General features: G+C 35.1%; 3 protein-coding genes and 1 non-coding gene across 4 annotated transcripts; all 4 read left to right on the top strand.

Moving 5' to 3' along the window:
* The first annotated feature begins 1236 nt into the window (after positions 1–1236).
* TRNAR-CCU (transfer RNA arginine (anticodon CCU)) lies at positions 1237–1310 on the top strand. Its single transcript has one exon. It is a non-coding gene; the product is annotated as a tRNA-Arg (tRNA).
* A 19273-nt stretch (positions 1311–20583) lies between these two features.
* On the top strand, positions 20584–24931 carry LOC132618954 (receptor-like protein kinase HSL1). The gene is made up of 2 exons (XM_060333936.1): positions 20584–23326; positions 24202–24931. Exons 1-2 carry the CDS (start codon positions 20716–20718, stop codon positions 24591–24593), a joined length of 3003 nt encoding a protein of 1000 aa, XP_060189919.1. The 5' UTR covers positions 20584–20715; the 3' UTR covers positions 24594–24931.
* Positions 24932–36395: 11464 nt separating this feature from the next.
* Positions 36396–38342, top strand: LOC132617636 (uncharacterized). Its single transcript, XM_060332685.1, has 2 exons — positions 36396–36653; positions 37636–38342. Exons 1-2 carry the CDS (start codon positions 36486–36488, stop codon positions 38158–38160), a joined length of 693 nt encoding a protein of 230 aa, XP_060188668.1. The 5' UTR covers positions 36396–36485; the 3' UTR covers positions 38161–38342.
* Positions 38343–68930: 30588 nt separating this feature from the next.
* Positions 68931–71139, top strand: LOC132618132 (uncharacterized). Its single transcript, XM_060333202.1, has 2 exons — positions 68931–69344; positions 70319–71139. Exons 1-2 carry the CDS (start codon positions 69174–69176, stop codon positions 70841–70843), a joined length of 696 nt encoding a protein of 231 aa, XP_060189185.1. The 5' UTR covers positions 68931–69173; the 3' UTR covers positions 70844–71139.
* Positions 71140–72089: the final 950 nt, after the last annotated feature.

Genomic DNA, 72089 nt, shown 5'->3' on the forward strand with positions numbered 1-72089 from the left:
CCATTTCATAGAACAATTTAAGGAAAATTAGAACAATAGGTCCATTGGTATCAGTGGGTCTAATGAGATTTTAGAATTGATAAAGTTGTAGAAACTTTGAGATGGTGGCAATGTTGGACATAGATCTTGAGAGGGTAACTCTTTACTAATTTGTTAGTTTATTTTACAAATTCAAAATCAAGTGTTCGTTGGAGAAGATGATTGGACTTTTTAGGCTTTTGCATATATAAATAAAATGAGAATAAAAGTAAAAACAAGATACCCTGACGCGTTGAAAACTGATTTTGAGACACACAATTTACCACGTCAGTAACTTGTGTTTAAAAGACACACCAAGAACAAGATCAACTGTCTAACTGGTAACTTCTTAAATTTATTAGGTTATCTTACAAACTCTCCAAGTTTAAGTGGTTATGTAGATATTTAGCCTAAAAGTTTCTTATCATCCTTAACTAATACTCCTTCCGTTTCAATATAAATGAATTTCTTTTGAAGTCTAAAATGAATGAAAATTTTCAAAGTCCAAAGTGTATCCCCCGTCTCAATTTATGTGGTACCGTTTAACTTGACACAAAGTTTAAGAAAGACTTTTAAAATTTTTGATCTAAAATAAACTTTGGACATTTGTGTAACTATAAATCATTTCATTAAGGGAAAAAAGGAAAATTTTAAAATTAAATTGTTTCTAATTATATAAAGGGGACATTGTTTCGGGACATAATAAAAAAGAAAGGGTGCTACATAAATTGAGACAAAAGAAGTACTCCCTCCGTTCAGTTTTACTTATCCAGTATTCTAAAAATAGATTTTCACTTTTAGTTGTCACTTTTAGCATATCAAGACAAGACAATTTTTTTTCTTCTTCATGTTTTACCCATAGTATTAAATACTCACTTCAAATCATTTTTCTAATCCAATAAAAATATGCACCAATTAATATGGGTACATTGGTAAATTATGCACTTCATTTATTATTTTTTAAGGGATGTGTATAGTCAAGAGTGGACAAGTAAAAGTGAACGGAGGGAGTATTAATTAATTTTCTCAAAATTACATCTTCTCTTTAATGGGTCTTCCAAAAATCCCAACATTGACTATCTCTTATTTTAAGAAAAAGTTTGGGAAGAAGAAAAAGAATAGTATAGACAAATTATTCTTTAATTAACTTTAAAAATTCATTTATTTTGAAATGGAGAATATAATTTATTAACGTTTCAGAACAACTACAATAAACAAGCGCCTGTAGCTCAGTGGATAGAGCGTCTGTTTCCTAAGCAGAAAGTCGTAGGGTTCGACCCCTACCTGGCGCGTTCTACTTTAATTAGTGTTTAAGTTCCAGTTTTGCAGTGTATTTGTTTAAAGATGCAGCCTTTGTCCTATTTGTTTGATTACTTTTTATTTTAATCTAATCTAACAAAAAATAATTTTACTTAGACAAAATGTTAAATCGATCGAAGTCAAGTTTGATCAAGCTAAACTTTTATCAAGTTTTGATAAAGTCGAGTCGAATTGAGCAAAACTTAAATTGAACTGAGCTTAGCTAAAATTGGATTGCAATTTAGACGAGTAGGAGTGACAATGGGGCGTATTGGAGCTTAACCTCCAAAATTCAACCCGCCCCACATTTAGTTTTAAAAAAGATTGTAACTCCACGCCCACGCCCTGCATATTTAACCTGCCCTGCCCCATCGAGCCAAACATGATTGGACTGAGCGTAGCTAAATTTGGATCGAAATTGACACGACTGGAAACTAGAAATGACAATGGGGTGGGTTGGAGCTTACCAACCCCCCCCCCCCCCACCGAAAACCAAACCCCGGCTCACATTTAGTTTTTTAAAAAATTGTAAAAAGACTCGGTGTCAATAATTTGAAAATAGAAAAAAAAAAAAAAAAGTGTCAGAAGGGCATGCAAGAGTTAAATTAAAGGAGTTAAAAAGACAGTCAAAAGTTGTAAGAAGCTTGAAGCACGCAAAGGGGTGTTGTCGTAAACATATTGAAAGGTTAGAAAGGATTCTGATGACAATTAACCCGCCATTCACGGCTAATAAAGTCCAACGAAAAATCTATAAGTATATTAGTGTGGTGTTCAAGCCAGCTTGCGCGCACCTCAATTAATTTTATGAGGTATTTACTACCACCTGTTTACTACCTCTACCAACACAAATATCGATTAACTCTCTCCATCAACTCTTAAATATTATTGTTACTTTTATATGATTGAAATTGTAGCATATGGTGGTGTTCCAGTGTTAAAAGAATGTTGGTGTTGGTTAAAAGAAATGTTGGTGGAAATAGTTGCTTTCTTTATTGTTCATTTTAGCAAATAAAAACTACAAAACCATCAGCTATATCTCAATCGTATTTGATCGAAATAACTACGAAAAGCAAGAGATAAACCCATAAATACATCTGTTAATTTAGTTGACATTTCCTCTAATAAAACATGATTTAAAAATAAAAATTTAAGACCAAAAAAAAAAAGCCAATTATGGTTTGAACTTAAAGGATATTTTTGCTCATTCAACTTTTTCTTTCATCACTGTTGACAAAAGTTCAAGGCATTTCCTCATCATCTAATTGGAACTCCTCTTCATAATTTTGATTGTTCTCCACAAACTTGTTATTGAATTCATTGTTACTTGTTGTGAATTCTCTTGAATTTACATATTTCTCAGTGTTGACATCATAAAAGTACTGGGCATTTTCCAAGAACCTTGTGTCACTTGTGCCCTGCTGTTGCTGCACCATGTTACCATTGTAGTGATTATAGTTTGTGGGGTTGCTCACTTCTTGATTGTTGTAATAGTAATTGTTGCCACCATTCTTGTTATAGTAATTGTTTGTGTTTGTTGGGTATGCGGTGGTGGGGTTTTTATTCCAAATTAAGCCTTGTTGCTGACTTTTGTTGTTGTTGTTGTCGTCCTCAGTATTGCCATTCTTATGGTATTATTCGTTGTTATTGTTGTTGTTGTTGTTGTTGTTGTAAGTATGACTACCATTATAGTACTTCACCTTGTTGTTGTCTTTGTTGTTAGTACTGCCACCATTGGAGTACTGTTTATGGTTGTTGTTGATGTTAGTACGGCCACCATTATAGTACTTCTCGTTGTTGTTCTTGTTGTTGATACTGTCACTATTGTAGTACTCCTCATTATTGTTGATGTTTTTATTGTTAGTACTACCATCGTTGTAGTACTGCTCGTTCTTGATGTTGTTTGTATTTGTTATTGGGAATATTATTGGTTGTAGTGGTGGTGGTGGAAGGAGGAAGCTGACTAGACTCATGACCATATAGGCCATAATCATTACTCCGGATAAAAAAAAGAGTTCACTTAGTCATTTGCACATCTCTTAAGAAAATACTAACTTCTAGACAAAAATAGGTAATTTGACTAAACTACCCCTAATTAAATAAGCATTGGGATTTGATCATATAACACTTAATATGGATAAATATGGAAAAACAAGGTTAATTCTTTCTTGATTTGCTAAGTGGACTTTTTTTTTTATCCAAGAAAAAAAGGCTAAATGGACTCTTTTTTTTATCCGGAGGGAGTATCATTTTGAGGCATGAAATTTGATTTTTGTTCTTTGTTGGAAATGGCTACTTGTGTCTCCTTTTCATTATTGTTGTTGTTGTTGTTATTGCTCGGAATTTTGTTGAAGAATTGAATGTTTCTTGCATGAATTTGCAATGAAGAAATGAGAGTAACAAGAAGGAAGATGAAGGGAAAAGGCTTAAATCATTGACAGACCCTCGAATTTGTCCATAAAATTCATTTAGACCCTCCAATTAAGACTCCTATCAGTTGAACCCTCCAAGACCATTTTTACTGTGCCACTTAGACACAAAACTAATGTACAACCAAACATAAAAAGTGCGTGCATTCACACGCCAAAACAATCAATAAAACGGAGACACGTGAATTTTAATTAAAAAACTAAAAATTACAAAAAATAAATAAATTTGGTCTCTTTCTTCCGCAAACAGTGCCCCCCCCCCCCACCCCCACACCTCCCTTCTTCTTCTCTTTCACTGTTCTGTTTCCCCGTCGAGCAGCTTCACCGGAGCAACCATTAAACAATCACGTTGCTCACCCCTCTCCCTCCTTTCTGCCGTGTTGATGCTTCTCCGGCTTTTTTCCGACGAAAGCATTAAATAAAAAGAAAATCACATGTTTGGAGTTGTCCATTTCAGATCTTCTAACAAGTCCATTTCGTTGATTTCTCAGTTTTAATCCATTGTTGTTCTTGCTATATTCTTTTTTTAAGGCAAAAGAGAGAAAAGATCTGGTCGTGGGCGTGTTCTCCTCGTTGCGGAGATGGTGATGATCTGGGGAGATAGTCGTGGCAATGGCGGTCTCACTATAGTTTCTCGCCGGAATCTTGCTCGTCTACATTTTAATGAAAATTATTGTATCATATGTTTAACAAAGATAACCCAAAAATAAAAAACTAAAGGAATACAAGGTTGGAGGAGGGGGGCGACGGTGGCAGCAAAGGCAAGGATGGTGGATTGGTGGTGGGTGGGCCAACTGTGAAGATGACCTTACCTTTTTAGTTAATTTTTTTTTTTGATTATTTATTTATAGTCACATATTTTTAAGCTAAAAAAATTGAAATTATTTCAGGCACTGTGCCACGTCAACAAATTGTGTCCAAGTGGCACAGTAAAAGTGGTCTTAGAGGGTTTAACTGGTAGGAGTCTCAGTTGGAGGGTCTAAATGAATTTTACAGACAAGTTCGAGAGTCTGTTGATGACTTAAGCTAAGGAAATGTTACACCTTGAAAAATTTCGCGTTATCAAGAATGTGGACGACTTAGTATGAGCTCAGGGGAGAGCAGAGTTATACCAGGACTAGGGATGAAGATTATAATATCTGAACATAAGAATATATATATATATATATATATATATATATATATATATATATATATGACATTTGGAGAGTGTATGGAGTAAATCAGTTAACACGATTACTCGATGATAGCCCTCGTAACCATAAGTTAAGGTGGGCCCCACATATCGGGATTTTGTAAAGGACATATGAAAAGTGATACAAGTAGTACATGGAAAGTTGATCAAATCTTAAGAAGGACCCTTAAGCCAAATATGGGCTTAAGCCTTCCAAAAGGATGATTTAAAGATACGTTTTCGGATGACCTGCATTGGAGAGGCCAAAACGCTATTATAAGTTTAGAATTTGGAAAAATCCCAAGAATGAAAGTTGTAGATAATTGAAAGAGCTTTCCAACCGTAGGTCGTGGGCCCTCACACAACATCGGAATCAAAAGATATGGTCATTTTAATATCAGGACTCTAAGCTGCCAAATGGCCCCGCGGGCCCCACTTGAGAAAGTCGGTGAAACCGACCTAGGAGGGGTATAAATACCCCCTCAACCCCGTTTTTTCAGCCAAACAACATTCCAAAGAGTCCTAGAAATTTCTCCACACCTCCCCCAAACATTATAGTCCGATAAATCAAGAATTTAACAAGATTACACCAAACTAGCCCACGAAAGGTGATTGTTCTTACTTCTACTTAAGTTTGGTGTTGAAAGTTGTTGTGGCTGAGTTTCTTCAAGTGTAAGGTATGTTATTCATCCTATCTCTTATGTTGAATTTATTTGAAGGTCTAGCAAGCTTTAAAAGTGGGAATAAGTATGGAGGAAAGGTCACAAAGTGTTGTGTTGTAGTTGTTGTGTTTATGGGCTGTTTTGAGCATGTTGTGGCCGTGTGGCTGGGCTGATTTATATGTGTAAAGATGGTATCTAATGTTGTTAGTGTGTTGATGAGATTATACTCCTCGATTGGGACGAAAGGAAGTGCATATTGTTGTTGTATGTTGAAAAACATCGTGTGGGATGTTTATGGAATATATTGGTATGAATAATAGTGTTGTGATGTTGGTATTGTTTTTGTTGTTGATTGGTTGCTGAATTGTAATTTTGGGCTAGGCATATAAACAGGGGAGATGCTGCCTGATTTTCGGCAGAATATAGAATAGTCTGATTTGAAACCGGGAACAAGTGTGCAATAAAGAGTCTAACGTTAGTATAACTCCTCTTAAATGTAGACTTGCGAGCTTGGATGAATAAGTGTAGCTAATAGGAGGTCGAACAGGTATGTTAAGGCTTGTCCTTTTCTTTCAAAGGCATGATTCCTACGTTATGATTTTATAAATGTTTTCATATCTTCCTTGTTATCAAAAGTTAAAAGTCTATGATTCCAAGGCATGATTTCCTTCATGATAACCCGTAAATGTTTTCCAAAATGTCTGTATTTTTCCAAAATAAAGGTTTATGATTTTGTAAGCTTTTATGACTACAACGACGGACATGTTTTAGTAATGACAACGATGATGTCAAAGATTAGAATATGCCTATGATGATTATGATGAGAACGATTTCATGTTTGAAAGTCTCAAGCTGTGGATTCAATACGAATATGAGAATATTGAGCTATTTCTTGATCCTCAGTTTTATTCCTTGATAATGACACTATTTTCCAAAGACTTCAAGGTATATGAATGGACGCCTTACGAGATTTATGACCTTATTCTATGTTTCCTCTTGATGTGATTCTCCGTTGATAGTCTCACCTTATAATAATCGTTCCTTCAAGGTGAGACAAAGCGATGATGATTATTCCATAATGTAATCGGAGGTTACCGACCTTACGTCACTCCGATAGATTTATAGCTTTCCTTGGGCTCTCCTGCATGCTGCTTATATGATATATGTATATGTATAGGTATACGGGGAATATGGGAAAAAGGGCCAGAGCGCTATAGACGCTGGGATATGTAAATGATACATGTATATGTAACCACCTGATCAGTTAGTATCAAAGCCGGTGGTGGGGCAAACCTCAGCAAGGACGCTGAGTCCCCAAAGGACGGAGGGGGGGGGGGGTGAGTGTAAGGCTTTCCTTAGGCGAATCCCACATCGGTTAATATCATCCCGGATGCGGGATGCCCGGACGCGGGATATATGTGGTTAAATGGATCAGAGTCGACGCCTCGGCAATATGATATGTTCTATTTTATATATATATGAAAAAGAAATGTTTTTCAACGAAAGTATTACTATGGATATATGTATATATGTATATATGTGGATCGGGCTGCACGTTCCACGGCACTAAGCATGCATGGTACCGCCAAAAGGCATTCATATGTACAGGTTACTCTTTTATCATACGATATGCTCTATATTTCCATTCTGTTATTATTTATACTTTACATCCCTTACTATGTTACTATTCATGCCTTACATATTCAGTACATTGCTCGCACTGACGTCTCTTCTTGTGGACGCTGCGTTTCATGCCACGCAGGTGTATACAGATGAGTAGAGGATATTGTTAGAAGATGTTCCAACTGGATTGGCAAGCTCCATTTCCTTCCGGAGTGTTGCCGAGTCAGAGTATCTATGTTATGGTATATTGATTTATGTTAGAGACTTTGCAGACAGAGTCACGTATATAGCATGTCAGTCTTGCAAGCGGCTCTGCAAGCCGATGTATCATTATGTATTATGTTACAAATTTCATATGATTACAGATTTTACTTGAGTTGAGAAAGATGAAAGGAATGTTTTTGAAAGGCTTTCATTATGCATTTCATTTCGTGACTTAAGAGTCCAGTGAGATTATGAACATAACGAGAACCAGCGGGTTCGCTCGGCTCTGAGTAAGGGGTCGGGTGCCCATCATGCCCTATCAGGATAGCGCTGTGACAGGAAAAATGTTTGATAAAGGCATCCATTAAAGAAGGATAACAAAAGAAATCAGTATAAATTTGTATAGTGAATTGGCGCAATGACTCGCTGCGATTCTATGTTTATATAGAGATCATTCTATATCTTTTTTTCTTTATGATTTTGATTTTTTCTTTTAAAAACTCTTCTTCTTTATATTTTATTTATTTGTTTAACGGGAGTGATTATCTCTCCCAAAATTTCCTGCTTACTAAGTGCAAATTGGAGGAAAATAGTGGTCCCTATGCATTTCTAGTTTAATTAATAAACCAAGAAACTAAGATTATAAAAGATAATTAGAAGGGTTTTGACTTTTGTGTGGGGATAGACGAAGTGGAAGAAGGAAAAGAACACGCCAAATCACATAAATATAGTATGGTCAAATTATAAATGTTAAACTAATGCCAAAAGTAAATATTAATTAACTATAATTTAGTAATAATCCCACTTCATAGAAATATCTATAAATGATTATATGCAAATTAACGAAGTGATTCTGCTAAATCTTTGGGGATAGACGACAGAAATTGGACAATTCAATTAGTCCACTAACTAAAAGTATGTTTTTTCTACACGAGCAAACCAATAATAAAATACGAGTAACTAAAAACAAGTGTTTGGCCAATCAATTCCTTCTTTTGTCACTTTTACGCTTTTTAATTTATTATTTTATTGGGTTCAAAATGCGTGACTAGCGGCCATTTAAAATTGGATTTCCCTCCTAAAAACTTTGAAATCTAAAATAGCGATTATTAGCCATGTTTTAATTGTCTTTTAAAAAATAGTTACTATCATGAAATTTCAAATTGCACATCCACGGTGAAACTCTAAGATATTACAGGGGCTAGAAATGACTAAATTTGTAAAGGAAAAAGGGTCAGATTTACTCTATTTTCAAAAATAATTTACATTTAATCTCCGTTATACTTTGCGAACAAAAACACCTCTATTGTTAGCAAAGTTGTTATAAATGCCCTTCAATAGTTAACCCTTCCACCATGGCCAATGACATTCCATGTGGCTTGACATTTGAGCAAGGTGAACGTCACGTGGCATGTCACCTCACCACCTTAGCCTTATTTTATTTCCCTTCCCTCATGCCACTTCAAGCAACCCTTATTTTATTCTTAACCCCAATTCTAGGTATTCACAAACCACACTTTGTGGGATTTCAACTGGGTATGTTAATGTAATGTAACTCTAGGTGTAAAATGCAAAAGTGGAGCTAGTCCTTTTTTCCCCTTTTTGTGGGATACTGCATGGTTGTAGACTGAAATTTCTAATTATCTGCTTTTGTATGTAGTCAATCGCATGTCCATAAAAGCCCAAGTTTCTTGGTTCTGGCCCACTCAATGTCCAATGTGTTATCCAATATATCAATGGACTTGCCCATGATTAGCCCATGGGCTTAGAGTTATCTCTCTAATTTAATCCAAGTTAGAAATGTTGCTACCCTTGTTGAATGTTATGATAAAACAAGTTTGTTCATGTTTGTTCCCATTACTAACATATTCTTTTGATCAATAAGTTCCATTGGTCTATGAAAAAATTCTTTCAGTTTGAGTCTTAGGTAAAAACTAATTACCACAAGAAAGCGCTCTTAGCTGCAGAGGTAGATTCAAAATATTGAGTTTATGGATTCTGCATTCTTAAAAAAATAAGGGATGGTCTTTAATTTTAGTCCCTCAAATTGCTGGTCTTTAATTTTTGTCCTTTGACTAAAAAGTGACCGAAAATATCCTGACATTCTAGGTTTGAATCCCAGCAAAAGGAAAAAAAAAATCGCAAGGCAAGATCTTTATAGAAATTATGCCTATTCGGGGTAAAGTTAGGCATAACTTCTGTAATATCCTAGTAGAGCAAAACAAAATCGCAAGGCAAGGTTTCATAGCAAACTATGCCTATTCGGGGTAAAGTTATGCCTTAAGGCATAGTTCTGTAGAAATTAAGTTATCCTATAGAACAATGCCTTAAGGCATAATTTCTATATAGAAGTTATGCCTTAAGGCATAGTTTCTATATAAAGTTATGCCTTAAGGCGTAACTTTATCCCTTGTCCGGTATAGTTCTGTAGGATACTACAAAAATTATGCCTAAGACGTAACTTTACCCCCAAATAGGCATAATTTCTGTGAAAATCCTGCCTTGTGAAATTATTATTTTTTACTCTGTTGGGGTTCGATCCCGAATCTTTGGTTTCGTAGATGTACCAAAGGTACTTTGGCACACAAATTTCATTAAGTTAGAAATAGGGACAAAAATTAAATATCACCAATTTGAGGGACAAAAATTAAAGGCCAATCCACAGGAAGGGCAATCCACTCAATTTTTTGTACTGACTTTTGGATAAATTATTTACACATTAAAGTAGAATCCTTAGCACAAATATATGGTTTTATTAGAGCTTTTGGATTCCACCAAACTAATAGTAACTAGAATTCTAGTTTTGCCCCAGCTATTAAATAAAAAGAAGTCCAGTGCTTTTCAATTGCATCCAAGGCGAGCCGGGCAAGATATACTGAACAAGAGGTAATAGTAACTTAAAAGTAGTTAAGTGAAACTATTGATGTCATTACAACTCGGTTATGAAGTTCATATCTTGTTTTTGGGTGCAGCGTTAAATTACTGCATCTTGCACTTTCTTAAATTTATATATTGGTAACTTGGTTTTAAATTTAAATTATCTTTGCATGTTTTTTTTCCCTCCAAAGGTCTCTTGTGTACAAAGTTCACCAACTTTAGTTGTAGACGGTTTATCACGGTGTTCCAGAAGCTACAATTTAATATGTATTTGTACATATTTACATTTGCCAAAATGAAAGTAGACTTTCTTGATAATATTAACTAATCTATCTTAAAAAAAATACAATCCACTCAATTAGCTCAACAACTTTGGTGTTTCCACTTTTTATCAAACGGTAAAAGAACCCTCCTCCTAACAACAACAATAACAACATATCCAATGTAATCTTACATGTGGGGTCTGAGACGAATCGGAAGATAGAGTGCACGCTGACCTTACTCCTACCTTAAGAGATAGAAAGGTTGCTACCGATAGACCATCGGTTCAAGAAAAAGTAAATGAAAGCAGTTCGGAAAAATAGTCATGGCAAATGAAAATAGTTCGGAAAAAGGCAATCTCTTCTCAATACTTCTTCGGCCTAACTCTACTTCGCCTGAAACCATCCATAGCCAACCTCTCACACTTCCGCACTGGGCGGGGCATCCATGCCTCTCCTCTTCACATGCCCGAACCATATCAACCTCGCTTCCCGCATCTCGTCCTCTACCGAGGCCACTCTCACCTTGTCCCCGATATCGTCATTGCTAATCCTATTTCTCCTTGTATGCCAACACATACAACGCAACATCCTCATTTAATTTTCGCAACTTTCATCTTCTCATGAACGTGAGAGTTCTTGACTGGCCAACATTTCCTCATGCAACATACTCGGTCGAACCACCGCTCTGTTGAACTTGCCTAAGAACCTTCCTCCCACAAGTACAAAATATTTTTCTTCAATTAGAGAATCATATGCTAATTTCCAACAAACCTGCATTGATCTAACAAGGCAGCACAAGTCAAAAAATATCCATCAAACATAGTGGTTAAATGTCATGTTTAACACAGTAGTTATGAAGACTAACTAATTAATTGTAACCTTGACCAACAAATGAAAAATCAGAGATATTCAAAAACCACTATCAACTCTAAGTAGCCACAATATATAATATACAAAATATGTTTAGGTATTTGTTCACTGGTTTTTTGTCACTAGTTTGAATCAAGAAATGTGTGTGCGCGTGTGTCGGGGTTGAGGAGGGGCGGGGGGGGGGGGGGGGTTGATAGGTGGGTGGACATATAGTTATTTATCGTCACAAAAAGAAATAAAACCTGAATTTAAAGTTGAGTATGTCCTTTAGGCTTTAGACAATGATCATAATGCAGTATCCCATCAATAACAACAGACAAAATTTCCCAACTTAATTATTTCGATTCTCTTTTTTAATGCTGAATTTGATCACTAATTTATCAAACAAGTTAAAGCATTTATTCATGTGAGAGATATGCTGCATTGTCTACAAGAAAATTTGAATTAAACACAAATCATTAATGCCCGTCATTTTAGGACAGTTACAGAAGTCCCGTCCAATATAATAATGAGGTTTGGCGCAACAACTATTTTCGACGAATTTAAATTTATGCACTTATGATCTAAAGATATTTACAGGTAGATGGAGCAAAGAAAAAATATACTAATATCATATAACTAGGGTATTAAAATGATTTTATGTAAGTATAGTTGCATATACAACGCAGATATAGAGTAATAATACAATCTCTTGATTGTTAGATTGTAACCTTTCATGCCCAGTAGTAATTGTTCGCTTTGGACCTATAAGGGCTGCACGACTTTAAAACGTGTTCTTAAGATCTAAAGTTTGTTTTCTTAAATATCCAGAATCTCTCCCGTATTTTACAGATACAGAATTTGCTCACTTTGTCACATAAATGAAATCAAAGTAGACTAAGTCGAAAACAAGTTCAGGATTCGTACTTGAAAACAGGCTGTTACATCTTGCATTCTATTTCTTTTATCAGATTGGAATATTGCGAAGGAAGAAAAGAAGATAAAAGTGAACTTTTGTTTGATTAACATAATCTAAAGGTTTGCAAGTCCATCACAACTAATCATTCAAAAATTAAAGTATTATATTTAAATGGAGTTTTTTTTCTTCTTTTAATATGAATGAAGAGAAAGCTAGGCAAGATGGGGCTGTACATGCAATAGAATAGAAGAATGTGAATTCCCACAGGACACAACCAGCTAAAGACTATGAGCTTTTTTCTTTCACTAAAAAGGGGATGACAAAAAAGAAAAGAAGAAAAGAGAAGAGGGCAAAGTCTTTAATTCACCCATGAGAAACTTTTGGAAAATGTTGGAAATTGAAGAGAGATATGGTGTGGGGTTCAACCATGAGAGGACAATATGAAAGGGCTTTAAAAAAAATAATTAGCCATATTTACTGTTTACTTTTCCTTGTCGGTATACATAATGCACTGATTATACACGGTTATACATGTATTATCCATATACTATATACATGGTTGGCCAACTATTTTCAGTTTAAGTGGTTGGATAGACGACTAATTAGCTTTAATTCTTCTATTATAAAATTTGTGATATAGAAACTCAAAATGGGTCGACACAATTCCTATTTGTAACTCTTTTTTAGCTTGTGTACCTTGGGGCTAGTCCTATTGAATCTCTTCCTAAAAAAATTATATATATTATGTAAATATAATTTTTTTTTGTTTATATATAAATTATTGAATTCTATCGATATACGTTTTTTTATTTTTTAATTTCTGGCATCGCCACTGTCTATATCTAGTAACCTTAATTAGAAACTTTTTGCCTCTCCTATGTTGTTAGTTGTAGACACAAATGGAGGGAAGAACACATGATGGTTTAATTCCTTTTTCTATCCTTTTCTTTGTCCCCATACTTATTGTACCATCTCAACTATTAATTCAAACCTTATGTTCCAAAAAAATAAACCTTAATAGGAAACTGAATGAAATAAATATATTCCCACATGCTTAATGAATAAAGTCACTTTAGATGGAAAGCTTAAATGGAAAGCTTAACCATCTTTATAACTACCCATACCAGCTTAATAGTTTTGTGACTTCTATAATAATTACTCCGTCCATTCACTTTACTTGTCCATTTTTTACTATGCACGCTTTTTAAGAAATAATAAATGAAGTGCACAAATAACCAATATACCCATATTAATTAGTGCATGTTTTTATTGGATTTGAAAAATGATTTGAAGTGAGTATTTAATACTATGGGTAAAACAAGGAAAAAGAAATTGTCCTGTCTTGACATGCTAAAAGTGATAAGTAAAAGTGAAAATTTATTTTTAGAATACTGGCCAGGTAAACGTAAACGGAGGGAGCGGATAAAATTGAGAGATTTTTCGTTATAAATTATGATTTAATTATGATTTATGATTTATGGAAACTTGTATTGGGAAATGTTGACCGTGTTGTCAGCCTTGCACCTTGGAGATCTTTTGTTTATTTAATTTGGATCACTTTTTGATTTGATCGCAAACATCTCTCTTTTAATTCCCTTGCCTAGCTTGCAAGCATAGTAAGTATTGTTGGGCTAAAACGGTCTAAAGATACTCTTAACATGATGTGATATTGTTCGCTTTGGGCCAAGCCCGCACGGTTTATCATACCATGGATCAGAGTCTGTGTGTCACCCACATCGTCAGAGTATTACAGTCACCGAAGCCTAAAGGCTGTGTATGCGTCTTCAAAGCTACGGGTAAAGATCGTAAACCGGCCCGTAGACCGGCAAAGGCATTGAGCCAGGCCCCACGCCACACTCCGCCATCTTCATACTCGTCCCGCCAAACCATTAGCTCTGATACTAGTTGTTGGGCTAAAACGGCCCAAAGATACTCTTAACATGATGTGATATTGTCCGCTTTGGGCTAAGCCCGCACGGTTTTCCCAAAAAGCCTCACATCATTAAGAGTATCCAACTCCTTATAAGTAGCTTCTTTTTTTTTCCAGCTATCAATGTGCTACTTTATTCGCACACCAACAAGTATTACTATTTTTACTTTTATCTTATGATACACTTTTACACAATAAGTACTCTATGCTCAATCATTTTTATGCTAAGATCTTGGTCACATATGCAAAAAGTGAAAATTCAGAATGAAGAAATTAAAGGGAAATAAGTATGTCTTCCACGCTTCATGCAGTTCACATATGTTTATGATCCCTATTAGCTGTTATGAACTAGTGAAAGCGAACATACATTTATCACTCTTAATTAGAGACTTCTATTTTAAAGTTGTCCTAACCAAAGGCCAAATCATTAGTATTAGTAAATTTATCAACGGATTCTATATTCGTTAATACATTTTCCATCGGCATAGCAACCGAATATCAGTTTAAATTCATCAACGAAATTTTTACACTTGGGTGCGTTTGGTAGGAAGGAAAAAATTTCCATGAAAGCTATTTTCTTGAAAACTAAGAAATTTGCTTACTCATTTACTTTGGCAAGTAAGAAAAGATTTATTATCCAACGAATTTTTATATGTAATCTAGCACAACACTATGAGGGTGGCTGAGTGAGGGTGGCTGAGTGAGGGTGAGGTGGTTAGATATAGAACTTATTTTCCCTACTCCTATATCGGAATTCATTAATTTCTTGAGTTCTAAGAAACCTATTTTCTTAATATTCTGACCAATCAAATATAGGAAAATTTAAAATCATTTTCTGAAAAACATTTTCCTCTGTACCAAATTGACACCCTAGTTAAGAAAATTACCAACGAAATTATATGCTACAACTCCTTAGCTTCCTACCCGACATTGGTCAATAATATTAGTACATCCCAAAATTGACTAATAATATATTCAAGATTAAAACACAATTAACGTTACAAATCATGTGGTTGCAAAATCTTATTATATCATTAGCCAATTGCTCCAACACCCAAGGTGTTAGTAGACAGATTGAAGAAAAAAATACAACATAATAATTACTTGTGTTCCCTTTCCACCCCCTTCAAATACCAACATTAATGTTCAAAGGCTGTTCTCATTTGGATAGAGAAGAAACTTTTAGAGTTTTCCTTTTTAATCATTTGGTATTTGATATTCAGTAATCATTATTGCCAAAAAATGTAGTTTTTTTATGGATATATTCGTCGCCACGCCATCTGCAATATTGGATATCCAATGGAAAGTTCATCGAAAGCTCTTCTGATGAGTCAATTTCCAACATATTTCCGATGTGAATTTCCAATTAATTAGAATATGCACCGTATAGAGCCCATTAAAGGGAATAGAGGCGAATTCAAAATTTAAAGTTTATAGGTTCCTACTTGTATTTTCATTTTCAAGTTAATATCACAGAATAGATATTATGTGGATATTTTAACATATATACAACATCTGGCAAAAATTACTTGGTTTCCGTGAACCTATATATAGGTTACACTCCGGATCCGTCATTGAAAGGGAAGAGTACACTATAAAAAATTTCTCCACTTCCAAAATCCCGAATTGAAGGTAAAAATATCTCATTCATCTCACCACAGTACTCGGCTAATAATTTTTTGAGCCTTTGTTGGATTGCTTGTCAAATACACTATATTTGTTCTTCATTTCCAAATGGTTGAAATTCTGTCCAGCAACTCCATGTTTTGTCCTCTCAAGCTCAAACAAATCCCTCTTTTTGTTTCTATTTCAATTTCTATCTTACTTAGTTGACCATTTTCAGAAATTAGAAAGTACTGCAAGATTTATTTATGGTGTCTAAAGAAATAGTTTATGTATGAAGCAACAAAACTACAGTAATTATCAAACTCGTGACTACCTTTTTTCACCCCCAACAAAATTACATCATTTCTTGTTGGAAAATGAATATGTCGTGAATGGAAAAAACAATGAGTTGAAGTTGAAGCTACCAAGATAACTTGAAAAACACCTTATAGAAGATGGAGATTACCACAGTCCACATTGCACATGGGAAAATTCACACTGCCACCACTTGATTAATCAAATTTAAGTTATATATATATATATATATATATATATATATTTATGCAATCATCTTATTTATAAGGTAATTATATGTAAATTAATTTAATGAGAAGCATTGATAGATTACCTAATAAAAATGGAAATTAATCTGCTATTGTATATTGAGTTAAAATACACTTTTAACGTAATTGTTTTTATACTATCAGTGTATGTATTACTTAAACAGTTTAAGTTTTATAATTCATGCGTCCATTTCTACTTGTCATCTATAGTAAGAACATATGTTCCTACTTGTCCGGTTTAGAAAATTAAAAGATAATTTATCATTCCTTACCTATTTTTACCCTTGCTATTAATTACTAGGTTGTAAACTTCAATGAATTGTTAGTGCCTGCATAACTTGTAAAGTATGTTTAATTGATTTCAATAATTAGATGACTTAATAATAATTAAAGATGATATAGTAAAATTGTCCTTCTATTTATGACTCCTTAAGGATCGTTTGATAAGCGGACTAAATTATCCCGATATTATAATCTTGGAATTATAGTCCTGAGACTAATTTATCTCATCTGAAATGTAGGATAAAATAATCCCAACTATGATGGGATAAGGTGGGATATCCCATGATTAGTTTTGGGCTTCATTTTATACTCTATTTGACACAAGATATAAAACTATTCTAGAATAAATTTATACTTTGTACCAAACAAAGTATAAAATTAATAATAAACTTAATACTGAAATATCCACCTTATCCCTTGTACCAACCGACCCCTTAAGGTGTGCGCCAAATTAAATACAGTACAAGTAAAAATTGAGAGAAGAAGTACAATGCTAGTGTAAAATCCAAACGACATTTACAGATCTTGAAACAAGTAATGTCATAGAGTACTTGTTGGGAAAGGGGAATTTCTGGAACAACTCTACATTTTTAACTGCTCTGTTTGACTTACCTTGTTTTGATAACTCTGGACACACTTTTTACTGTTTATCTTGTGTCTTGTTATTTACACTAAATAAATTCCAGGTTGTTGTTTCACGATAAAATCCAGGATTTTGATTTGATTCCATGGCTGTCACGTACTTTGCGTAACAGCACAAGAATCATTTGTTTAGTTAATATTCCATCCGTCTCATTTTAACTGTCGTTTTATCTCAAATTTTGTTTCAAAATAATTGTCACTTAGGATTTCAAGACTAAAGTTAACAATTATTTTCAATTATATCCTAAATATTAAAGAAGTATACACAATACTTAAGAAAAAAAATCAATTAACCTTCATTAAATGTGAACAATTTAGTAAACTATACCTTATACATTTATTATCTTCTTAATGAGCATGAAAAGAGATAAAACGACCGTTAAAATAAGACGGAGGGAGTGAAAGCCTTGTCACTATCAAGTTATCGTAAGATGATAAGTATCCTTTTATTGTTGGTAAGAGAATTGATACGAAGTGAAATCGTATTTAATAGAGAAGGTTCTTCCCTCTAAAGTGTTATTTTTTGACGAGAATGAAGATTAGGGGAAATTCAAAACGGGTATCAAATACCCAATGAGAAACCAAAAAGAAAAGGGAAAAATTCTCATCACCCAAAATGACCATGGGTTAAAAAATATGCAATTTTGGCCCTGTACTATTTCAAACTGAGAAACTTAGTTATTCGATACACTATAGGTCCGATATTATCTCAGTTATTAGAAAATAGTTTTTTTTTTGCCTTTGAGCCTGTCACGACCCGATCGTAGGGCCGCGGCGGGCACCCGGTACTAACCCGCCCGGGCACCTCTTATCATACTTTCACATTTACATCTAGGTGAGCCACATAGCTAAATCATACTTTTATTCCTCATTCATACTATTTCCATTGGGCAACAATACATTTATATCATCATCACAATTATGCCCACAACAATGTACATAAGCCGACAAGGCTAACAAAATGATATCCAAAATATAGGCCGACAAGGCCAAACACATCTACCCATATACACATGTCTACGAGCCTCTAAGGAGAGTATGTTATATCATATAGGCAGGACAGGACCCCGCTATGCCCATAAATATGCACACAAAGAATAAATACCAAAAGTTGTAGCTCCGAATGAAATGGAGCTCCGCTATGTATAGGGTTGTTCACAGTTTTGGTTAAAACCAAAACCAAACCGAAAATTTAACCAAACCGAATAAAATAACCGACATTTGGTTTAGTTTGGTTTGGTTTGGTTTTAAATTTTAAAAACCGATAATATTTGGTTTGGTTATGGTTATAGTAAAAAATAACCGAATAAATAACCGAACCAAACCGATAATTATATACATAAAATTTATAATTATTTATATGTATAATATTAGCTTTTCACAAATAATTAAAGATATTTTATACCTTTTAATTATTAATTTAATTTTGGTCTACTTATTTTTAAGACCCATGTCTTAAAGGAATATGTCCAACAATCCAAGCCCAACTCTAATAAGTCGTAAGCATAAGGGTTGTTTGTATTTTGAAACCTCTATTTGACTTGTTCTTTTGAATCTAAACTGCGTTGCAAGTTTGGTCCACCTGATTTGCCAACAACGTGTCTTTCCCTCAATATGCAGCAAAGTTCACCCTTGTGGGCTATGAGGAAAAAAGAGTTTCATAAGAAATTTGAAGAATGTAGAGAGAGAATATTTGAATTGTCACGGCTAGTCATAAACCGAAAAACCGAACCAAACCGACAATAACCAAACCGGTGGTTATTATTTTACTTGGTTTGGTTATGGTTTTAGACATTTAAAAACCGACTAAATTGGTTTGGTTATGGTTTTAACCAATAACCGACCCAAACCGAACCATGAACACCCCTAGCTATGTAGTCTCTGAGTAATAAAGTTATGGATCAAGCCTGTCTCCCTGGCCACCTCCGGGCATGACGCAGCGTTCACAAACAAAAGGACGTCAGTACGCAGAATGTACTGAATATGTAAAGCATGATCAACATTATTATGAAAGCATAATAGACAACATAAGAAATAGCCCGCATTGTTTTCAAAATTTGAAATGAGAGTTTCAAGTTTAACATTATTGTTTATTTCCTTCTGACAGGAGTACTTATAATATATATTTTTATATTTTAGGACGCTCTAAGCAACAATAACAACATATCAAGTGTAATTTTACAAGTGGTCTCGGCAGGATGGTGTGTACGTAGACTAGTAAAACATTTTTATTTTAAATAATCTTGTATTTAAAACTATAAGTTTTAATATTTTTTTAATTTCGTCTCATACTGAATAAGTTACCCGTGCTCCGTATGGAGGAAAATATTTTCCAATTTTCTCATGTTCGTTTGGTCAAATTATTTTTAGGAAGACAAGTTCCTTAAAAATAGGGAAAATGACTTCTCTAACCAAAGTAGGAAAAACAAGTCCACAAGTGGCATTTCACCAACCACCCTACCACCACCAATGCACCACCCCAAACCCCCCTCCCCATGCTTAAATTTTTTTCTTTTTGGGTTTTCTACACCCACCCCATCCCCCCAACAAATCACCCCCTCCAAAAAAATTAACTTTTTTTTTTTGGTTTTCTGCGACACCCTACCCACCCCCATCTCGCCCCAACACCCAACCACTCACTCCAAAAAAAAAAAAAAAAAAAAAAAATTTAAAAAATAAAATCTTGAAAGGGGTCGGTGGCGGGGGTGGGTTGTGGTGAGGGATAGTGGGTAGTGGGGGAGTCGGTAAGAATTTTTTTTCCATTTTTTTATATAAGTAAAATAAAATATATGAGATTGAAAATTTGGGAGGCGTGAGTGGGTGGGAGGGTTGGATGAAGCGACGGTGCGGGATTGTGGTGGGTGGTGGTGTGGAGGTAGGGGTGGGTGAAGATGAAGTGTGTTCGAGGGTGGGATTTGGTTGGGGGTGGGTCAGGTAGGTGGTGGGGGTGCGTGGGTGTGGGGGTTGGTGTGGTATGGGGTCGTGGGGTTGGGGTGAAGTTGGTGGGCTTGGGTGAGTATTTTGCGGAAAATATTTTCAACCAACCAGCTAAACATAAAAAAATAAGTAAAAAATTCACTCATTTTTCACTATCTAACCGAACATGAGAAAATAAATAAAAATTTAATTATTTTTCAAAAAAATATTTTTCTCCGTACCGAACACACCCTTAGTGTAAAATGAAACAAAGGAATGCTAGCCGAATTAAAAACAAAGAAACACAATCATCTCGAGAGAAAAACTTTTAGTAGACAGACTCTCTATATATAATCAAACTTTACAACAATGTTTTAATCACTTTCATACTACTCTGTCACTCTCCCATTTCCCACACAAACCACTCATCCCCTTCAACAATTTTAATTCTCAATTTTCAACAATGCATCTTCAAATCTTGCTTACACTCCTATTACTACCAACATTAATCCTCTCCTTAAACCAAGAATCCCTTTATTTACATACCATAAAACACCAATTCCACGACCCAAACAACGTTCTTTCAAACTGGAACATCCTTAACAACAACAACAACAACAACTCACCATGTAACTGGTTCGGCATAAAATGTAACCCTATAACTCATTCCGTTACATCAATTAACCTCTCAAACACAAACATATCAGGTCCATTTCCTTCTCTTTTATGCCGGTTAAAAAACATAAACTACATTTCATTCTACAATAACAACATTAACTCAACACTTCCTAATCAACTATCCACGTGTCAATCTCTCGTGCATCTTGACTTAGCGCAAAATCTGTTAATAGGCACACTTCCAGCTAGTTTATCTGAATTACCGCATTTGAAGTACCTTGATTTAACTGGAAATAACTTAACCGGTGAAATTCCAGCAAGTTTTGGTAATTTCCAGGAACTTGAAGTTCTTGGTTTAGTTGACAATTTGCTGACGGGGACAATCCCAAAGGAGGTTGGAAACATTTCGAGTTTAAAACAGTTAAACTTATCGTACAACCCGTTTTCACCGGGTCGGGTCGCACCGGAAATTGGGAACTTAACGAATCTTGAAGTGTTATGGTTAACTGACTGTAACTTAATTGGTGAGGTTCCGTATACGTTAAGGGGATTAAAGAAGCTTGTTAACTTGGACCTTGCGTTAAACAACTTGTACGGTGAGATTCCTGGCTGGATAACTGAGTTAACTAGTGTTGTGCAAATTGAGTTGTATGGTAATTCGTTTTCTGGTGAGTTATTGGTTAATGGGTGGTTGAATATGAAGGCGTTGAGGCGGGTCGACTTGTCGATGAACCGGGTTACCGGGTTGATACCGGGTGAGTTATGTGAGTTGCCACTTGAGTCATTGAATTTATATGAGAATAAATTGTATGGTGAGTTACCTAAAGGCATTGCGAATTCCATGAATTTATATGAGTTAAAGCTGTTTAATAATAGTTTAAATGGAAGTTTACCTAAAGATCTTGGTAAATTTTCACCATTGGTTTTTGTTGATGTTTCTAACAATGAGTTTTCCGGGGAGATTCCGGAGAGTTTGTGCGAAAACGGGGTTTTGGAGGAGGTTTTGATGATAGATAACTCGTTTTCGGGTGAAATTCCGATGAGTTTGGGACAATGTCGGAGTTTATTACGCGTGAGATTAGCGCGTAATAAGTTCTCTGGCGATGTTCCGGTGGAATTTTGGGGGCTGCCACGGGTTTCGTTGCTCGAGCTAAGGGACAATTTGTTTTCTGGTGGGATCGCGAAAACGATAGCTAGTGCATCGAATTTATCAGCTTTGATTTTGTCAAAGAACAAATTTTCGGGTAATATTCCTGAAGAGATTGGTTTTTTGGAAAATCTAGTTGATTTTGTGGGAAATGATAACAAGTTTTCAGGGCCGTTACCGGTTAGTATAGTGAATCTTGAGCAATTGGGAAGGATGGATCTTCACAATAATGAATTAAGTGGTAATTTTCCAAGTGGGGTTCATTCTTTGAAGAAATTGAATGAATTGAATTTAGCAAATAATGATTTTTCGGGAGAAATTCCCCGGGAAATCGGGAGCTTATCTGTTTTGAACTATCTAGACCTATCAGGAAATAAGTTTTCGGGGAAAATTCCAATTGAGTTGCAGAATTTGGGGCTCAATCAGCTGAATTTATCGAATAATGGGCTTTCGGGTGGCATTCCTCCTTCATACGCGAAGAAAATGTATAAAAATAGCTTTCTTGGGAATCCTGGTTTGTGTGGAGATATTGTGGGTTTATGTGATGGAAGAGATGGAGGTAAAAGTACTGCTGGTTATGTAAGGTTACTGAGATTGATTTTCATACTTGCTGTTTTAGTGTTCGTACTCGGGGTGGTTTCGTTCTATTGGAAGTATAGGAATTTCAAGAAAGCAAAAAGACTGGATAGATCGAAATGGACTTTGATGTCGTTTCATAAGTTGGATTTCGATGAGTATGAAATACTGGAAGCACTAGATGAAGACAACATAATCGGGAGTGGTTCTTCTGGGAAGGTTTACAAGGTCGTTTTGAGTAATGGCGAGGCTGCTGCTGTGAAAAAACTTTCAAGAAGTTCGAAAATAGCAAACGAGAGTTGTGATGACATCGAGAAAGGTAACTTTCACGATGATGGATTTGAAGCGGAGGTTGAGACATTGGGCAAGATTCGACACAAGAATATTGTTAAGCTATGGTGTTGTTGTAGTACAAGGGGTTGCAAACTTTTGGTTTATGAGTACATGCCTAATGGAAGCCTAGGTGATTTGCTACATGGTAACAAAAGTGGGTTGTTGGATTGGCCTATTAGATGTAAGATAGCCATGGATGCTGCCGAGGGACTCTCATACTTGCATCATGATTGTGCTCCTCCGATTGTTCACAGAGACTTTAAGTCGAACAATATCTTGCTGGATGGGGAGTTTGGAGCTCGAGTTGCTGATTTTGGTGTGGCAAAGGCGATTGATGACAATGCCAAGGGAACCAAGTCTATGTCAGTCATTGCAGGGTCTTGCGGTTATATTGCTCCAGGTAAGAGGATTAATTTTCGCTTTTGGAGTTCGAAATTGCATGATTTTGCTGAAATTGGTTCATATGGATTCCATGCTGATTTTTGTTACAAATTGTTATGCCTTAAATTGCAAACTGTAGTGATGTCGCATGACAGTAATAAGTAATTTCGTCCATTCACCTATGTTGCTCGGACTCTTCAAAATTCTTGCCGCGCTCGTGTTTACACGACATGGGTGTAGGTGTGGGTTCCACACTGGATTTGGTCAACTTACTGAAGGTGTTTTGACTACATCTCTAATCGAGAAGTATGGATTGATTGAATCTCTGATTTGATTTTGAAGTTTATATGCCATACTAAATAAAGTATGAGAAAGCTTTGCTATTACGCGATATATGTTATGGATACAATATTAGGCGTTTATAAATAAGTAAATTTTATTAGTTTTAGTTCAATAACTTCAATTAATCGAAATATATACTTTATATGTCGTAATATACACTTACTGGTTGTATCTCAGCACCCGTATCTGCACGCGTATCCATACTCCCTAATGCTAAAATTTATGTGATGAAGGATCCAACATCTAGACTTGCACCCATATCAGATACCCAAAGCCGAGTTGGATCTATTAATCTATCTTGCTCGGATCCTTGAAAAAATGCAACGGTGTGTGTTGGATCCTCCAAAAGTTATTCAATTTTGGAGTATGTGATACGGGAGCAACAACATATTTGGAGGATCCGAGCAACATATTTCTTTAAGTGCCCTTGTACATTAACACTAAGTTCCGCTCCAACAACACAGCATAGTAATATGGTCATTCTTTGTTTATATTTACTTTCTGGTTCTTGTAGTGCTACTCCCACTGTACTAAATTCTATTCGTGTTGCAGAATATGCCTACACACTTCGGGTGAATGAGAAGAGTGATATATACAGCTTTGGCGTGGTAATCCTCGAGTTAGTGACAGGGAAACTCCCTGTGGATCCCGAATATGGGGAAAAGGATTTGGTCAGGTGGGTTTGTGCTACTTTGGACCAGAAGGGTATAGATCATGTTATTGACCTGAAGCTGGATTGTTCTTTCAAGGAGGAGATATGCAAAGTTCTAAATATTGGCCTCCTCTGCACTAGCCCTCTCCCAATAAACCGACCCTCGATGAGAAAAGTCATAAAAATGTTGCAAGAAGTTGGTGCTGGAAACCAGCTCAAGACAGCATCAACTGATGGCAAATTGACCCCATATTACCACGAAGACGCATTAAATGAAGAAAATGTAGCTTAAAGATAGTCAACATGCTTAAATCCTAGCTCGACTTGCTTGAGATTGAGGCATAGTTGTTGTATCGTGAAAGTGGAGATCTGTGACTTATTTCATCGGCTAATTGCGTAATTGTTTGTCCATCAGTACTCACTTGATGTTTGCTTTATTTTGGGAGAGAAGGGGAAGACAAAATTGAGGTGAAATATAAAAGGGATGGATGTTTTTTTAATACACTGTAAATTTACAAAAATTCCGGAAGTTCTTTATTACTAACAAGTTTAATGTTATCTGCATTAAAGCCTGATGTTATATAATTTGTACCTTACTGGCTTACTCTGTATCATGATATTGAATTTTCACCAGCATGTCTTTTTGTGAATCCTTGCCATCTGCACTACCAAGTTGAGTTGAGTTTTACAAATGAAACTAATGCTTCTAGTGGTAACTAATATAAATATGTTAAATCTTTTGCATAAATGGCGGTGGTACTTGAACCCGGACTTCTACTTGTACCATGTTGAATTGTGTGGTCGACCAATTTAAGAATTGTGTGGTCGACCAATTTAACCTTTTAGATATGATAGTCACACCAATCCAATATGATTTACTAGTTTCAAAAGCTAACTTATGCTGATAGACTTTGGATAATCTTTTATTTTCAATTTTACCTTGACTTTGCTTCAAATGAATGATTTGGGGACAAAAGTTTTGGAGAAGTGCAAATGTGTCATTTATAGATAAATCTGAAAATTTCATGATGAATTGTATGAGTACCAAAATTCTATCTCAACCAGCTTTAGAAGTTGAGTCCAATTTTATCCATGAACAGAAAGTCATCTGTTTAACTTTCTTCATTATTATTCGTACAAAACATGAAAGACAAATAAACTAGAGCAGATAAGGAAAAATACTAAAATCAACCTGGAAACCAGATGCATTACATGGATTTATCGCATTTGTTGTATGTACGTATAGTCTAATGTACACATTGTTGTTCAACAAAAAAGAAAAAAGGACGTGCACACGTACAAATCCAACAATGGTATCACAAAGCCATTCACAAGTATTAAGTCGTGGTAATAGTTTTTTCTCGAGTCCCGGGATTTCAAGATCTATATCCAGTCCAGTGCAGACTGAAATTAAATTATCAAAATGAAATTATGGGTGATATAAGATGAAATGCACACATTCAAACAATAAGTTTAGATCTGAGATACGTAGGAACTAGCGAAAGACAAATTTTATAGCTAAACAACAAAATTTGTCGCTAACCTTATTTAGCAACGGATTAATGATATATTATCAAAACATTAAGCTAGTATACAACTTAGTTATTGATAGATTAGCGATGAAATTAGTAGCTAATTCCTTTTTTCTGATAAGTATATATAATGACGCAAATAGATACCGACATTATATATATTGACACAGACACTAAAACACAGAATTGCAATATAGAGATAAGCAAGATGAAATCTAACCACTGGTTTCCATGAGAAGAACAGTGTATATGAAATCTAACCACTGGTTTCCACTGGCCTTCTAGTAATAAACAAGCTCTTTAGTTGTATTATAGTAATTTTCTTATTAGTTCTTTAATTATTTTATCTTTAAAAGTCAGTCTCGTGCTCGTCTCTTTTAAATAATGAGTTTGTGATTTAAAATTGCATTAAATTGTTAGCTTGTACTAGGTAGTCATAAAATACATTGTGCTTCCCAATTGCTTCAATTACAAATAAAGAGTTAACCAGATTTTGAATCTGTTAATATTGAAAATGCATGTGAAATTTAAAGATGATTTAAATCATATAATTTTGTAATTTGGGTATGAATGCTAAAATACATTATTAGACTAAACATAGCGTGCATCTTAATTCATCAATTAAAAATATTGACTTTTGAAAAAAAAAAAAGGATGGAATTTATTTTTCCTACTACATTGTAAATTTACCAAAAATTCCTAACGTTCTTTATTGCTAATAAGTTTGAAGTTAATCTGTATTAAAACATGATGTTATATTTGTACCTTTTTCTGTTTCTTGGTAGTGAATTTTCACCCGCAAGTTTAGTTGAACTTTACAATGAAACTACCCTTCTAGTGGTAACTAATTTCGATCAATTTCAATTCAATACGATAGTTTGAGTTGAGCGTTTGGTTGTATTGTCTTATAGCTTACTAATTCTTATTTTGATGTACTTCTCCTCCTTCATGGAATAGTTTCCCTTTGCGGCTTTGACATGAATGTAGATCGTCGATTATATTTCACTAGTCAATTATTTTAAGTAGAATTTGTGGAGTTACTCATTACTCTGTCTCGTTCGAGAGAAGAATCACATGATATATAAGTTCATATGGTATAAAGGGGTTTCAATTTGTAATTCTGCGAAGTAATCGAAAGAGACTTGTAAATTAGAAGTTGAATCTTCCCTTATGAAAACATGCACAAGACGTTTTTCCTCGAAAAACTCATTGATTTTTTTCAAGGCATACATTAACAACACTTTCTATTATCATATCCAAGAGGTTGAGATTATTCAAACGGTAATACTTGTTCGACTGAAATATGATAACTAATGATTGATCTCAAAAGAACCGATTAGACATTAAAGGTGAAAGTCAAAAAGAATTAATTTCTTAATTGACAATATCATGTGTATCTGTTGTCAATCTCCCTTATTTCTCTCATTGATATTCTTTATCTCTCGTAGCTCTCTCACTTAATGTGATTAATCTTGCTTTCACAACATTTGTTTCGCACACTTGTGATGTTAATTAACCACTCTCAAGTCAAAGAATTATTTCAATAAATAGTTGTACCTATTCCCCTAGAGGCGAGTTCTTATTTTTGACGAGTTATGAGCTTATTTTATCATTGTGTTTTGTGCTCGTCAAATTTTGGTCATGTTGTCGGGGTTTGGGCAACAATTAAATTTCAAAACAATTCTTGGTGCTAGCTAATTCAGAGTCATTTTTACTTTCTTGTATTTAACCTATTTTTCTTATTTGATCACATATAACATGAAATATTTTCTTTATCTGATGTATGACTCAATCCTCATCTAAGGAAAAGATTCAATATGACCCAGAGCTAGAGAGACATCCTTATGTCAACCAAGAAAAGGACTAGGTGTCACGACCCAACCCCGTACACCGTGACTAGTGTCCGTGCTGGACACCCAAACGTACCCAATAACCCAAACGAGCATATTTGCAGAATATATCAATATAAAAGTCAATTGGCGCTACCAGATATTGCAGGTGAACAGATATAGCACGTGGAAGCCGATAAGGCCGTCACAGATCATAGTAACCCAAAACATATACAGAACCCACACAAGTATGTCTACAGACCTCTACAGAACATAACAGAATCATAAGACGGGACAGGGCCCCGTCGTACCCCTGAATAGCGTACATATAAACAATAGCAGAAGACTGTACCAAAATATAGGCTCCGGATAAAGGAGCGCTCCAAAATAGCAGAATAAAGTCCTAAGCGGGCGGATCAGCAAACCTGTCGTCTGTACCTGCGCGGCATGAAAACGCAGCCCCCGAAGAAAGGGGGTCAGTACGAAATATGTACTGAATATGTAAAGCCTGAATCACAGAATCAAAATCGTAACCGGTACAGAACGTACAGAAAAGTGAGTGTAAAATCCAAAGTATCAAATGTATATTTTCAAAACATACAGAGTGTATACAGAAACATATGCCATATCATATCCGGCCCCTGCCAAGGGAATCGGCAAACAAAACGTGGCCACCCTCCCGACGTTGGTGCCACAATACAGAAGGATCAGAATAGGGGTATAACCCCGTAACGTAGCATATCATATCAGATGACCATAACAGATCATATCATATCATATCAGAATATGTGTACATGGCACAACATACTCCACAACCCATGTACATGTATACCTGCCCCCTCACCTCGAGGCGCGGCGAACAATGCAGAGGAATACGCTTGACAACATATCCTGGCCCGGGCTCAGTGTGGGAAACATTGAGGCATCCACGAATGGAGTAGTGAGAAACTAAATGCAATAAAATACCTTATATATTTCCAGAGACTCAATGAGGCATATCAAATGACGAATCAAATCAATAAAATCGGACGGAATCATAATAAGTGAATTTCGAATGTCATAATGAATTACGGAAGCATAATCTTTCTAAGTTCGTTTCCAAGTTCCAAAACAGTTTACAAGACTTAATAGAATATTTAAAACAAGTTTTATTTAGTAGTTACAAGAGTAGTTAAAACATTTCTTTAAAAAAAACGCTCGAAGACAAGTCATAACCACTAAAAGGGTAAAATCGGAAATAGTGGGCCCACTTCGGGACAAACAAGGCGGTGGGCTCAAACTACGCATATTAAGCTTATGGGGTCACCTACAAAGGTCCTAGGGCATTCCATAACTTCCTAAGCAATTTGGGGAAAATTTGCATAATTTTTCAACAAAGCATACTTAAAGGGTTCAATTCTATTGAACGAAATGTGACAGTTTCAGATGCGGATTCCAATGGACATAATATTTTCCGAGGCTCAAATCCAATCCTAGTACATCTAGGACATGCCAAGAGAAGAATCGGGATAGCTTTACATACCTTATTCGCTCCTTACGCTTCTCCAAATTCAAATCCCGTTTCGTCCAAAATCTACAATTGGTCATATTTACCAAATATTAATCATAAGGCTTTAAGAATTCAATCTTAACCAATTCTTGTCTACAGAAATTTGGGCAGCATCTCCCCTATATATACAACATCCCCGAGATTTAACTCGGCTCAAATATCAACAACCATACCAACAACAATACCAATAACCATCAACAATCGATTAGAAACACATTCTATCATAAATTGTCTTCTTTTCCATATAGTGCAACAACTTCCAATTCAACTTTGCACTTTCAAATCAATATCAACATTTCCACATTCATACACTAATTTAAGATCATTCAAATACAATTCGAAAGTATTTCATATCATTCTACAAAATATGCAAAAATTCCACCAAAATCCATAATTCACCCGAAAACTCCTCAAGGTGCAACAATAACAATGACAACACATTTTCTTTCCTTCCAAATTCACAAACTACACCAACAAATTTACATGTTAACATTATTATCCATACAATATAAGAATTCATACTAATGTCACATTGACTTCTTCAACATCCCTTCAACAATTACAACTTTCTTTCAAACTATCAAATCTTTATTTTTAGTATAGAATCTACAACAACCACAATCAAGATACTAAATAACATCAATAACAACATCCTCCACATTCTACAAGTTAAATACATTTTTTTTTCATCCAAAATTTTCTTCAAACCCCATATTCAACCATACCAACAAACGAATTTATCACGCTATTTTCTTCGTTCTAAACCGTTAAAACTCTAAATAAACTTGTTAACAATGAAAAGGAACCTTATTCATACCTTAATTGCACAGCCACCACGTCATCTACCTTCTTCTTGGTTGATTTTTAGCTCAAATCGAAGGCAACGCGACGTAGAACACTTTTCTCTTCACGGGCTTCGGGATTCGGGGCTCCGATTTTGGCCAAAAAATGGTTTTCTCTCTAGGCTCTCCTCTCTCTCTTTTTCTCTAGAGTTTTCTAGCTGATCTTGGTCTGAAAATGAGGGAGAGAGACCGAAATTTTTTAATTAAAAAGCATGGGTAATGGGCCTGACCCGAATTGGATTCGGGTTGGACCGTATTTACTGTTCAACTCGACCCTCCTGCCTTAAAACGTTCATATCTCCTTATTCCGACGTCACCTGTGGACCCACGACCTATGGTTGGAAAGATAATTCAATTATCTACAACTTCTATTGCTTGGTATTTTTCCAAATTCCAAACTTATAATACCGTTTTTGCCCCCCAAAGTCAGGTCACCCGAAAACGTTTTCTTAAAAATATTCGTTTGGAGGACTTCCACTTGGATTTGGCCCAAGGGTCCTTCTTGAGTTGTGTTTAACTTCACATATGTGATTCATATAATTTGTCACATGTCCCAAAAAAAAATCTTGACGTGTGGGCCCCACCTCAACTTACAATTAATCCGACGTTCAAAAATACGGGATGTAACACTAGGGCAGGTCTTAGGGTTAGCTAATCCCTTAAAAAACATGAAAGAACAAGATTAATTAAAGAAGCAATGACCCACTTCATTAGAAATAAAAATCCTCTAATACATAAGCATAACAAGAGTTTTAATCCAAAACTTGGACAATGAATATTTAAACACGATTCAAGTAATGGAATGGATTAGTACACACTTAGATAGTCAATACATAACATGGAATTGAAGAAAGAATTAAGAATTTGCTCATTAAAGTGCTCCAATCTTCTTTTCCAAAGTGTGGGTGATGAAACCCTAGCTCTCAAAGCTTGAAAATGGCCAAAGATAAGAATAATTGCTCCCAAGTCATGCTCTTATAGCTCCCCAATTTCCCAAGTCAAAATATGACAAAATAAGCCCCTAACCTTCAGTTTTTGCAAGTTTGATCCATTTTTGCATTTTTAGCCATTTTTTTCGTTTTCTTCAATTTGGCCTCTTTTGACTTGTTTTCACTTGTTTTCTATCCCGATCACTTCTAAATCACATAAAACTGTAAAATAGAAGTAAACGACATTAAGTGCACAACTTGATCAATCAAAAATAACAAAAATCTAAGATTAAAGAAGAGATAATTGGTAAAATACCAGCTTATCACATTTCAATAATTGCATAAAGAACGATGACAAGGCTACATAATCTGAAATCATACTAACCTAGTGGATTTAACACCACAACCATGCCCGAAGGCTTATCATGATTTCCCCATCAACAATTATACATAACACATTGTATTCGCTAATTAAAGTCTAAGAAGATAAGTCGTAACCTACCTCGAAGCAGAGCACGAACTTCGAACTCCTCAAATCTGGGCCTTCCCCTTCCGGATTGCCTCCGAACGCTCAAAGTCTAGCAATTAAATGATTTAAATTAAACTACGAATCTAATGATGTAAATATTACTATGCTTTTAGAAAACCCCAAAATAACCCTAAAAAGCGACCCCGGGCCCACAAGGGTAAATTGGGAAACTACGAGTTGGAAAATGTCAATCTGAAGTTCAAGAAATTCAATTACTAATCATCGACATCAATTAGTCCCCAATTAGCATTAATTTCACCAATAGAAAATCCCCAAATTCCATATATTCAAATGCTAGAAATTAAAAGAGATTCAACTTAGCATCTAAATCCCTAATGATTAGAAGCTTAGAAATTAAGAAACCTTGCCATAAAACTCATTAGAGAATTGAAAGGAAATCATAAAAATAATTTAAGGTTCCTAACCCCTCTTTCCCAACTTAAATCATCAAACTAGCATGAAATTCAATCCTAAACCATAATTAAATTACAAGAGAAAGTAAAGGAACTTACCCAAGATGAAATCACCCAAAAGCTCTTCAATTTCGCCCACAACACTCTCTAGGATATGAATTTGGTGAATGGAAGAATGATTTGAAGTTGGAAAACAAAAAGGATTTTCTGATTCAGTGATTTCTGCATCCGCGGACACCTTGTCCGCAGATGCGAACTCGCCTCCGCGAAGAGACTTCGTATCTGCGGAGTCACATACCACATCACTAGTTCGCATCTGCGGGCCAAGTCCCGCATAGGCGGACCTGCAGAAGTGAATACATGCCCGCAGAGGCGGGGCATCAGAAACGAGCAAAAATCTGATTTTTCACCAAGTCCAACTCAAAACCCGACACTTATCCGAGACCCCTTGGATACAAATCAAATATGCATATCAATGTAAAAACATGCTACAAATTCACCCGCGCCCTTGGAAATCTCATGGAGGTCATTTTGACTCGGTCAACCCCTAAAACCTCCAAAGTCGGTCAACCCCCAAAACCTCCAAAGTCAAATTTCCAGCCAAAGATCCAAAACACTCTCAAGTACCTCGGGAATTGAACCAATCACCCCACCATGTTATAAACCACTCTCCAAACCTCATGGAATCGACAGAATTTCCAAAAAGGTTCGTTTACCCAAAAGTCAACTATTGGTCAACGATTTTTCACTTTATGCTTCTAATCCCCTCAAAACCAATTTGGATCGCCTCAGGAACCGCGCTACCCATCCCTACAAGTCAAACATGCTCTAACGGAGCTAGGAGAAGGGTCAACAAGGGTAAAAAGTGTGTAACGACCAAACGGGTCATTACACATATATACTATAAGTCGTTTGGTATGAGAGGTAAAGGATTAATCTCGAAATATATCCAAAATTTGCTTATTCCACGTTTGTGGTATTATTTTTGCCAAAAATGACACGTTTTCCCTCTCCAAAATTCTTTTCCCTAAGTCCTTTGAAAAAGTTAAGGTTAAAACTGGAAATTAAAAAAAAAATTATTCCACTTTTTCTAATATAAACCAAACACATGTTTTATATTATGCACTATATATCTCATTATTAGTCCAATAAATCAAAAATCTACAGATAAAAATATATCCAACAAATAATCATTAATTCTATCCACTACAAGAAAAACTCGAATTACATGAGGATTTTACCTGGGAATTTTTTTTGTAGGTAATTCCTTCAGATTTTCATGCGAAAAGCTAAAAATTCCTAATTTCTAAAATATTTACCTGTGGATACGATTCTTCAGGCAAATCCGCAAGTAAATTTAGCACCATTTACCGCCAAAATATTACTTGGGGGTTTATTTGGGAAAACAACCCCCAAGTGTTATTTTCTTAGGTAATTCCGTAGGTAAATAACCAAAAATATAAAAATATTTATTTCCTTTGTGAACTCATCACAAAATCCCCAGGTAATGGTACTTTCGGATTTACCTGTGGATTAGTACTTAATGATTTATCTGGCGATTTTATTATCTGGGGAATTACTTGGGGATTTCATTGCTACGCATTTAGCTGGGGATTATTTCTTGGGAATTTACCTGAGGATATTATTACATGCGGAATAATCTAGGAATTTTGTTACTGTGATTTTACTCGGGGATTTATTAGGGTTTTATTACCTAGGAAATTACATGAGAATTTTGTTGCTGTGATTTTAGCTGGGGATTATTTCTTGGAAATTTACTTGGTGATTTTATTACCTGCGGAATTACCTAGAGATTTTTTGCTGCAATTTTAGTTGTCCTGGGATTTACTTAGGGATTTTATTACCTGCAAAATTACCACGTGATTTTGTTGTTTTGATTTAGGTAAATATGGTTAAAATGTTGATCCCTTGAACAATTTAAGATTAATTCATAAACAGAGAAACAAATACGTTACATTTGTTATTAATATATATGATGTAACATATATTTAACTATCTATTCGATCTACTCATGTTATTTTTCACATATATTTGAAAATATGGAATTCAATTATAGTATGTTACTAAGGTGATATTAGTTTGTAGACATTGGTATTGACACTTATGTATCAAGTGATTTTATGATTTATTTCCGAACATTATTTCTTAATTATCTTTTTAAGTTCATTATTGAAGTGACTTAATCTTGCATCCGTTGTTAGTATTGGCGGAACTTTTTTTTATACCAATTACTTATGTAACGTGTTTAATCCTCGTTAATCAAGGCACTTTTCATCTAAGAAATGAATTAATCTTGTCATTCCTGATATATACTAAATGGAACTTTGTAAAAAATGAATGAGAATATTTTATAATTATAAGTTATATAGTCGTAATTTAATCCACTTACTTTTACTTGAAATAGAGGTTTTTATTTGATCTGTGATTTTTTTTTTAAATGCATCCTTCCTCACAAAAAAAAAAAAAAAAAAAAAAAAAAAGAAGAAGAAGAAGAAGAATAAGACAAAAAAATTAGTCAAATTAAAAAAAGTGACAGAGGAACGACAATAAATTAGCAGGACTACTTTTTCCCACATCGGATGAATATTATAAACGTCCGCACAATATATTGCTGCAGTGCAAAGCCGCAGTGCCAGTCACTTGTTGCCTCTCTCTGTCCAAGTTGTTGCGTGACTAATTATTCATAAAGTGAATTCACCTTCACATAAATTTAAAAATAAAAATAAAAGTAGCTTCATGCTTCATGCTTCATGCTTCATATAAATTCAAAGAATTAAAAATTCTCTTATGATTACTTTTCCTTCTTGAATTTTTTTGGCAGGAAATTGAATTACCTACGAATTTTCTTGTGTAATATCAAAAAAAAATTCCTATGAATTTTCTTGTGTAATACCCATAAAAAAAAAAAATCATGTGATTTGAGTTTTTCCAGTAGTGATCATTATTTATCCTAGGAGAATTCGTTCACCAACCAAAGGATCCTAAAATCCTAAAATAATTAAGTTGAATACACTATCAGTATATGTAAGTCATAATAAAAACCATTGTCGAAGGCAGGGGCGGAGCTACAGGGGTGCGAGGGGTGGCAACCGAACCCCCTTCGTCGGAAAATTGCACTATATATATACTGCGATTTTTTTTATTCATGTACAAATATTATTTTTGCATCCCCTTAACAAATGGAGATTGTGGATCAGTGGATAAGGCGCCTGTGATTGAGCCCGCGGTCGCGGGTTCGATTCTCGGCAATGACACATTTTTTTACTTTTTTCATCCAGTCCCTTAAAAAAAAAACGATAGAATCCCTAATTTCAAAAGTGTTAACATTGTTCATTTGTTCTACTTACTACTGCGCCTCCTACTCTGTCATTTCTTCTTGGCCCATGGCTTCCAATTCCAAGGTATTTTTTTTTCCCTCTTTTTTTTTTAACCATACTCAAAATGACAAAATCACAATAAATCCATTATTGTTTCTTGTTAGTTGTTAATCAACCCATTTTGTGAAATGGGTAGCTGGCCCATTTTCCATCCATGAACCCCAAGCCTTGATTGTTTTAATTTTTAAATGTTGTTTGTTTGCAAAATTGATCTTCTAGATATTTATTTTTAGCTAATAAAAGAATCAAAGTGTAGATTTTTATTTAGTAATCAATTCCCTTTTATGTGTGTTGGATTGTGGTTAAGTTGTTTTCTTGCTTATTGAGACATTTGGTAGAGTTTTTGAAATGAGATATGCTTAAGGAGTTAAGGTTACTAATTGTTTTTTGCTGTATTGCTATATACAAGATTGAGTATCCTAAAACAAAAGTTTTTTAATCCTCAGTGGTTTAGTAAGTATTCTAATTGGTTAGAGTATAGTGAAAGTAAAGATGCAGTCTTTTGTTTGAATTGCTATCTATTTGCAAACGATAATATTCATCAAGGAGGGGGTGATGTATTTTCGGCCATAGGGTTTAGGAGTTGGCAAAAAAAGAAGAGTCTTAAAAAACATGTTGGTGGCGGAAATAACATTCATAATCAGGCAAGAAAGAATTGTGAAGATCTAATGCGACAAGAACAATCTATTCAATCTGCACTTGTGAGGCAAGATTCTTAATTTAAGCATGAGTATTGGCTCCGCTTAACTGCTTCAGTTGATGTTGTAAGGCTTCTTTTGAATTAAGGATTGACATTTCGGGGTCATGATGAATCTAAATCATCACTTAGCAGAGGTAATTTTCTTGAAATTCTTTCATGGTGTTCTTGAACCCCCTTATCAAATATTCTGGTTTCGCCCCTGGTCGAAGGAGTATTTACTATGACATATATGAATTGATCATAAGTCCAGCTAAGATCCATGAGTTGATTCTTGGATTTCACATTTGCGAGTTGCTTTTCCAACACATCAGAGTTAAGTCAAGAGATTGCTTAAATTTACAAACAAAAGATGCCAATTAATTACTTTCAAGCAACAACTTTGCACAGCAAATATAATGATCTACATCATCCAACTTTTTTTTCCTTCACAATTCTTTTTCACAAAGAAGAGAAGAAAACTATAATGGCTTTCAAAAAAGAGTACCTTGATTTGTTCTTGGTACCAAGTGGTCTAATTATTATGGTTGGTTATCATCTCTATTTGCTCTATAGATACCTCAAAGTTCCTCACACTACTGTCATGGGGTTTGAAAACAATGACAAAAGAGCTTGGGTTGAAAAAATTATGTTGGTAAGTTGCATAACTACCAATATATTCTCTTATAATTAATTTTATGTCACAAAAATGTCTTGAAATAGTGTGTTTCAATTTTAGCTCTTAGACTCTCTCTTTTCACTACTATATGTTTGTATTAATACCGATGTGCTCTGCTTGTTTAATTTGAAGGCTTACTGACGATTATCAATAAGATCTTTATACTAGCTTTTGTTTCTTAATTTGTTGTCATATGTTAAAACTTATTATGATTACGCTACTAGTGCCTTGTTCTTCGGAAAATAGGGGTATTAAATTGGTTGGTATAGGCTAAATTTGGACAGATCAAAATAGACTGAGTTAGTAAATGGGCGGATTATTAACCTGCCCAAGGTAACTTGGCTGAAATGGGCCAAGCCAAAAAGAGGCTAGCTAAATAGCTGGTCATAGTCCAACTTGCCTAACATTTACTAAGTTACAGTTTCTTTGTTTGGTTTCTTCTAATTTCTTTAACTACCTAATAAACATTTTTTCTTTTATTCTGACTATATATGACATATCAAAATAAGGAAAAATGCCTTTTTATAATATTTTGACAAGGTTTCTCCTTGTCAATTTGAGTTACATACCAACCCAACTTTTAGATGAACTAAATTGGGTGGGGTCCAAATGAGTTGAGCTAATTCTTTCATTCCTAATCATAACTTTTTGAGTTTTAGCCTCCACGGTAAATGGCGAAGCTAAATGAAAGAGAGGGGATTTGAGTCGAATCCCCTTTGTTCGTAAATCACATATTGCAAGTAGGAAAAAATAACTTCTATTACATATATATGTATTGTTGAATCCCCTCAACACAAGGGCAACTTCTTGCTATAACATTTTTTTGCATTTTTTCTAAATATCCTCATTAGAATTTCTGGCTCCGCCACTGTCCACATTAACTATCAATATGTTCAATGTTTAACATGAACGTGTTTCGAATTAACATTGAATTAAACTTTATGTGGAATTTTTGCAGGATGATAAAAAGAATATTGATACAGCTCTAACTGTTCTAGGATCTAGTCTCTCTGGAGCAACATTCTTGGCATCTGTTTCACTAAGTTTGAGTTTTCTCATTGGAGCTTGGATGGCCAACAATAGTGTTTTTAGCAGTGAAATAATATACGGCGACACGAGATTAGAAACCATGTCCATCAAATTCATTAGCCTGCTACTCTGCTTCATGCTGGCGTTTTCGTGCTTTGTTCAATCGTCAAGGTGCTTCATTCACGCGAATTACCTAATTAGCACCCCCGATACTGACATACCGATTAGCTATGTTGAATTGGCTGTTATTAAGGGAGGTGATTTTTGGTCGCTAGGACTTAGAGCACTTTATTTTGCTACGCCTTTGTTGTTGTGGTTTTTTGGCCCGATTCCTATGTTTGTTACATCGATTGGAATGGTATTCCTACTCCATTACCTTGACAAGAACACGAAACAATTGTATAGACATCGGTCTTCTGTAAAAGGAAAGCAGCCATACGAGAGACTCGAGTAGGAAAGCTGATATCGAACGTTTAGTTATGTGAAATTGCTATGTAGTGTGAGAGATGTGCCCGTGAAGCTTGTCAAGATGTTGAATGTTCATATCATAGAATGAGCCACGTATATAAGACTCTACAAAATATGGATTATATTCTATGGTTATCTGAAGTAATGCAAGCAATTATACTCCCTTCATCCCAATTTATGTAAAGGTATTTGATTGGGCACGAAGTTTATTAATGAAAAGAAGACTTTTGAAACTTATGGTCTGAAATAAGCTATAGATATTTGTGTGGTTATAAATTAGGTCATTAAAGGTACGTAAAATGGAAAGGTTAAAGTCAAATTGCTACTTACTAGATATAGAAATGAGTCATTCGTTTTGGTACTGACTAAAAAGGAAAGAGTGTCACATAAATTAGAATGGTGCGAGTATTTATCTGAGACAGATATTCATGATGGCATTTTCGTGCTTTGTTCAATCTCGAGGCAGTTCATTCACCCGAATTACGTCATTAGCACGACTGATACTGATATATCGATTAGTTATGTTGAATTGGCAGTGATTAGGGTAGGTGGTTTTTGGTCGTTAGGACTAAGAGCGCTTTATTTTACTACACCTTTGTTGTTTTGATTTTTTGGCCCAATTTCTATATTTGCTACGTAGATAGGAATGGTTTTCCTCCTCTATTACCTTGACAAGAACACAAAGCAATTTCATAGACATCGGTCTTCTGTAAAAGGGAAGCAACCATACGAAAGACTCGAGGAGACAACAAGGGCTGATAAATAGCATTTAGTTATGTGAAATTTTTGTTGTGCCCTTGAAGCTTGTCAAGATCTTTATTATTCATACCATAGAATGAGCCATACGAGAGACTCGAGAAAAAAAAAACAAGTAAAATGCTTTCTGATAATGAGTGACAATGAGACTTGAACCTAAATCTCTATATGTACCATATTGAATTGTGTGATAAAAAAAAATTAACCTTATTAGATAAGATATATAGTCACACAATTCCAATATAATCGACAAGTTTCAGCCAAAAACTTTTCCATCTATATTCATTGATTACAGTCTTCTTCATCTAGGAAAGTGTACATTTCAAGGCAGGTAATTTTTTATGAATTTAACATGCCATTTCTACGTTGAATGTGTCATACCCCATTTTAACCGGGTTAAATTAGAGTACAACATATTGGAAATTCCTGTTTTTTGTTTATTTGTTTTAAGGAGTCGCCACCTAATTATTTATGGTGAATTAGGACATATTAAAGTTCTGTTTAAAGTTTAACTCTGTTTAAGGTCTGCGAAACTTAAGATTTTAGGTAAGGGTTCAACTAATCTAGAGGAAAGGTATTAGGCATCCTCTAAATTCCATTAATAATGGTTAATCCGACCGGACTTATAATTAATTAGGCTAAGTGTAAATATCGTATTATACAAAGAAAATAGTTTTATAAATATAACTAAAGTCACAGATAGACATATAGGAATATTGTTTGAAAACAGGATTTGTAGAAAGTAATAATTTACATAAAAGAGTATTTCCGATGCTATTAAAAATACGATTTATAAATGTTATTAAAGCTTTAAACGAAAATATAATAGTGTTGTTTAAAATAATACTTGTAGAGGAGATTCAACAATCGTGAATTTTAAGTAAAGATTATCTTGTATTGACTATTGCAATGTAGAAAAAGCCTAGACTTATATTTTAAATATGAAAAGGACACGAATCTTTTTTTTATCCCTTTTATTTAGCCCATTTCAGCTAAAAATATGTATAATTGGGTAAATCTTGAAAATATTTATAGAATATAATTGGATCCCTACTTAATGACGTTTTGAAATTCATAAGATAGTAAGAATGAAAAATGATTTCTTTAACCCAAAAATATGTAGGCATACTATTTGAAAATCAATTACTCAAATAAATATTATAGATACTATAAATAGTTTAGAAAATAGAAGTGAATGTAATTTGTGGAATTAACTACCCATTACTAAACCACAACCCTTAATATACTAGAATTTATCTAAGTTAATAAAATAAGATGAGATGTTAGTCATACAAAGCAAATAAAAAAAATACACAACAATAAAAATAAGGAAGAGAGTAAAAGAGTAAATGGGTTTGGCCCATTTATTATGGGCTCAACTACTGAACTGTTCACGTTTATTGGGCTTAGGCCCAATAAATTCCTTTGTATTGCTGCTGTGGGCTGTCACTATTTATTGGCTTCGGCCCAGATTCTTGTTTTCTATTTGTGCTACGGACTGAGGCTGGACAGTAAAGAGGTCATGCTATTACGTTGGGCTTTTAGCCCAACACCGGATACGGGAGAAGGCGAGTCTCCTCGGGCTCGTATGTCATGTTCATGCATAAGAACAAAAGAAAATGATTAGTATATTATCAATGAATAAGGTTGAGTATATGAAATGTAAACTAAAACAAAATCAGTAGCTTGTGTATATGGTGTATATGCCATGTATATCGCATAGCAGTAGCATAATAGCAAAGAGGAGGAAGGAGAGTAGAAGGGTTTCGCATTAGTTCAATATCAGTACGCACATATATAATGGCGCACTTTGACATAATACGAACATTTATCGACGGTGAGAAACTCATGACCAATATAAAAATGACATGCAATGAACATTTGTCTTGTTTTAGTCATGAAGATGTTTAAGCATGGATAAATTGTAGTCTAAACTATCCAAGAGGGAAATGACTCTCCAATCCCTTAAATTGCAGGATGGGATAACCACAAAATAAGAGGCAACACAAACACTAGAAAATAGGCAAACTTGCACAGTAATGGCAGTGTACTCTACAAAACTAATGGGCTGCATCCCATACTAATGCACAGAAAAGAACTACCAATGAACAATGCAGGAAAAACTGCACAATATGTCATGGCAAACTGCATCTGCACAGCAGTGTCAATGAACAACATTAACTACAAACATGCCTAGGAGACATCAGCTATTAGCAGTGACACTGAACTTCGCAAAATTGACCACGATATTAATCATACAACTTTCAGATAAAAGAAAAGACACCAATGCTTGCTTCTGCCCAACAGCTACTGTCATCACATTTCACTAAGCTAAATTCCCAAAATATCAAACGACAGAGGGGCAGGACAGAGAGGGCGATATCATTCTTCCATATACACAAATATGCAAACAGTAACAGCAGAATTAGTGCGGGGAATTAATTAATTTGGGCTATTAACAGGGCAAGGCACAAGTAACAATTGTATCACTTAAGTTGACAGAAATTTGAGAATACAATATGATCTTAAGTTTAAAGGTTAAACTGTAGCAATCAAGCAAAATTTCAGATAGCTCCTACTGTTTGCAACACCTTTAGTCTAGCCTATGTTTAGTTCAGAGGTTTAGAAGGAGACAGATTTGCACAGGGAAAATCCCATTTCAAAACAGAAGAATACCATACACATGTTCAACACTTATACATTAGCATAGTCTTGTAAGTGATCAAAGTAAACTGGAGTACAGGAAAATATTATGTCAAAATTCAGATTCATTCTTATGTATCAAGTATAGATGACATAAACACCTTAAGAGGAAAGGGAATGAGGAGGACCATGGTGCAACAGGAGATAAGTAAAACAACCAACTCATGAGAATTGGGGAGAAGGTTCAGCAGTTTGTGTTCAAAGAAACAAAAGAGAAGAAGAATCATTGGAGAAGATTTCTAAACATAGGATGCATGATCAAAGCAGGTCACAACACTAAGCAAGATGAAATTCCATGGAGGCCATGTGATTGCACAGAACAAACATACAATGTGTCTTAACTAGGACAAGAAGCAGGAGAGGAAAGAATACATAAGGAAACAAGTTAAAAAAAATAAGCGGGAGTGTCATGCAAAAATCAGAAGGAAACAGTAGCACAGAGTATCCTGGGTATGCAGCAGCCAGGATGAAAGAAGGCAGGTAAGTTACAGCATGTTTGAAGGGCAGGAGTTATGCAAAATTCATTCAATGACACATGATGATATATCTAGAACAGAGAGAGAGGTAAATCACAATCAGTAATGCAGAGTTCAAGGAATAAAACAGGACAGAGGTAAGATTTGTTGTTCATGATCACATAGAGAAACTCAAAACAGTATACAAATACTTATTTGGCAAAATTATGACCTTTGAGATTAAAACCTTAGCTACATTAGACAAAGAAACTTCTGGTTGAACATGAAGGCAAAAGCAAGACTGCTCATTAAGAGACTAAAACATGTCAGCTTTATGCAAAGCAGTTCCAGGCAGCTTCTAGGCCCGATTAGACAGAAACAGGTTCAAATAGTTATGTTTAAGCCTTTTAGTGCTATTTCAAGTTTAGTGTGCATGTAAGGATTCCATATAACCCATGTTTAAACTTTTACTTTGCCATTTATTTTGGACTTAAAGTATTCAAGAGTCATTAAATGAGGAACTAGGATAATGCTGAACTAATCAGATATCCATAAGTCCCTTTTTTAAACAAAATACAGACGGTAAGATTGAACTAATGATGACACTAAATAACTGTAGTCTTTTAACACAACATTTCTTAAATCATATCCCTATATTTGATTAAACCCCAATTTGTATGCATAATGCCCAACTGGAAGACCACGTTATGGATTTAGAAGAGTAATTTCAGCTAGTGACACTAACATTTGAAGGAAGACATGATGTTCTGCTTTACACCTTTAAATATGGTGCTCATACTAACAGTCAGACTTAAACAGACCCAATTTGATTAAAACAGTGTGCTCGATATTTCCTCACCAACTGAAACCAACAAATTCAAACATGCTAAGCTAATTTTAGACGAAGCGAAAACGACAAACGTGTGACTTCATACTCGGAATTTAATCAAAACATCAGAAATCATGCAAACACATGCTGTAATAAGATCACACGACAACAACAAACATCACATACGCTAATATCTAAACCAATATAACAGCAAAAATAAGCACAAATTTTAAGTGAAAAGATAATCAACAAGGCATCGTAACATGATTTTATACTAATGAAAATCTAACGGAACAATAAATCGAAATAGCGTCGGATTTCACCTGTTTGTGGTGCAGTGAATTGGGACGTCGAGGTCTCGAATACGACGAGCTCGAAATCGATTAAAGTAACTAAAGCTTCAGATTGGAAAGTTAAAATAGAGTAATATGTGGCTATTTTTCAGAACGACGCTATCTTTTCAACGAGGATTTCAGTCCCAAATCTTGTATTTTCAACAGAAGGTTTTTTTTTCTGATTCTGAAAGAAAATCAAGACTAGAGCGGAAACGAAGCTTAAGATTTGAGGACAGGAAACTTGTGTATCATCCCAAAACCTGAGAAATCCCCCCAAATACTGAATCATTCTTTTGATTTATAGAGTGAGGATGAAGAGGAGAGTATGAGAGAGAGGAGCGGCATGGGGAACAAGGGGAAGTGGAGAGGAACGTGAGGCGTGGGGGGACAGCAGTGAGTGGAGGGAGTGTGAGAGCGTAGAGAGAGGAGAGGTGAGTGGCGGCTGAAGTGGAAAAAGAAAGGGAAAGAGAAAGGGATTAGGGTAGAAGAGAATAAAGGGGTGGGCTGGACCGGGTCGGGTAATGTAGTGGGCTGGTCTGAATTAAAATGGTAGTGGATTGGTCGTGTGGGTAATGGGCTGGATATTGTATTTGTATTTTGGGCCATTAGTTTGGCTGAAAATTGTTGATCCTCCTCCTTTATTTAATTATTTTTGGGCTTCTAATTTAATAACTAGTACAATATATACTATGTAAAGACAATAAAGATTTTACAAAGTGTTGTCTTGTAATTAATTTAACGATTACAAACCCGAACATGAAACGATGACGAACATTTAAAATTTGTGATAAAGTAATACTAGTAATGTTGATAGTAGAATAGTGAAAATTAATAGTAGTGAAAAATAAAATGTTTAGCTCGTCAGTAAACTTAGAAGCCCGAGTAAATAAAATTAAATAAAGGAGGGACAAAATTGGGTGTCAACAGAATGCAGATTCAAGTTCCACTCATTTTACTACTTATAACGAGTTTCTGCAACAACATACCAAATGAACATAGTACTCCATCCTCTGTCCAAAGCTCATTACAAACATCATCTACTATTATATATGTTTGAAAATATGCACAGCGGAAGCAATTCCATAATTCTACGGCTTACATGAATGATAGATAACAAACACGAACACGTAGAACATACAAACATGCTGAAAATTAACTCGAGAAATACCTCTCGAAGCATGAGCAAATATTCTTCAGCAAGGCCGACTCCAGTTTTGCGGTCTTGTACAGTGATCCCAAAATAACAGCTGAACTTTCTCAATACTTGGGTGGGCAAGTACTATTTTGAAAATTTTGTAACTTTTTAGTTTGGGGGACCCCAAATATATATAGGGTTTTACACGTTTTTTCCCCAGTCGAAAATTGGACCAAAAAATAGTTTTTCTTACTTTTCCACCAAGAAATAGGATTTTGAGTCCTAGTTAAATATAGGCACAGCAAGGACCACGGAATAAATTACTGAGGCTCCCTATTATAGAAATAATTCAAAAATATGATTTGAATTATTCTTACTATAATGAATTACAAATCATTCCACTAGAAATTTGTAATTACATTCCTCCATTTTATATTTTGAAATTCCCCATTAAACACTTATTATAATTCCCCATGTTAAGATTATAGACACCAATCAATAAATTAAATTACTGATGAATTTAATTCAATGATTAATTTGCACTGCTTAACTTAATGTTACATCCCGTATCTTAGAACTAAGGTTAGACTCGTATTGTTAGAGTTTTAGTGAAAAAACTGAAGGTTTGAACATTTTCTGAAAATGGTTGACAAGCCTACTTCGGGAAACCATAACCCCTTGATTAATTGGGAATTTCGGAAAGTACCCCAATGAAAGTTGTAGTACGTAGAATTACCTTTCTAACCATATAAGGAGCATGCCTATCACAGATTAGAGCATGGAGATATGATCACCTCAAGATGACTAACAGTAAGGTGCTTAAGATTCTATAGAATGGGTAGAGTTTTCGATATGTCAGCCTTCTAGCCCAATTTCATGAAAATCCATTGAGAATGTGAGAAAATTTAAAACATGAAAGTTGTAGATATTTGAAATACATTTCCAACAATATATTGTGGAGGCTGCACAGAGCTTTGTGCTAGGAGTTATGCCTATTTTACTTAACGTTGTTAGAAATGGCCTAGGACGTCGTCCAGGCGCTGCGCCAAGCCAAAATCACATAAAAATGTAATTTTCATCAGGTCCTATAATATAGGCCTAGTGCGCCACCTTGGGCGACTCCCGAGCAACATGTCATGCCAAATTATGCCTGAAACGCCTTTTTTTCGAATTTTATATGTACCCAACTCCGAAAAACATTTCCCACTTCATTCTAAACCGTCTTTTTGGAGAGAAAACACCCTAGGGCTTCCACAAAGTATCCAAGGTGAGTTCCTACTCAAACCCCATTGATTATTACATCAATCCAACAAAGATTAATGCTAGAATCCCCATCTATTCCACATATTATCGATTGAATCTTCATCTTGGACAAAAGAATACTATAATCCGAATTCAAGAGGAATGAACTTCAAAAAGGTAATACTTCTACTCTCTAATCACTTATAGGTGTGAATTGATGAGTTCTTGGGAGAATAGTAAATGAGTTTGATGGAGAGTATCATACGAAGTATGCTAGGATTTTGGATTATTAACTCAGGATTGTTGTAATCATATCGGTGATAAAGAATGATGTTAATTTTATCAAATTGATATTGTTGAATCACCTTGAAGTAATAAAATGGGAATTGGGTGAAGAAAACTTCATTAATGAAGGTTTTGGAGCTTTATGCAAATTAAGTATTTGATAAAATGCTTAGGTGACCAAAGAATGGATGTTATTGCTAATATGGAATCCCTTTGACTTGTGTTGCTATTGATTAAAGTTGAAATGTTGACGAATGTTGTATTATATTCAAAGGTCAGAATTAAGGTATGAGAGGCGAACTCTCTACGTTTTGGAATATTAATGATTCTCGCTACGCCACGTTATTTTACAACGTTACTAATTGACTCAAAAATATAGTTAAGCTTAGTTCCTTGAATAGTTGTAGAACTTCTATTCTCTAGTTTCATAATTCGTTCATGACTTTCATTCCGAACGTTGTGAGCTCAGTACGTAATCGATATAGACTTGTGTTTGATACCCATGAGTCTCAATCTAGAATATACGCAACATGTTTATAAATCGGTTCATGAATTCAGGTCTCAGTATAGTAATGTTCAGTATTCCAGTGTTATGCATTACAGAATGATCCTCAATTACTTGATACAAATTGTTGAATGTTGAATACCTTTAAATGGGCACAAGGCCACAGATTTAGCATGCTTATACTTTGGCACAAGGCCACAGATTTAGCATGCTCATACATAGGCACAAGGCCACAGATTTGGCATGCTCATAATATATTTACTTCCTTTGTTCATTTCAGTTATCAACTATCAGATGTCAGTTTCAGTTTCAGCACTTTTTACATGTTTATTATTTGGGCTACCTTTTCCTCGAGCACCCCATTTAAGTTCTTTCTTTCGGTTGCTTTACATACCAGTGCAATTCAAATATACTGACGTCCTCTTTTATTACCCGGGAGATTACATTTCACGATTTAGGTAATGATTTACAGGTTGACGATTCAGAGCGCTAGGATTATCGCACCGGCTCTTTGATGATTCCAGTTCCCTCGCGGTGTTATCATAATTTACAGTTTTTTCAATATTTCTAGTCAGTCAGGGATGCCAGGAGCCTTGTTTCGGTAAACAACCAGACTTTATTATTCTTAGAGGCTTCGTAGACTATAGTTGTAGTGAGTCAGATATTTAGCAGGCTTTTGTGTTAGCCTTGGCGGCCACTAATTCAGACTTTCAGACTTCTTCAATATTTCCGCATTTATGATATTTCAGACTGACTCTTAGTAGATCAGCTTGTGTTAGTATTAATTCCATTTAGTATGTTTTGATGTCACATGTTGATTCAGCCAGCCAGTTGGTTCACTCGGTCACATGCAGTCAGGCACCGAGTGTCGTGTTACGCCTAGGCTATGGTTAGGGCATGACACTTATTTCATGTGACGAATTCATAAATTCGCCGGCCGAGTTTACATATGAAAACTTGTAAGCTTCTCAAAAAGGTGTATCATCAATCTCTATATCGAGACATGGATTCCATCAACTAACTTATTATGTCACTGATATATATTATTATCATCCAATTTGCCAAGCATATTGACCCATCTCCGGATCTCACCTTTTAATAAATCAAAATGACAATTAATATAAACATCTCATAATAGCTATATCAAGATTAGGAATATAAGTACATTTAATATTTTAGGTAATATGTTTTTGCCAGTCAGTCTAAAACACCTATCTCTACTTGGTTCTTTTCAATGCATTCAAAACACACTAGCACGAGAAGTTAGAACTACACCATCCACATAATCAAGATAAATTACATTTAATCTCGTGCTACAAATCATTCTGATGGTTTGTCCAAATTTCCATCTATGATTGTGAACTATAATTTTGAACTTATAAGAACCGATGATTTAATCTTCTGTGTATAAGCTTAAACTCTATACACTAAATCTTCTACTATATAAGTTGAGGACGCATATATGACAAAATGATCTATTTAATGCAACATTTTATTGAATTGCATAAATAAATAAACAGTTGTTCCATAAGAAAATACTGTATCTAAATGCATGATTAATACTATATCCTAACAATATATACTGACACACAAAATTATAGAATTGTAATATAGAAATAAAAAAAGACAGAGTCTACCCCATGGTTGCCATGAGAAGAATAGAGAACGTGAGGTCAACCTTTAACAACACCATGCTAGGAATGAAACGACTCATAGTATAGTTTGTGAACATGTCATTGCTTTTAAGAGCCCTAGTTATTTTTTTTAAAAGACGAGTATTTCCCTTCATATCAAAGACACCGGGAGAACAACCTTAAAATTTGCAAGTTACCTTTACATCAGAAGGGCATAGATTAAGTCAATATAAAACATAGTATGGTATTTTTTTTCTGTCCATCACAATGTAGCACTTTGAGTACAACTAAAGCACAACATTAATATGCTCATACAACTAATTGAATTCATTAACTAATTATTGGGACAAACAATACTAACACAATCCTTGGAACAAGATGCCATTAGATCTCCATTACAGATCTGCCTCATGCTACTTGACCCGGAATTCTTCAACATATTGCCTTCCTATCGTAGGGCACACAATGTTGATCATCTAAGGATAATACTGAACTGACATCACTGCCACATGAAAATCTATTCGATCACTCACCAACTTGAGGGAGGCCATTATTAATTCTCCGGGAGCTTAAAGAAGAAACACCACGAATTTTCCATCTTCGGGGAAGCCAACCAAAACGGTAGAAATGAGTTATGGGGACAGGATCAATTCTCGGGAATTCCTCTTTAAGATTTTGTGATTGAAACCATCTTTTAGCCTTGAGATCATATGCATACAAATACAAGTCAAAGGTGAACTAATAGAATGTGTCATCAGTAAATGGTTCTGGTAAAGTTCTGGTAACATGGTCTAATATAATAAAATTGTTACACTTTTCGAGACCTGGTGGAGGAGAAGGAGGACGCCCAATAAGTTTCCACAGAGTAAAGTGACCTTGGTCTTTAAGATGGTTCACTATAACAACCGTAGATCTTTAGTCCCATCTAGATGGATTGCAGAACAATATAAAACCCTCGTCCAAGGAATAAAACATGATTTGCGTTGGTTGTTGTCCTTTTTTCCCTTTTCAATGGGAAAAGCAAGAGTTTTGAAATTGACAGCTAAGTACGTCCATTTATCACAGTCTATGTCATAAATTTCACCACAACTCGTCTATTTTGCAGTGCTCAGTGCCACCTAGAACACATACTTTTTTTCTACCAACTGCCGCAACAATGGGTGACGTACGAGGAATGTTCATGGAAGAAGATGCAATATCCCAAACACTAGGGTTAGCGGCCTGTATGTTATGCTTAATCAAAAATTTACAAAGGGTACGCTTTCTTAGAGCATTCTAGAAGTTCCTAAAGAAGGAATGAGAGCTATTGAAGGAAAAATGGAAGCTCCAAGCAATTTCAAAGCCATAATTGCCAAAGCGGTAGTAAAAGATGTAGGTGAAAGGGCAAGACTCAACAAGAAAAAGCTAAAACCAGAGTACCGACTCTTGTTTGAACTGGTCAACAAAGTACTGCTTCCCAGGACTGAGGGTTACACCATTGCAGACCTGGTGCTTATAGGGCATTGGCTAATTTTAAATCCATAAACATTCCTGCAATCATGATTGAGCACATAATCAAAGTGGTGAATGCACCAGAAGGAAAACATGGGCTTCCCTACGGATTCTTTCTGACCAAAGGAAAGATTGTGTACCTAGGAAAGATTGCAATGGAAGTACTTCCACAATCTCAACTCTGCTTAAGGCACAAGAGAGGATCACTACTGAATTGTAAAAAATCAAGGCCGAGAATGCTCTTCTTCAGGCTCAACTAACGAAGAAAGAGAAAGCTACTAGCTCTCAAAGTTCTTTAGAGGCTATAAGAAGTGAGATGGAGAAGCTCACAGCAGAAAATAAGAGATTGACGCAGAAAATAGATAAGCTCAAGGACTAGATGCTCCAGGACCAGCGTGTCCATAGTGAACACGTGGATAAACTTCTGACTGCTCTGACTCAATGCTTTTAAGATCTCCAGTTTCCCTAGTTTCCTTATGTCAGCATCTCTCCTCCTTGTTTTATGTCTATTTTGATTTGACAATTGGCACCTATGACAATCTGTATTTTCATACACTTTCTGACCTACCTACTATGTCGTGCTTGATTATTTGATTGACTAGTTTTCTTACATCTTATGTTGTGTTGACCTTGTACCTCTAAATTAGCGATGCTGTAACTTTGTTTTACTTACTTTTTTATGAGGCCAAAAGAGGTAATAATTGGTAAAGAGGGATTGGATTGATCATGTGTACAATGGATGGGATTGATAATTTAATCATTAGTTACTGCTTCTTTGGTTGTTGCTATGGCCTGGTTCTCAGAGGGAACAAGTGGGAATCTAGTCCTTAGGGGGAATACAACTTATGTGTTTGTCATCATCAAAAAGGGACAAATTGATAAGCCATACTACCTTGTATTTTGGCGTTTTGATGATATGACAAACCTACTAGAGGAACCTGTTATGATAATAGAGAGACCAGGTCTCCTGAAGTGTTATACAGTCAACTCTACAGCTGTAAAGCTGCTGTCACCGTAGCAGTACAACAGAGCAGCATAAAGCAGAAGAGTTGCTTTATGGGCTGTCACTTTCACTCTCCCTCTACATATTCAAACATCATGCTAAAGTGAAGATTTGATTCTTGCAAAATTCAAAAATTGTTCAGATCTAAAGTGCAAGTCTCCACCTATCAAGGTGCGTTCAAGAACAAAGTTTCAACAAATCCAAGAACCTGTTCTCCTACAACTAAAGTTGTGTTAATGTCACACCCTCATCTTGATAGGGCATGATGGGCACCCGACTCTCTTCAGAGTCGAGCGAACCCTTAAACGTTCGTTTTACCAAAACCTGTCATTTCAAAAACTTTTAAAACATGAAACTTTTCCAAATAGAAGTCATTATCTTTATACAGATTATAAAAATCTTTCAATCAATTACGTACTTCAAATCAACTGAAGTCATCTGAAAATACATACTCTTTTGACATCTATAAATTATTCGCACTTCTCGACGCCCTATCCACAGAACACTGTCTGCAAAGTCTCTAACATATACAAAATATCATGACACAAGTACTTTAACCCGGCAACACTCCGAACTGAGATGCAGCTCGCCAATCCCGCTGGGACACCTTTAGCAAAGTCTTCTACTCATCTGAGTGTACCTGCGTGGCATGAAACGCAGCCCCCGAAGAAAGGGGGTCAGTACGGAATATTTACTGAATATGTAAAGCATTACTGAATCATAGCACAAGGAAGGTGCATCAATAAACAAGTTTAGAAGCAACCCGGGAGTAACCTGGAACAACATTTTGAACCGTGCCACATGGTACCTTACGCAAATTCTAGCATACATAATATACATACGACATACACAAATTCTAGAATACACAATATAAATATAGTATCACAATAGTCCCTTCGGACAGCCGCTTCCGGCATAGTAACATAATAGTCCCTTCGGACGGCCGCTTCCGGCATAATAATGACGATGGCCCCTTCGGGCATGCCGCTTCCGGCATAATAACATAATAGTCCCTTCGGACGGCCGCTTCCGGCATAATAATGACGATGGCCCCTTCAGGCATGCCACTTCCGGCATAATACCATAATAGTCCCTTCGGACGGCCGCTTCCGGCATAATAATGATGATGGCCCCTTCGGGCATGCCGGTTCCGACATAATACTATCCTGGCTCCTTCGGGCATGCCGGTCTCGACATAATAATAATGATCCGGGCCCCTTCGGGCATAATAATAATAATAATAATAATAATAATGCCATGGAATGTAAACGTGAGTCGTATATGGAATGAAATAGTACAACCTTGCACCCCCTTCGGAGTGGTTTTGAAAATCTAAATAGTAAAATCTCGCACCCCCTTCGGAGTGGTTTTGAAAATCCAAATAGTAAAATCTCGCACCCCGTTCGGAGTGGTTTTTGGAAGTTTAAATAGTAAAATCTCGCACCCCGTTCGGAGTGGTTTTGAAAATCTAACTTTATGCTTCCTTTAGTATAAAACTAGTTTTCCTCGAAATTATTAGTGAAACCATATGCACAACTCAATTGGCATGACGTAAACTGAGGCCATATGTCATACAACACGCTCAGACATAAGCTGAGGTCGTAGCACACTCAGTGATCAGCTGAGGCTATAGCACACTCAGACTTAAGCCGAGGCCATATGTTATACAGCACGCTCAGTCGCGTCATGAAATCATATAAAAAAAACTATTATGGACGTCATGTATGAAATCAAACCCTTTTCATTTGTCTCCTTCGAGACTCACAAATTTAAATGTAAAATGCATAGGTAAAAGAAAGACCTTATGAATGTCCCCTTCGGGATTTAGACATCATTATGAAATCGCACAACTTGAGAATGCCCCTTCGGGCTCAAGAGGTCAAAGAACTCAGGATATCCTACATCTAGGAATGGATTCATTATGGGTATCGTTACGCTTCGTACTTGCCACAGATCATAAACACGTTTCGGGTCAATCCGACTTAGTATAGGAAAGTTATGAGCGTTTGAAGTACGGAACCTTCTACGAACGTTTCAGAAGCTATTTTTGGAAAATTAAAGCAACAATCATACCAAGTACCTTTCAAGTATCGTTATTCATTATAGAAACCTCTACGACCATTTTCAAGCAATCCGAGACCGTCTACGAAAGTTAGGGACATTACCACTTACAGAACTCTTTAAACTTTTCTTGTTATTCAATCATACAATAAGCTCGGCTATACTAAGTATACTCACATCAAGAAGTGAATAAGAAGCATTAACAAGCTCGGAATCAAGAATAGAGTTACCCCAAGATAAGTATCATAGCTTACTTAGCTCTAGGACATGCCAAAAGAAAGAAAAGGTAAGCTTTACATACCTGTCCTACGTCCAATTAGCTACGCTTATTCGTCCAAACTTGCTAGTCTACATTCAAGAGAATTGACATAATCATTAGACTCATCGACATATGTATGTCTTAGTCCTTCAAATGAATTCATTTATATTCTGCCGAAATTTCGGCAGCATTTCCCCTGTAAATACACCATCCCCGAGAATCTAACTCGGCCAATTTATCAACAACAAATCCGAGAATTCAACTCAGCCAAATTATCAACAACAATACCAACAATCATGTCTCCAACTTCAACAATTAATTCAAATGCATTCTAACACTAGCAATCCTTTTACATAATTCGACGGCATTCCTTTTATATTCAATTCAACCACACATAGTCAAGCTAACATCAATGATTTCACATTCAAGTATTAATCTGAAATCATTGTAACATGATTCAAGAACACTTCAAACAATTCAACCAACATACCACTTCACCCGAAACCTTCCAAATTCAACAAGAACAATAACAACACATTTCCTCCTTTCAAGATCATGAACTACACCAACAATTCACATGCTAGCAACATTATTTTCCATAAATACAAGAAGACTATATTCAAATCACATTAACTTCTAAAACAACTCTCCAACCATTACAACTTCACTAAAATCATTAAACTTTCATTTCCACCATAGAATCCACAACAACAACAACTAAAATAATAAGTAAAATTAATTCATCACTTCTACACAACCCAACATACACACGGCCACCAACATAACATCCATATTTCATGATTTTCATTCACTTCTACATACTACAACATACACAAAACATTCATGACATATGAAAAAGAGGATTAAACCTTACCTTTCTTCACTTCACTTCTCAATTTGGCTAAGGTTGTAATTGGCACCAATAAGAGTTTGGCTTGCTCCAACAACTCTCCCACGTTAAAGAGGACATTCCAATTGGTTGATTTGCTAGAAGAAAATATTTTTTTGATCAAGATTTCTCCAAGACTTTGTTTGGTATGCCATGGCCGAAATGGCCCTTTATGTTTTCCTCTCCAAGTTTCTTGAAACTTCTCTAAAGATGAAGATGAAAAATGAGCAAATGGGTCATCTTTATTCACTTTTATTTAACTCCCATGTGGGCTTTAGCCCACCCAACTTGGACGGCCCACTTGGCCTTTTCAATACCATTATATTTTTTTTTTGTTTTGGAGTCCATGAAAATTTATTTTTCAAATTCCAAATTTGCCCTTAGCCTTCGTCCATTTTTCTATGAGTCATCTTGCGAATTTCCCTTTTCACCCCAGAATTTCGTAATATTTCCACACCAAAATTTTCATAAACAACTTGTGTGCCAAACAAGGTCAAAAATATAGCCTTACTCTTAACTTCCCGCAATTATCTTGAATTATCCGAATACGCAAAATACGGGATATGACAGTTAAGTCTTAGGAGTGTTAAGTTTCTGTTCTTTTGTTCTTAAACCTGTAAACCGACTCTTCTCAAAAGAAAGTTGTTGTAGGTACATTGACTTCTCAGTAGTCATGCATAGGTAGTTTACCTTCATTCTATTGAGTGGTACCCTTAGCTAGAGTTAGTTAAGGTATATTAGTATGTTTGGCTGGAGGTAGTCAAATAGTGTTGAACTCTTAAAGGCTGCTTGTAGGAAGTGCATCTTCACAAGCATTTGAGTGTTACACTAGGATAGAGTTAGTCTAGGTGTATTAGTTGGCTTGGCTAGAGGTAGTCAAGAGTTCCTTTCAGTAGGCGTATGTAAGGATAGAGGGATTATGTGAGTTAATTCCTAAATTGCAAGAGTTGTAATCTGAAGTTTCTCGGTGTAGTGGAGTTGAAATCCTACGTGGTAAGTCATGGTTTTTAATCCCTTGAGCAATGAGTTTTCCATGGGAATATCATGTATTATTTACTTACTGCACTACATCAGGGAACTGGTAAACAACCAGGTCTCTTATATATTGTTTGGTGGACGCACATCTTTTAACAAAACCTATTTCCAATACCGTGTAGATAGACGACAACTGGCGAGCCAGTACTCTCGCTCGAAGCCTCCATCACTTTTCAGATTTAGGGTTCTGTAAATCTAAGAAGCCCAAATTTATAGACCTTGTATTATAGTTATTTTATTTTTATTTTTTTGGCTAAATACCAAGATAGCCTTAAACTTCGCACTCTTTGTAACATAAACACTCAAACTTAGGGAGTTGAGATACTATCAACCACTCCTCTAGGCCATATCAAGGATATTTGGGCATCATGATTTTCTCATTTTGCTTTGAATGTTATTTTGTGAATAATAAGAATGACTTTTTATAAAGTGGAGAAAAAAGTCATGAACTATTGAACAATATAGTCAATTTTTTCAATATATTACAAATTGTGATAAATTTACACAATAGGTAGACCGAATAATTTTAAGCCTGACCCATCCATCATAATTTATAAACTATTGAGCAATACACACAATTTTTATATACATTGTAGAATTGGTGGCCAGTTGAGCAAATTAACTTTTTATGACTTATTAAAAAGTCTCAAACTTTTGCATCATAAGTAAAACTGGCTTATCCTAGTTAAGATGAGAGCATTTTGAATAGTACTACTCCCTCTATTTCAATTTGATTGTCTTACTTTCATTTTTGGTCCGTTGCAAAAAAAAAAAAAGTATCTTTCTTTTTTTGGCAATTCTTTAATTCCAACCTTGCACATGACATGTTTAACACAATAATATTAAAAGATATTTTGGTAAATTTTACATATCTTTAGTTCAAGAACACAAGATTCAAAAATCTTTTTTACTTTCTTAAACTCTATGTCAAGTTAAAATCAAACAAACAAATTGGGATAGACTGAGTATAATATTGTGTCAAGTCAATATCAAACAAACAAATTAACTCCGCCTAATTCCATCTCACCCAAAACCAATTCCCCAATAAAAAAATATCCTTTTTCAATATTTGGTTTTTTGACTAACAAAGACAAAACTAATCTAGAAAGCAAATAAAATGATCAATGGCCACAAGAATGAATACAAAAGAAATTACTCTCCAGTAAAGATCCAATATATTTCATGAATTTACAAGTAAGAGCGAGTGTATATTAACAGATAATGATTTCTAAAATCTCATTGAAAATCTTCCAACCAAATCAATGAATTTCACTCTAAGCTTTTTCAAGTCTTAAAGTGTGATATTAAGCACAACCAATAATATCGCAAGTTAACTATCATATTTCTAGCTCAAGTTATTAGAAGGGGTTTAAAACCCCAAATCCTTGTTAATTAATCTTTCTGTACCTTAATTTTATTCTTTCGAGCTCAAATCGAAGTAAACGAGCGGGTCTTAGAGTTAGCTAATCCTTAGGAAACATGAAAGAACAAGATTAATTAAAGAAACAATGACCCACTTCATTAGGGAAACAAAGTCATTCAATACATAAGCATTACAAGAATTTTAATCCAAAACTTAGACAATGAATATTTCATAAACAAGATTCAAGTAATGAAATGGATTACTACACACTTAGATATTCAATACATTACATGCAATTGAAGAAAGGATTACGAATTTACTCATTAAAGTGCTCCAATCTTCTCTTCCAAATTGTTGGTGATGAAACCCTAACTCTCCAAGCTTGAAATTGGCCAAAGATGAGAATAATTGCTCCCAAGTCATGCTCTTATAGCTCCTCAAATTTCTCAAGTCAAAATATGACAAAATAAGCCCCTATCTTTCAGTTTTGCAAGTCTGATCCATTGTCGCATTTTTAGCCACTTTTTTCGTTTTCTTCAATTTTGCCTCTTTTGACTTTTTTGACTTGTTTTCTATCCCGATCACTTGTAAATCACATAAACATGTAAAATAGAAGTAAACGATATTAAATGTACTACTTTATCAATAAAACATAACAAAAATTTAAGATTAAAGAAGAGATAAGTTGATAAAATACCAACTTATCACATGTCAATAATTGCAAAAAGAACGGCTACAAGCCCACGTAATCAGAAATCATACTAACCTAGTGGATTTAACACCACATCCATGCCCGAAATCCAATCATGCTTTCCCCATCAACAACTACATAACACATTAGATTTGCTAATCAAAGTCTAAGAAGATAAGCCGTCACCAACCTCGAAGCTGAGCACGAGCCTCGAACCCCTCAAATATGGGCCTTCCCCATGCGGATTGCCTCCGAACGCTTAAAGTCTAGCAATTAAATGATCTACATTAGACTACGAATCTAACGAGATAAATATTACTATGCTTTCGAAAAATTCCAAAATAACCCTAACAAGCAACGCCTGGCCCACAAGGGTAAATTGGGAAACTACGAGTTGCAAAATGTCAATCTGAAGTTCAAGAAATTTAATTACTAAGCATCAACATCAATAAGTCCCTAATTAGCATTAATTTCATCGATAATAGAAAACCCCAAATTCCATATATTCAAACCCTAGAAATTAATAAGAGATTCAACTTAGCATCTAAATCCCCAATGAGAAGCTTAGAAATTAAGAAACCTTGCCATAAAACTCATTAGAGAATTGAAATGAAATCATAAAAACAATTTAGGGTTCCTAACCCATCTTTCCCAACTCAAATCATAAACTAGCATGAAATCCAATCCTAAACCATAATTAAATTACAAGAGAAAGTAAAGGAACTTACCTCAAGATGAAATCACCTAAAGGTTCTTCAATTTTTCCCACAACACTCTCTAGGATATGAATTTGGTGAATGGAAGGAATGATTTGAAATTGGGAAATAAAAAGGGTTTTCTGATTTAGCGATTTTCGCATCCGCGGTCACCTTGTCTGCAGATGCGGACTTGCCTCCGCCTAGAGAGTCACTTACCATATCACCACTTCGTGTCTGCGGGCCAAGTCCCCCATGGGCAGACCCGCAGAAGCGAATACATGCTCGCAGAGGCGGGGCATCAGAAATGAGCGAAAATCTTGTTTTTCACCAAGTCCAACCCAAAACTTGACACTCATCCGAGACCCCTCAGATACAATCCAAATATGCATATCAGCAGAAAAACATGCTACAAATTCACCCGCACCCTCAGAAATATCTGTTATACCCCATTTAAACGGGTCAAAGTAGGAGTACAACATATTGGTGATTCCTAATTGTTTTATTTTAAGGAGTCGCCACCTAATTAGTTTATTGGTGAATTAGGACACCTAAATATTAACTAAGGCGAAGTTAAACTAAACCTCTATTAATGGTCTGCTTAATTGGCGTGATTCTAGGTAAGGGTTCTAGATTATCCTAAAGGGAAGGGGTTAGGCATCCTTTAGAATCCATTGATTATGGTTACCGTCCAAACTTAGGTTAATTAATTAAAGCTAAAGATGCAAATATAGCATTTAAATTTTAAGAAAATGGCTTGTAAATGCTGCTAAGGTTTTAAAGGAAAATATAATAAGGCCATTTAAAATAAGACTTATAAACGTCGCTAAGGCTTTAAAATAAAAATGCTATTTAAAATAAGACTTGTAGAAAATATAATAATTTTCATAAAAGAAGACTTCAACTGCTTTTCAAAATAAGACTTATAAATGTTTCTAAGGCTTTAAATAATAATGCTATTTAAAATAAGACTTGCAGAAAATATAATAATTTGCATATAAGTAAAAGACTTTAAATGCTATTTAAAAATAAGACTTAGAAATGTTGTTAAGGCTTTAAATGAAAATATAATAATGCTATTTAAAATAAGACTTGCGGAAAAGGCGAGATTATAAATATTTGAAATAACTCAAATGGCGAGATGTTAATTGATTTTTGCAGTTTAGGAATATAGACAAGATGTGAGTTTTCTTTCTCCTTTTTATTATCTTTTATTAACTATGCTTAATTAAAAAAATGCACGATTGATTCAAACTTGAAGAGTTATTTATAAAATATACTTGAGTTGTTAAAACATGATCTTAATTCAAAATATGTGTTCACGGCTTCACGCCCTTGGAAATCAATTGTTTTAATAAAAGTAAATATTATAGGTACTATAAACAATAATAATAATAAAAAAAAGAACGAAACCAGTAGAATTAACTATTAGTTTTCCCTTAAATTAACTACCCATTACTACTAAAACTATCCACACTAATTCTCCTATAATTCATCTAAGATAAGAGACAAAAATAAGATAAAGTGTTAGTCATACAAGGCAAATCAAAAATACCCAACAAAAATAAGATAGAGGGAAAAAGATCAAATGGATCAGCCCATTTTTAGGACCACTGCTGCGATCTGTTTTGCTATTGGGCTTTGGCCCAGAATTCCTTTCTTTTTTTCTTTTATATATGCTGCGGATAGGCTGGACCCGAGAAGGATGTTTCGTTGGGCTTTAGCCCAACACCGAATGCGGAAGATGACGAGTCCCTCAGACTCGTACGCGAAGATCATACATAAAATGAAAGAAAAGGATTAGTATATAATCAGTAAGTAAGGCTAAGCATACATAATGTAAATTCTTAATAGCCCGGTGGATTATGTATATACTATGTATATTTAAGTATACTTCGTGTATACACATTCATAAGGATACTTAGAGGGTTAATATTGGAAAGTTTTTGCCCCCGTTCTCCCGATGTTGCACAACTTCCAAAGGATTTCATGAATCCCAGGCATGGCTAACACCGGGGAGGGTTCAAGCTTAATCTATAATGACCCATCTAATCTTCCTATTGATGTGCTTAAACGAAAATATACCCGCAATAGACATACATATACATAATGCATACTTTGCAACATACAAGCAAGGCAGCCTTTAGACATAGGCAGAATCAACAATGCGATATTTATTATGCTTAGGCATGTGTAAAAAAACAGAACCAACTTTCCCTTTTTCTTTAAAATCTGGGCAGATAATAATTCCCAAATGAGATTGAGAACCTAGGCTTTCTCTTTCTATTTTGTTCCTTTTAAAATAGTGTAAACCAGGCATGAGATTCAAGCAAGGGAACCAACCATCTTAGTTAAGCCTAAATACTTATTTTTAGACAGTGCCCAAATAAAAGTGAAGATTGAAATGGACCTTGGACTAAAGTCTAGTTTTCTATTAGTTAAAAATTCTTTTTAACAAAATTCACCCATAACAGGAAGCAGTACATGATCACTAGCCTGCGATATTGGTTTGAAACATAGATCATCATATTACAGCAGACTTTTTCTACAATAGTGAAACTCGCTTTGCAGATTAGGGGGGATTCCAACAAAACACATATTTCAACAAAAACAAAACCTTCTTAGTTTTTATTTTAGGAAAATTATTGCAGACAATCCAAGCTAGATTTAATACTACCTGACCCTAGAGGGAGATTAGATAAATCAACACCGGATACATGGAGGGTAACAGTTTCAGGTTTTAACATGGTGTTGCTTATTCAAACAAGTTGTGATTTGGAAAACAATAGGGTCTAGATAACTTAATCATATTTCCAAGCATATATATGTATGGCACAGTATCTTAACCTTAAAAAACAAATCACACAATTCTCAAATTGAGCAAACGAACTAGGCCACCTTGAGTGTAATTTTATACTAATTATAATACTAAGCAGAACAGACTCAATGACTAAACATGGTTTCATACCAACTACAATACTAAGCAAAACAAACTAAATAACTAAACACATAACAAATTACTCATGATTGCATAGAAACCAAAACCAAAAATAAATAAGGGGATGGAATATTAGCAAGCGTCGGCTCATGGGCTATGAATACTTGGCCTTTCTGGGAACGATTGAAGAAGGTCATTACGCAAAACAAATTTGAACACAAGGCTATCAAACAGTGCAACAGAGATGTCTTAGCTCACTCAATTTTTAGACCATAAATGCTTCTTGGAAATCATTTTTTCTGATAAAATAAACTTCTCACCCATATTGTTGAGGATGCTTTCATAATTATCCACAAACCAATTATTAATTAATACAATTAAGAAGTTTCAACTAAGTAAATGAGAAACAGTGAAGTATTAGCTTTATCAATATAGTTTAAGCAGCCAAAACAGTAAACTACAACATTTGAAAGTTAACAACAGAACACCCTTCAACAATTTCAGCTTCGACACAATATACACAAGTTTCAACACAACATTTGGAAAAGGATTCAAGATGGGGTCTCTTCTTTTTTTTCCTTTTCAGGTTTCTTGGATTGACTTTTAGGTCTAGTTTGTGTCCTTGCGTTAATTGGACCAGATCTGCTCAACTTTAGCAAACTTAAGGGATGATATGTGCGCGGGTGCATATTTGGATGACAATAGACTTATTCGAAACATAAAGGACAATTTTGGGTTAAGAACACATTAAACCATAATAAACATCAACTTCTAAAATTCATCAAACCAATCATAGCATTTCATCCACCATAATAATAGACTAACAGAATCAGTACTCAAGCAAATAATAGTCTAAACTAGACTAACAAATACTTGCAATCAGATTCAAAATTAACATATCTGAACTCTATTATAGATCATTCAACTAACACAAGACACATGCTTAACATGGACAAATTACACAATGCTTTCGGACATATTTAAATTAACAAGCTTGCTATAAGTATAAAGCAAACTAAACATTAATCAAGAGCATTCAAACGTGTCTTAAACTAAACTAAAGCATAATGAAGGCAAACTAACAACAAACAACTAAGTGAGACAGTGAAACTACATCATATAAGCATTTAAGCACATCCTAACGACATGTTGAACTAAACAACAAATTAAGCATAGAAACACACTACATACAAGAACGGGAAGATAAAAAAAAGGATATGAAGTTTACTGACCTTCTTCGGGTGCAGCGAACAAGGTGCGAGGTTTCGATGTACACTCGAACACTATCAAATCCGAGCTTGCGATGCTCGGATTCGAAGCAATACCCAGGAGATAAGTTGGTATTTTACCAACTTATCTCTTCTTTAATCTTATATTTTTGCTATATTTGCTTGAGAAAATAGTGTATTTAATATCATTTACATCTATTTTACAGGTCTTATGTGATTTAGAAGTGATCAGAAGAAACCAAGTGAAAATTTAGTCAAAAAGAGGCCAAATGGGACAGTTTTGCAAAACTGTCCAGTTTGGACAGTTTTGCAAAAACGGGACAGAACTGCAAAAAACGGGCAGAACTGCAAAAACTGAAAGTTGGGGCATATTTTGTCATTGTTTTGACTTGGAAAAATCTGGGCATAAAGAGAGGCTTAGGGCAACAAAACATGATCATCTTTGGCTCAACACAAGTCCTTGGAGGCTAGGGTTTCACACCAACACATTGGAGGAGAAGATTGGAAGCACTTTAATGAGATATTCTTAATCATTTCTTCAATTTCTTGTTTGGTATTGAATATTTATGTGTGTAGTATTTCATTTCAATATTTGAACCTTGTTTATGGAAGTATATATTGTTTAAGTTTGGATTGAATCTCTTGTTTTGCTTATGTGTTGAATGATTTTATCCCTAATGAAGTGAGTTATTGTTTCTTTAATTAATCTCATGTTGAATGATTCTTAAGGGAGTAGCTAACCCTAAGACTTGCCCATTTATTTCGGTTTAAACTTGGAAGAGGCAAACTCGGGATTGGGAAAGATTAATTAACAAGAATTTGGGGCGTTAACCCTCATCTAATGGAAATCGACCTAGGAATAGGCGACACCACTTGTAGCCATATTCGGGTGTTCTTAATGCTCCTAATTGCTTTAGGGATATTCAATTAGGTAGTCTAGTTAGTCTTCGGAAGAAGCTAAATTAGAGTCATTATCCGAGGCTAAGTAATATAAAGTCACCATTATTTGTAAATCATGAAGTACATTGGATCGTTACTTGAGCGTAGTTTCCCTTGTATCCATGCTTGTGGCCATTGATCATTTTACTTGCTTTCTAGGTTAATTTACATTTTTGCATTAGTTATAATTTTCCCTCAAACAAAACCAAAATATTATCTATCGTTTGGCTTTAGCGTAGTTGGTGAAAATTCCTACTTTTCCTAATCGCCTACATATTGTTCTCTGTGGGATTCGACCCCGACTCATAGTTGGGTAAAATATATTTGCATACGACCGTGCTCATTCTAATTAATAGGGTGAATTTGGACGTTATCAAAAATGGCGCCGTTGCCGGGGAACAATTTGGCGTATTTGGGTTAGTTTGGGATTTAAGCTAACTTGCTTTGGTCCAAACTTTCTTTGCTTTATATAAATAAAAATTAAAAAAAAAAAAAAAACTGATCAGTTTTTGATTTTTGCAAAACTGTCCAGTTTCTGAAAAACTGTCCAGATTTTGCTTCTGCAAAACTGTCCAGTTTCTGAAAAAACTGTCCAGTTTCTGAAAAAACTGTCCAGTTTCTGAAAAAACTGTCCAGTTTCTGAAAAAACTGTCCAGTTTCTGAAAAAACTGTCCAGTTTTTGCTTTTGCAAAACTGTCCAGTTTTTGCTTTTGCTAAAAACAAAATGGCATCATATAATGAAAATTGGTTGGATGGTAGTTGTTCATACTTTGATGACCCATGTCCATATTGTGGATGACCTCACTTTTGGCAAGATTGTGAAAATGCTCCCGGGAGAGAGATGTGTGCACCGTCTCAATCCTATGATGAGAATATTTGTAATATATGTGGTGGTCAAAATGGACATTGGAGTGATTGTCCTAATTATTTTCCTTCCCCTCCCCCAAGTTGTTCTAATAAAAATACTAGTTGTGCTTTTGAGTTTGATAGGAACAATGATATGGCAAACGAAGGGCAAAGTACCGGATATGAAGGTATCATGGAATTACTCCAAGCATACTTTGACCGGGAAAAGGAGGAGGAGCGAGAACTCGCCGGGCAATCCATTTTGGAAATGAACAAATCACTTGAGGATGAAATTTTTCAATTTCCATGGATGTGCCTATTCCTCAAAATGAAGTAGTTGAAGAAGAGATTTCAAATTTACAAGATGAGCCCGAAAATTCTTGTGACCCCAACAAGAGTTGTGAAATTGAAGAAGTGGTTCAACTTGAAGAAAATGAGCCAAGTCATAAAGAAGAAATCTCCAATACTCGAAAAGAGGAAATTGAGGAAATGTTGAGTGGCATTATGGGGAGAAATGAAAAATATGGGAAAATTGTGGCCAAATGGTGGGAAGTAGTTCAATATGGAGATGATGAAACTATCCAAAACATGGATTTCACCACGTTAGGATTTTTACAAGCTTTGGACGATTCTCACCATGAAGACAAACTTGACAAAGTGGATATTATGAGCCAAGATTGGCTAATGAATCAAGCTCAACAACTTGAACTCTATGGGGATCACCGTGATGGCTTTTCACGGATGATAGAAGAATTGCTAAAAATGCATGTGGAGAAAAGTCAAGAAGTGGAGTTACTTGAAATTGCTATAAAAAAATTGGAGGCCGAATTGAATGCAAAGATTGAGGCATGTGACGCTCAACATCAAAAGGCCATGGATAGTAGTTTTAAGTTGATTTCCAATGAAGAAGTGGTCACTATTGATTTTCAAGAGCTAATGATAAATTACCAACCAACAAATCCAAAAATAGTGAATGATGCCGAGATTGAAGAAATGATACTAGAGTTGCATAAAAAAGTTCATAAAATCGTTTTTGAAGACTCTAGTTCATTTATGGGTAAGGATGTCAAAATTCATGCAAATTTGAAATTTGAGCCCGTTGGACCACATTCGAAACATTTTTCAACATTGTGCTTGGTTGATGATATGGAAGTTGAACCAAACAAGCCAATGGAGAATTTTGGATATGAAGAAGAAAGCGTTTTTATTTTGAAGTTTGCTATGCCAAGAAGACAAAAGGGCATTCCTCACTCAAAGGCCAAAAAGTGCAAAATGCGACATCCGAGAGTTGGCCTCTTTGCTTTTCTACCACCGCCTCATGAGCATCACCGGAATCTTGATTCAAAGTTGGGGCGCAAATTCATATCTTCCAAATGGAGGGAAAAGTGGTAAAAGGTAACCGTCGTGCCGCGACGTTAACTTAAGCGCTTGGTGGGAGGCAACCCATCGTTTTAAAAATTTTAAATTATTTTTGAAATTTGATTTTTTAGAATAGTTTTGTTTATGGTTTTTGACTAATCTGCAAAGTTTCAGAATTTTTGGAGTTGTTTTGAGCAGGTCGAATTTTCGGACAGCCCCAAACCAGTAGCTGCTGAAAATTGCAGAAACTCTCCAGTTTTTGCAAAACTGTCCAGTTTCTGCAAAACTGTCCAGTTCTGAAAAATTGTCCAGTTTCTGCAAAACTGTCCAGTTTCTGCAAAACTGTCCAGTTCTGAAAAACTGTCCAGTTTTTGCTTGTGCAGTGAGGACACTGCAATGTTTTTAGTTGGGGGTGGCATGTGGTAGCACGCTATATTTTGGTTATGTTTGATTGTGTGCCCTTGTCGGGTTTATTTTGTGACTGTTGGTGTGGCTGTGGATAAATGTTACAAATGGAACTTGCTCAAATTCTTGAAAATTTCGTTTTTTTTTGCATGTTGTGGATTAGTCACTTTTGTTATTTTATTTCCGTTCTTAGTTAGGTAGTTTAGGAGTAAAAATGGTGTTGGGATGTGATTTTTTACCCCTTGGCTAATTTTTGGCTTGCTTGGTACCAACTTATTTAAACCTTAACATATGAACTCTTGATTTTGGAAAAAGAAAAATGATTGAAGTAAGGTTTCTTATTGTGACTTTTAGATTTAATTTTTTGCTCTTACTTTCACTAATTAGTCTCTTTAGGCTATGAGTGACTTTTTGAGTTCATTTGTTTCAATTGGTTCTTGGATACATATTCTACTTGAGTTTTCATGTGCCATGTGTGATGAGGTTTATTTGTGAGTTCTTTTACATTATTTGTGGTCTAGAACTTGCCCGGAATGAGTTTCAAGGCGAAATCCTAGACTACACTTGGTTTGAAAAATGATGTTAGGCCTTCCTTGAACCGCTTTTGTTGCCTTAAATTTCCTACCCTTGCATATTTTCCCTAGTCAACCCCTTTTGAGCCTTTAATATTTTCTTTGGCAACCATATTACAAGCTTTAACATTCTGTTCTTCATTGATCCATCTTTTGGTACCCTATCTCCTTAAGTGCGTTGAAAGTGCAAACGTAGGCTAAAAGCCTAAGTTTGGGGGTGATAGTTGGAAAAAGTTGTGATGTGGGAGTTACTTTAAGGTGAAAGAAAAAAAATGAAGTAGTAAAAAAAAAATGGAAACTTCCTTGTTATTTTGAAAAAGAAAAAAAAAAGGAAGGAATAATGAAGAGTTGTGAATAAAGGGAAGACTAGTTGGTGAAATGAAAAATGAAGAAAAGGGTGGAAAAATTTCAAAGGAAGTGTGCTTTGATTGTTGAAAATTGTAGTGCTTAGGGAGGTTTTTGAGTCACTATTTCCAAATTATGTTCCTACCTTAACCAAAAGCCTACATTACAACCCTTTAAGTCCTAATTGATTTTGAACCAAGTGTGTCTATATTAGTGGAGAAATACATGAAGGGCAAGCTTATGGTACTACTTGTGCAATTGAACATCTTTGTGAGAGAAGAGAGTTAATTATTTCTATTTAATATCCCATTGTGTTTTGACTTACATTTTCTAAATGTGGGATTCTCTCTTGAGTGTGAGGGCACATGAGAATTTAAGTTGTGAAATTGTTCCATTTTCCAATTGAGAGGAATGAACAAAAGAAAGTTGTTTTGTGATAAGGAGTCAAATTTTGAAGCTTTAGTGTCATGACTTGATTGCTACTTTGATCAACTTGGTGTTTGAGCACTTGAAAAGAAAATGAAGTTTTTAAGAAGAAGTTGGTGATTCATATGTTTTGAATTAATTGTTGGTACCAATCAAAGTCATGTTTTTGTGCTTAAAGTAGACTTTTTAATTTGGTATGATGTTGGTGCACTATTGAGTCAATTCCTTAGAAAGAGATTTTATGTTTTGAATTGCTTGAGGACAAGCAATAGTTTAAGTTTGGGGGTTGGCAAACGAAAACAGAAAAAAATGATTTAGTATTTTGACTCGATATTCAGAAATATTGTCACTACTGAAAACTAATATTTTTTAGGGAATTTTGGGTGGCTGAAAGGAACTTGTATTTTTTAGGGATTTGATGGCGGCTAAAAGAACTCTCCTAAATGATTCCAGAAATGATTATTTATAGGGATCAATTAGGGTTTTGCTGGGATTTTAAATTTTGGGCGGGCTTGTTTCAGTCAACAACGTTCAGATTTTGTAGATGTGTTGACCCCCGACCAGAAAAGAGTGAAAGGGACAAAAATTCATTAAAGCTTGTACCCTAAAGTGAAAGGGAACTGGTAAAGAACAAATTTTCACTTCACAAACGGACGAAGCCCCATAAAAATGCTTTCAAATTGAAAGCAGAGGGCAAGACAAGAGAACAAAATTTCAAACCTTCAACGGTTAACCTCTGAACCGATCATTAATTTCTTTTCCTCAAATGGTCATGCATGGCCTGGATTTGCGAAAATATTCTATGAATTTCCCATTTGCATCTGGTAGAAAGAGAGAGAGAGAGGGGGGAAAGGAAGAGAGAGAAGAGGAGGATGCGGCAGGTAGGTTCATTAGGGTTGAGAGAAGTGAAATAAGCGACATGGGTCGGGTCAGCCGAAGATAATGGACTGGGTCATTAATGGTAGTGGGCTGAGTGAATTAAAAAGGTGGGCTGGGTCGTTTTGGGCTAATCTGAAAAATATTGGTGGTTCATTGGGTTCGGATTTGGACTAATAATTTGGCTGATGAAAGAACCAATTTGGGCTTCTAAATTTAAATAAAGACCCATTTTAATTAACTATACACTAATGTGTGCTAAAATATCACCTAATATAAAATATGTAATTATTAGTGCTCAGATAAAATTATAAGACGTCGTAATAACCGTGCGATAATATTTTAAAAGTTCAACAGTAAATAAACGCTATTATTTAATTGCGCGAAAATAAATGCGATGCTTGTGCATAGGATGGTAAAAATGCTGAAAAGATTATAATGCAAATTATAATAATACTGATAATAATAATAATAACGAATAATAATAATAATAATAATAATAATAAGGATAATAGTGGTAGTAGTAATAAAAATAATGATAGTTAGTGACTGCAATGGAATAATGAAACGCCAGTAAAAAGCTAATAATTATAGTGAAATATAAATAATTATTTCTTAAGTTGCCAAAAATATTAGAAGCGTAAATAAATATTTTGGGGAAGACAGGACAAAATTGGGTGTCAACAATATCAACGGAGGTCATTTTGACTCGGCCAACCCCTAAAACCTCCAAAGTCAAGTTTCCAACCAAAGACCCAAAACGCTCCCGAGTACCTCGGGAACCGAACCAATCACCCCACCATTTTATAAACGACTCTGCGAATCTCATGGAATTGACAGAATTCCCAAAAAGGTTCGTTTACCCAATAATCAACTATTGGTCAATGAATTTTCACTTTAAGCCTCTAACTCCCTCAAAACAATCTGGATCACCTAGGGAACCGTGCTACCCATCCCTGTAAGTCAAACATTCTCTAACGGAGCTAGGGAATGGTCAACAAGGGTATAATGGGCGTAACGACCAAAAGGGTTATTACACATATACTATAAGTCGTTGGGTATGAGAGGGAAAGGATTAATCAGGAAATATATCCAAAATTCACTTATTCCACGTTTGTGGTATTATTTGCCACAAATAACACGTTTTCCCTCTCCAAAATTCTTTTCCCCAAGTCCTTTGAAAAAGTTAAGGTTAAAACTGGAAATAAAAAAAAATTATTCCACTTTTTCTAATATAAACCAAACACATGTTTTATATTATGCACTATATATATATCTCATTATTAGTCTAATAAACCAAAAATCTGCAGATAAAAATATGTCCACCAAATAATATTAATTCTATCATTATTAACCCTGGGAGAATTTGTTCACCAACCAAACGATCCTAAAATAATTAAGTTTTATACAACCGTCGGTATATATAAGTCATAATTAAAACCATTGTTGAGAGAGTATTTACTAGGACATATATGAATTGATCATAAGTCCAGCTATGATCCATGAGTTGATTCTTGGATTTCACATTTGCGAGTTGCTTTTCCAACACATCTAAGTTAGGAGATTGCTTAAATTTACAAACAAAAGATGCCAATTCATAAGTTCCAAGCAACAATTTTGCACAAAAAATTATAATGATCGACATCATCCAACCTTTTTTCCTTCACAATTCCTTTTCACGAAGAAGAGAACAAAACTATGATGGCTTTCAAAAAAGAGTACCTTGATTTGTTCTTGGTACCAAGTGGTCTAATTATTATGATTGGTTATCATCTCTGTTTGCTCTATAGATACCTCAAAGTTCCACATACTACTGTCATGGGGTTTGAAAACAATGACAAAAGAGCTTGGGTTGAAAAAATTATGTTGGTAAGTTGTATAACTATCAATATATTCTCTTAATTAATTTTATGTCACAAAAATGTCTTGAAATAACATGTTTCAATTTTAGCTCTTTGACTCTCTCTTTTCACTATATGTTTGGATTAATACCGATGTGCTCTGCTTGTTTAATTTGGAAGCTTACTGACTATTATCAATAAGATCTTTATATTAGCTTTTGTTTCTTAATTTGTTGTCATATGTTAAAACTTTTTATGATTACGCTACTAGTGCCTTGTTCTTCGAAAAGTAGGGGCATTAAATTGGTGGGTATATGCTAAATTTGGACGGATCAAAATAGACTGAGTTAGTAAATTGACAGATTGTTAATCCACCCAAGGTAACTTGGCTGAAATGGGCAGAGCCAAAAGAGGCTAGGTAAACAGCTGGTCATAGTCCAACTTGCCTAACATTTACTAAGTTATAGTTTCTTTGTTTGGTTTCTTCTAATTTCTTTAACTGCCTAATAAACATTTTCCCTTTTATTATGACTATATATAACATATCAAAATAAGGAAAAATATCTTTTTTAAATATTTTGACAAGGTTTCTCCAGGTCAATTTGAGTTACATACCAGCCCAACTTTTAGATGAACTGAATTGGGCATGTCAAAATGAGTTGAGCTAATTCTTTCATTCCTAATCGTAACTTTTTGAGTTTTAGCCTCCACGGTAAATGGCGAAGCTAAATGAAAGGGAGGGGATTTCAGTCCAATCCCCTTAGTTTGTATATCACATATTGCAAGTAGGAAAAATAACTTCTGTTTCATATATATGAATTGTTGAATGCCCTCAACACAAGGGCAACTTCTTGCTATAACATTTTTTTGCATTTTTTCTAAATTTCCTCATTAGAATTTCTAGCTCCATCACTGTCCACAGTAACTATCAATATGTTCAATGTTTAACTCGAACGTGTTTTGAATTAACATTTAATTAAACTTTATGAGGAATGTTTGCAGGATGATAAAAAGAATATTGATACAGCTCTAACTGTTCTAGGATCTAGTCTCTCTGGAGCAACATTCTTGGCATCTGTTTCACTAAGTTTGAGTTTTCTCATTGGAGCTTGGATGGCCAACAAGAATGTTTTTAGCAGTGAATTAATATATGGCGACACAAGATTAGAAACTATGTCCATCAAATTCATTAGCTTGCTACTCTGCTTCATGCTGGCATTTTCGTGCTTTGTTCAATCGTCGAGGTGCTTCATTCATGCGAATTACCTAATTAGCACGCCTGATACTGATATACCGATTAGCTATGTTGAATTGGCTGTTATTAAGGGAGGTGATTTTTGGTCGCTAGGACTTAGAGCACTTTATTTTGCTACGCCTTTGTTGTTGTGGTTTTTTGGCCCGATTCCTATGTTTGCTACGTCGATTGGAATGGTATTCCTACTCCATTACCTTGACAAGAACACGAAACAATTGCATAGACATCGGTCTTCTGTAAAAGGAAACCAGCCATACGAGAGACTCGAGTAGGAAGGCTGATATCGAGCGTTTAGTTATGTGAAATTTCTGTGTAATGTGAGAGATATGCCCATGAAGATTGTCAATATATAGACTGTTCATATCATAGAATGAGCCACGTATATAAGTGTACGGAATATGGATTATATCCTATGGTTATCTGAAGTAATGTAAGAAATTGTACACCCTTCGTCCCGATTTATGTAAAGGTGTTTGATTGGGCACGAAGTTGAAGAATGAAAATAAGACTTTTGAAATTTATGGTCTGAAATAAGCTATAGATATTTGTGTGGTTATAAACCAGTTCATTAAGGGTACGTAAAATGGAAAGTTTAAAGTCAAATCGTTGCTTACTAAATTTAGAAATGTGTCATTCATTTTGGTACTGACTAAAAAGGAAATAGTGTCACATAAATTAGAATGGAGAGAGTATTTATCTGAGGCAGATATTCATGATGGCGTTTTCGTGCTTTGTTCAATCTCGAGGCAGTTCATTCACGCGAATTACCTGATTAGCACGACTGATACTGATATATCGATTAGTTATGTAGAATTGGCAGTGATTAGGGTATGTGATTTTTGGTCGTCAGGACTAAGAGCGCTTTATTTTACTACACCTTTGTTGTTTTGATTTTTTGGCCCGATTTCTATATTTGCTACATAGATAGGAATGGTTTTCCTCCTTCATTACCTTGACAAGAACACGAAGCAATTGCATAGAGATCGGTCTTCTGTAAAAGGGAAACAACCATTTGAAAGACTCGAGGAAACAACAAAGAGGAAAGCTGATATCAAGCATTTAGTTATGTGAAATTTCTGTTGTGCCCCTGAAGCCTGTCAAGATCTTTATTTCATACCATAGAATGAGCCATACGAGAGACTCGAGAAAACAGCAAGTAAAATGCTTTCTCATAATGAATGACAATGAGACTTGAACCTAAATCTCTATATGTACCATATTGAATTGTGTGATCGAAAAAATTAACCTTTTAGATAAGATAGTCACACAATTCCAACATAATTGACAAGTTTCAGCCAAAAACTTTTCCATGTATATTCATTGATTACAGTCTTCTTCATAAAGGCTATAGATTTTATCATCCTCAATCTAGGAAAGTGTACATGTCAAGGCATATAATTTTTGATGAATTTAACATGCCATTTGTGTCTCCTAGTTCTACGTTGAATTCAGATTCAAGTTCCACTCATTGTACTACTTATTAAGAGTTTGTGCAACAACATACCAAATGAACATAAT

This window comes from Lycium barbarum, chromosome 11, assembly GCF_019175385.1.
Source record: "Lycium barbarum isolate Lr01 chromosome 11, ASM1917538v2, whole genome shotgun sequence".
In the NCBI taxonomy this organism is placed as follows: Eukaryota; Viridiplantae; Streptophyta; class Magnoliopsida; order Solanales; family Solanaceae; genus Lycium; species Lycium barbarum.

What these genes read in the sequence shown, in the direction of transcription:
- LOC132618954 (XM_060333936.1), top strand. Translation starts at nt 20,716, where the DNA reads ATGCATCTTCAAATCTTGCTTACACTCCTATTACTACCAACATTAATC. An exon ending in TTGCGGTTATATTGCTCCAG is followed by an intron (nt 23,327 to 24,201) that starts GTAAGAGGATTA and finishes TTCGTGTTGCAG; the next exon opens with AATATGCCTACACACTTCGG.
- LOC132617636 (XM_060332685.1), top strand. Translation starts at nt 36,486, where the DNA reads ATGGCTTTCAAAAAAGAGTACCTTGATTTGTTCTTGGTACCAAGTGGT. An exon ending in GGGTTGAAAAAATTATGTTG is followed by an intron (nt 36,654 to 37,635) that starts GTAAGTTGCATA and finishes GAATTTTTGCAG; the next exon opens with GATGATAAAAAGAATATTGA.
- LOC132618132 (XM_060333202.1), top strand. Translation starts at nt 69,174, where the DNA reads ATGATGGCTTTCAAAAAAGAGTACCTTGATTTGTTCTTGGTACCAAGT. An exon ending in GGGTTGAAAAAATTATGTTG is followed by an intron (nt 69,345 to 70,318) that starts GTAAGTTGTATA and finishes GAATGTTTGCAG; the next exon opens with GATGATAAAAAGAATATTGA.